The 72,089-nt window shown below is 43.4% G+C and overlaps 1 protein-coding gene and 1 long non-coding RNA gene across 2 annotated transcripts; both read right to left on the bottom strand.

The window, feature by feature from the left end:
- Positions 1-27,132: 27,132 nt before the first annotated feature.
- Positions 27,133-71,253, bottom strand: LOC308557399. Its single transcript, XR_013998829.1, has 3 exons — positions 70,788-71,253; positions 55,384-55,491; positions 27,133-29,963 (listed from the first exon to the last, which is right to left on the bottom strand). It is a non-coding gene; the product is annotated as an uncharacterized lncRNA (long non-coding RNA).
- Positions 56,240-58,312, bottom strand: SOX2 (SRY-box transcription factor 2; the record flags this gene model as incomplete). Its single annotated transcript, XM_081137847.1, has 1 exon — positions 56,240-58,312. One exon carries the CDS (start codon positions 58,310-58,312, stop codon positions 57,347-57,349), a length of 966 nt encoding a protein of 321 aa, XP_080993973.1. The 3' UTR covers positions 56,240-57,346.
- Positions 71,254-72,089: the final 836 nt, after the last annotated feature.

Here is a 72,089-nt window from a genome sequence, read left to right as displayed (position 1 = left end):
AGTTGTCTGAGGAGAGAGACTTTAGATCAGTGTTTCTCAATCATCAACAAGGTATAAGCCCCTTTCAAAAAAGGAACAAAATGAAACAACAAACTCTTAGGGACCCAGTGTTGACTTAGACTATATTTATTATAATATTTTAAAATATTAAATTAGTATTTATACATGCATTAACTCTTTATATACAAAGAACCTAAGCAACAAAAAAGTAAAAACAAATTTATTTATTTATTTGTTTATTTATTTTTAGAGAGAGGAAGGAGGAGAGAGAGACAGAAACATCAGTTTGCTGTTCCAACCATTTATGCATTCTTCGGTTAGCTCCTGTGTGTGCCTTGACCAAGGATCAAACCTGAAACCTTTGTACATGAGGACATTGCTCCAATCTACCAAGTTACCTGGCCGGGACTAAAAATAAATTTAAATAAAAACCAAATTTAAAAAATAGGTGAATTCAAATAAACACTGATTTAATAAGACATTTGGTGACATTTTGCTGAAACTGAATCCCCGTTCTTCAAGAGCACATGCTGTAGAAGGTTCTCATGGGTCCGTCCCTATGCCCAGGCCACTGGGTGCTAGTTGATGACTCAATTTCTCACTGCTCTTCTATGAATCTTCCTTCCACTGCTGGGTGTGGGACCCCTCAGCCTTAGCACGTCTCTTAGGCATCATCTACTCATGATCTTTTCTTGTTAGCTGGGTAATTAAAGTCACAAAATTTAGCACCAACTCAATCATAAACAGAAACTCAGGCTCAAAAATAGAGAAAAATCCTAAATTAAAATCATCATGGAAAACTAGAAAATCTCTGAATGGAGATTTCGTGGTTGATTAAGGCCTCCTGGGAAGCCTTAAGCCAAAGTCAAGGGTAAGACCTTCCCAGTCAGCAGACACCATCCTCCGTCTCCCCATCTCTGCCATCTCCTTTACAGGGTCCAGTCAAAACTGCTGGTTTCACTATGTTTTCCCCATACCCAGGGAGCATCTGTTAAGCTCTCATGAAGATTCCCTTCTTTTCTACACCCAGTGGTTCCTCATCTTATCGTACTGGTTGTGTCCTTGGTTTTCTGTTTTCTTTTATATTTACTTTCGTTTTCAAAATACACATTACAACATTTACCTCACACACAGGGCAAAAACCAAAGATGTTATGTGATTCATTGTAATGAAAAATATTTGCTGACTTTTTTGATGCTAAAAAACCCCCCAAAAAACTCTGTATTTTAATGGAATTTAATACATATGTTTCTAATATATTAAAAACAAACTCGGCAAACTGTCCTTTTGCGGAATGACTTGATATCCAAGGTTTTTGAGCCTTCCTCAGGACGAGGTGGTGCTGTCAAAAGAAAAATAGGTGAGTATATTCAAACTTCCCCAATCCAACCTCCACTCTTACCCCACAGCCCAGGCTGTTAGGCAGGATACTCTCAGACACGACAGGCTGTGTCCTCTGGCCACACACCTCCAGCCACATGTGGTCTGTGCCTAAGGCCAGGGGGTGAAATATTTGCAGTCACAGCTGTGCATAGGAGTTATAACAGTTTGAGCAACCATGGCCATTTTAGGTGCTCCAGGTTGCTGCAATGAATGGGAGGAAGGTGAAAAGAAGTTGCCTCTGATCCTCCCCAAAAGACCTAGGGCTATGTTTTCAGTGATTCAATAAACACTTACCAAGCATCTACTATGTGAGGTTCCATGTTTCTATTAGGCAGTGTGAGGGATAAAAAGATGAAGACATACCTTGCCTCAGAGAAACACACAATCTAGAGGAGGGGTTAGACTCATGAAAACAAATAACTGCAAAGCAGTGTGCGAAGTGCTAAGTTTAGTATATAATGGGCTAGGGGGGCACAGAGGAAGGGGCGACTCAGCTTACCTGGAGCAACTGAGTTGGTCTTTGGGCTGGGTTCGAGTTCCTCTGCTGGGTGGGGGAAGGAGTCTGGCAGAGAACACAGCACAGGGCGTAACAAAATTTGGCTCACGCAGGGAAGAGTAAGTAGGTCTGGGGTTACATAATGTATAGTAGGTAAAAATAACCAGAAAATACATCTGGGGTAGATGATTAAGTTTGGATTTTTCTTATTGGTTTCAATTTGGTCTGTGTGCGCATGCGTGTAGATAGATAGATAGATGATAGATAGATAGATAGATAGATAGATAGATAGATAGATAGATAGATAGATAGATAGATAGATGATAGATAGATGATAGATAGATAGATAGATAGATAAATAGATAGAACAATATTTATGTAAATAAAGCATTGTACTAGATTTGGGGGATATAGAGAGCTTGTTTTTTGTAGTGGTTCTTAAAAGAAAGATAAGCAAAGCAAACAATAACTTATAAAGTGCAATTCTACAATAGTATTCACCAACTATTGCTTACGGTTTTTCAATGAATAAAATCTAGAATAGCCAGAAGAGTGGATAGGCTGCTTGTCCTTCAAACAATTTTTCATAGATAAAATGTCTTTCAAGCAGGACTTTGATAAGAGTTGGTCAAAAAGTGGTTGATTTCATATTGTTTGCAAATTCTTAAGTCTAAAGTTGATTTGGGTGGCACTGAAGAGTTGTAATCAGTGAGCTAACATAATTAATATGTATGAATTTAGGGGGAGGGGGAGGAATGGGAGGAAGAGCAGGGAGGCCCATAAGGAGTTTATTACATTGTCTAAGATGAAAAAAACCACAACAAGACAATTGAATTAGGTAGTAATGGTAGACATACAGGAGTCTACAGATATTAAAGTGGTAAAATTGCTAGAGCTTTGTGACCAATCAGTGCCAGGGACTGAGAAGAAGAGGAATCTAAGACCCCTCAAAGCCTGAGCATCCGGGTGAGCTTTCGTTCTCTTTACGAGAATAGTAAAGAACAGATTGGAAGAGACAGGATATGCTGACGAGTTCTGGTGAAACTTGATTTTAGGACATGATGAAAGATTAGATGTAATTCATCTTTTTGATACAAGAAGAAGAATATTGAGACAGTGATTGAGCCACACATTGCTACAGTCACATTAAAAGGCAATTTATCAGTGTCTAATGAAATGTACACACCACACAACCCATAGATTCCATTTCCTCAGTACCAGTGTCAGAAAAACACGTGACTTGGAAGAATGTACAGGGTGTGCGCTGCGGCATTGTTTGTAATGTCAAAAATTCAAACTACCTAAATGTCCTTTGATAAGAAATGGTTAAATAAGTCATGAGAGTGTTTCCAAACTGGCTGAATAATAAAATCACCAGGGTTGTTGGCTGAAAATAATTTCTTCAACCCCCTTCCCTGTCCTATGGAAACAGACTGTCTTGGTCATGGCCCTGAATACTTCTAGGAGATTTTAATCATCAGGAAAGTTTCTGAAAGAGTTTTAAAAAAGTGTTTCCTATTGCAAGATGTCTGGGAAGCAACTCAGAATGAGTTCCGAGCCATACAGAGTGACAAATGTGGACTGTAGAATGAACACTCAGTAAGACTTCATCCTGTGACCACAGACCCCCACACAGGACAATGATTTCCTAGAAGTAAATATCAACTTGGAGGTGGTGATACTTGAATTATTTTATGATCAAAAAGCATTTGTATTAATTCTGTAATTAGAAGCAAATATTTATTTACTGCTGGTGTGGTTCAGATGACGAAGACAGCATGTGCAAAATATAATTTGTCCTAGGCCACATACACCCTGAAGCGTATCCTGGGTAAATTTTATCTAAGTAACACTTATTCATCAAAATTTGAAAGTGTTCTCTACACACAGCGAAGCGGGTGTGTTGCTTTGGAGGGGCTGGGCAGGGGGGTGGCAGGATGGGGGAGACAGGCCCAGAAATCTCCTGCTACTTGCATGACTACCACCTTCCAAGACCCGATTCAAATACTGTCTCTATGGTCCAGTTCCCACAACCCAATCTCATCTCTTTGTTTTCTGAATCCCCGCTCCGGTTCCTTCATCTGCGCACATGTGTCTGTGCTGGACTCATCCTGCTTCCCGCACCATCCCCCGCGACTCCAAAGCCCGCAGTGCGCTGCGTGCACAGCCCTCAATACTAAATGATTATTGGGTGAAACGCTTCCAGCTCTGCCTCCGAGGCCTGAGAATGGTCTTCTGCTCGCCACTGTAATTACCGCTCAGTGGAAGTCACTTAGTTTTCTCTACCCTCAATTCTCTCACCATCTCTCCCTCCTCTTCACTGCTGTCTAAAATTCTTGCAATAGGAAACACATGTTTTCATTATATAATTAAAGCTGAGGTTCAAAACTCAACACCCCTGGGGAAAGCCATAAAAAGTAAATGGCTGCATCCCCTCCTTCCCAGAGCACAGGATGGACAGGAGTGGAAAGAGAGAGAGTAGATGGTTCCTCCATTCCTGGGGGGAAGGGGGAGGGCAGGGGTGGAGAACAGAAACTCTGTTGGCTCCTTGTAAAGAAAAGCAGGCCTAAAAAAGGGAGCTTTTCTTCCTAAGTCTGCTGCAACTGTCACCCACAACCACTTCCACCTTTTGTCTACCCTCTGTAGCTATCCTAATAGGCACAATCTCAACACGAGACAGCTTATTTCAAGGCCATCCTCTTGAAGGGGGTCCACCCAGTGAGATGGGAAACAGCATTTTACCATGTCCCCCTTCAGTCATGTCATGAGTGGCTCACTTAGACACAAGCTGAGGACACCCTCCAAGAGCCAGGCCGTGTCTCCATGTGGCTTCAGACTAGCAGCCGCAAGGGAACGAGCAAACCATTGTTCTTTATATAAATTACATGCCCTGGAACGTCATGTGTTTTGGCATGAGTGCCATGGTCTCTCTGCCTTAGCCTTACGCATAAGCACATTGCTTTTATTACTTATTTAAGTTATGCATTGGTCAGGGGCCTGGCAGGGAATATTTAGTACCTCAAATTGGGTAATTTGGGGCGGGGTAATAAAAAGACTATTTGTAAACAATAAGAGATAGTTTCATACCGTGGTGCCAGTGTCAGTGGGAGGTCGTGGGAGAGGGAGTGATTAGTGATCCCAGGGGGAGAGAGTTGTGTGTGAAGACCACCTGACAGGTGCTGTGATCTTTTGTCAAGGAAATAAATACCCCATTCTCAGTTTTCTTCCTTTTCATTTCTTCCCTGTGTCCCATTGGCCAAACCCTTCTGGAAGCTGGGGGATGAGGGAGCTCATTGATGTGGCCCCTAGGTCGGTCGTGAGCCGAAGGAGGTGAGTGAAGGGTGACCCTGGAGGGACAAATGGAGCATGTTCAGCACAACTTCATTTTCTGTCTCTTGCTCAAGAAACCAAGACCAGTGGCTTTGGGTGTACAAAGCCACTTCCCGCGTGGAGCAGGACTGCCTTTCCACTCCATCTCCCACCACTCGGAACCAGATGACAGTGCTGCATGCAGACACAGGACAATGTCGCTTCCCGAGACTCATACCCTGCACCCTTATGTCTGCCTTGTGCTTCCCCCTCCACCTGGACCTCCCTCTCTCCCTTTCCTCTTGGAGAAATTGTACCCATCTAGCAAGGTGAGGCTCAAATGTTCCTCTTTGAAGCCTCCCCTAATCTCACCCTCTCACGCAGGCTTCATGGCTTCTGCCCTCATAATGCGGGAGCGCTGGGAGCACACGCTTTTATTTAGGACTTGATACATTTCCCTGCTGCTATGCTGCACGCTCCTCAAAGACAAGACTTCATCTCATCATTACCAATAACAACCATCATTTTCTGAGTATCTATTATGGGCCAGACCCAGGCCCTTTCATTCATTTTCCCAGTTCATTCTTTTGTCCACGAAACAGACACTTTGTTTTTATCCAATGTGCCAGTGCAAGTACTGATTTTCAGGGAGAGTTATCAGCTTGCACAGTGTCACTCAGCCAGTAAGTGGAGCAGTGGTCACTTAAGCTGCTAAACGGGGGATTCAAACCCATGTCCCTCTAACTCCCAACCTGAAAGTTACCACAGTGAGCACCGCCTCTCAGCTTCGCATCCCCAGAGCTGGCCTAGTTCTGGATAATGCATAATCAGTGCTCAAGACATGTTTTTGAATTAACAACTAGAAACATAATATGCTGACAGAAGTCTCTTGATCATGAATATGTTTCTCCTGGTATGGGTTGGTACATGGCCTTGTTTCTCTTTAGTCTTAACTCCAAGCTGACAGTTTATAGCAAAACTATACAATTTGCTGGTAAAACTACACTTTGTCTTGACTGTGTTTGTTAAGTGACTCTTAAGAACAGAATCATCAGCAAGCAGAAGCCCTCAGGAGACTAAGGCACTGGCCTTGCTCCTAGTGTACTGAGTTAAAAATTTTTCTCAAGGACTGGAAGGACAGCATATCAGGAGCTTCTAAGCAACAGGTCCTTGTATTTTTATATGTGAACTGTAGGAGTGGGGAACTGAGGGAGAATATTTTTTAAATCGTTCTTTTACCAATAGCCTCCATAGATTAGGTACGTATGTGTGGGTAACTCAGGGCTTGGTGTTTTACACACATCATTCCTCATTTTTTAGGAGTCCTGCAAGGTGGGTTTTACTCTCCCAATTTATAGAACAGGAAACAGAGGCTCCAAGAACCTAAGTTACTTGTCCAAAGCCTCCCAAACATGTACAATATCTGACTCAAAAATCTCTGCCTAAATTCACATGGCTTTACCCTGATTTCCTGAAAGAAAGAAATTAAACACCACCAGCTGTAACAGAACCAACAGTATCAGGAAGGAAATTTTCCTAGGACCATTGGAAATTCTATGGCTGATCAGAGTAATTCTAATTGTCAAATATAATTATAAAACACAATATCTTACAATCTTAAGATATGATTTTCTTCACATAATACCTCACTTGAGCTTTCCTTTTACATCTTTGCAAAATAAATTAGGTAAGAGAACTGTTATGATCCCATATATGGACGAGAAGATGGAAACTCAGGGAAACTAAGCCCCAAATAACAATGGGATTGGGACCCAGGTCTTTACTTTCTAATCTAGCAAACTTAAATGCAAAAGCATTTTTACTGTGAGTTATTTTACCCTAAGAGTCTGAAAGTCTACCATATATAGAACTTTTTTCTAAGGAGTTGCCTCATGCCCACTTTCTCTTCCTCACCCATCCCTCTCCACTATCACCTTTTTCTTTGCTCTTTGCATTCGTTGCACAAATATTGTAGCAAAAATAAAGGACATACTTAGAAGAAAGTCCATTTATAATACCAGTACCCCAACATATCAATTATTTTTAGGTTGCTATTACTGCTATGTAGTCTTTATCCAAATATTACAGAAAAAGCACACACACACACTTAAACTCCTCTAGGAAAGAATTCAAAACTTGGTGGTGATTAAAAGTTGGTCAAGCACGTGAGTCACAGAATCAAGCAGAGCCTTGGGTGCAGTTCCTTCGCTGCGACAGCACAGATCTTGACATCATAAACCAGGCAACTAGGAAGAAGAGATACAATGAGGGAAAGACTTTCTCAAAGCTAGTGATCATTCATCTAAAGATTTTAAAATTCTGAATGTGACAATTATTCCTCAACAGGAAGCAGTGCCTCGTTATTTGGTGTAGAACCTTCTTAGTCCTTTGAATGTTCTCTTAATCAGAGTGATATTAACCAAAATGTTAGCAGTGGTTTTCTCTGGATGGTGAGACTACAAGTAACGTGTATTTTCTTCTTGATTCTTTTTTGCATTGTCTGAGTTTTCTGCAATGAATATGTAATATGTTTGTAATAAGATTAAAATCAGTAATAATAGTGATGACGAATATGATGAGAAGTTGATCTAAAGAGAAGAGCCTATACAGATTAGAGTCACAGGAACACATCATGTAGTCCCTACCACTGGAGGGACAATCAGCTCCTCTCAGGTCAAAGACCCTAGAACCCAGGAAGTGCAATTTCCAGCCCAGTTCAGTTCTCTTTCTAATATAACATCTGCTAACAAGCTTCTGTTGCCTTAAAAAAAAATTTTTTTTTTTTAGCTTGGAAAGATTGTTCCTAAACCATTTGTCAACAGAGAAGATTTGATTCTGAGAACGTTATGGATTTTCTGTAGCAATGGTCCAATATAATTTAGTAGACAATAACACCCATAGAAACGTGTGGGAGCTTTGCTGTCAAGTCCTGTAGTGCTTTAATAAAGGAACATGTCATTTTTCTTCAGCTAAATTTCAGCTAGAAATAATATTAGATGAGTTCTCATTGCCATTCATTCTGTCGCCTTTTTGCAATTTGGGTACCTTAATGATTTCATGCAAAAATTCACTGTCTAAAGAGTCTTGGTGGCTTCTGTCTGATCCTGGTTTTTCCTTTTGATGCGGATTACTTATGTGCATCCATCATGGTAAAAAAACAGCAGAGTTTGGGCAAACACTGCTCTCTCAGACCCCCGCTCCCTTTCAGGCCTGGAGATCCTTCATCTAACCCAGTTCCATTCTTGTGCCTCTTCCCGCTGGCTTCCCCAGTGCCATTTTTATTAAAGCCCCAGCTCATCCCACATTCAGCCGCATGACTTCTTACAGGCTTCAGAATAAATCACCACATTGCTCCGATCTTGGCTTCTCTGCCCTCGGCTTTCAATTAAATTTAGAATTGACTTTAAAGGTACAACCTCAATGTACATGGTTGAAAATGACCTTGTTTCCCCTTTCCCACCACCTGCGACTTCCTGCGCGGGGCTCTTATACTCCAGCTCCGGGTTCAAAAAGTAGAAACAGGAATTTGCTACATGCTCCTGTGGCAAACTATAAGTCTCAAGCTGTTTAAAGTCTTTAAAGTCCCATCCAAAAGGTAAAGTACACTCTGCAGAGAGAAATCTGGGGGCCTGAATCTCTGGCTGCCTGCGTTCAGGAAGAGACACAGAAGGAGAGGAGGAAGGAGAGGAAGAAGAGAAGAAATTTAAAAAGAAATCCTTTGAGCTAAACACTTAATTTAATTTCTACAGTTTGCATTCAGGATGATTAGTCTATTTATAATAAGCACCGCTATTAAAGTAATTATATTAAATTAATAGAAATGATCTATGGCAAGATTACAAGGACACCAAAGGGCACCAAAGCGGACTTTGACATCAAAACTGACTTTCATCTTTTGTCTTGTCATTTGGCTTTCCACTCCTAGCGAGGGACAGAGAGCGCACAGTAAGTGGCAGGTTAGGGCTGTTTAGAACTGGGCATGCTCCTGTCAATGTCCCCCTCCTCCCTTTGCAAGGCTTTACCAGCCAGGACCACAGAACTGGAAAACACTTCTTCCTCTGCTCGAAACCATTAACATTTTAAGGCCCTTAGTTGTATCTGAAAGCAATAACGTCCCTCCCAATCCGGAAGAGAAGAAAGAAAGGATGATTTGATTGCCTGAGAGAAAGAATTAACCAGGATCCGGTGTGGGGAAAGTGTTCTGCAAGTGTAACAGGCCCATTTATTCTTTCCACCACCGACTCGTGGCTGAGTGTCTACCAAGCCTGGGGTTCCGAGGAGGCGGTACAGCGCTTAAGAGCTTGAGCCTTAGTTTTCTAGCCACTGAAATGGGAATAGAGGCTTTTATTTTAGGGTGTGTGAGAATTAAGTGAAAGAATAAGTGTAAATCACTTAAAACCAGTTCTTGGCTCATAATAAATATTGAAGGAATAGCTTTTATAAAAATATGAAAGAAATACTCCCGAATGCTGAGGGGGTTACAGCTTATGAATTATTATTCTAAAACTCCTAATTTTTGGTCCTTTGATGCTAAAATTTGGGAGGCTACACAAATTTAGCTATGCAAATCCCAGGTCAAAATACTTTTCTATTTATTGACTTGTAAGAACATATGGGTGTTTTGCCAAATAAGGGGGAAAGGGAAAAGGAATGAACACTTACTAACTAACTCACTCAGTGTGACATCTCAGTGACTTTTCATCTTTGTTCCCATTGAAATCTCATTCAATTCTAATTACTACTACTAATACCTACTACTACTACTACTACTACTACTAATCTCATTAAATTCTAACTACTACTACCCTATTCATAGTCACAGGTCCTAGATGGAGATACTGAGGCTCAAGGAAAACCAGTGACCTCCCCATGGTCACAGAGGTAGGAAGTGAAGAGGCTGGAACTGAACCAGGTAATGGGATTTCTGAGCCCATGCTCTCGTTCAGCATCACCAGCTGCCCCCTCCACCGTTAGGTTCCATGGGGAGAAACCTTGAATCCTTATCTGAAAACACAAGAGATATTTGGGATCTTCTTAAAAGAAGAGAACTTTTTTAAAAGGAAAATGTTGCAGTAGTTAATTTCTTGCTCACGCTTCTGAATAGTAGTATTAGAGTGAGATTCCTTCCTTTCCATTTAAACTCTTCTAGGTAGAACCTTCCCTCTTCACTTCTAAAAGATTACTGTTGACAGGGACATTTTAGATAACTTTGAATCTCCTTTCCTCTCTTTCAACAGCACTTTTGCTTTTCTGGGCAAGTAATCCATACAAAAGTTTAAAACTAAACTGTGAATCAAAAAGTTAAGAAGGTTATACCATACTGACTCTGTTTGGAAAGGTTACAGCCACCCCCTAGGTTAACTGATCTTTCCACACCAGTTCTACCTTCTACAGCCTTCCCGAAACTCCACCCTTCCTGCTCTCAGCTTGGCCTCCCTCCCTGGACTGCAGGAACAATGGTGATAGCCATTGGAAGTTCAGTCTAGGAGTCCAAGTGCATACTAAAGTCTTCTTTGCTGGGCTGTCCCAAATAGACAGCTCCTTAGGAGTTTAAGGGTGTTAAGGATTTGGGTTTTTCTATGCCATGCATACTTCCTCCCTACAGCATCGCTAGACCATAACGGGTCAAAACAGGTTATTAAAACTAAGCGACTCCACAGAAGGCCACATAACCAAACATGAATTGAAATTTTTCTTTCTTATACCTGCCCTCCATTCTTTCTTCCTTTCCTCCTCTGTCTCCTTTTTAGTTTTTTGAAATAATTATTCTTTTTCTAGATCCTAAAAAGAAGGCACTCCATGGTTCATTTCCCTTGGTAGTAGCCTAAACAGCTCCTTATCTTCTCTATATACAGTCTTTAAAGTTTAAGAATGAAAAAAACTGAAGGGTGAAAATACCTTATTTAGCTAACAGAGAAAAAAGTTCATAGTTATTTATCACTCTAATAGTTGTGTGTCTTTTAATATTCCAAACCTCAGAAATTGAACCCATCCTTCACATTGCATTTTGTTACTGGTCAAACACATTTATAAGAAAGTTCTAGGAATTTAATCATTTTTGTTATATGTATATCATTTTCCTGTTTTTTTAAATTTTTTATATGTTTTTATTGATTTCAGAGAGAGGTAGGGAGAGAGAGAAACATCTATGATGAGAGAGTCATTGATCGGCTGCCTCCTGCACACTCCCACTGGGAATCGAGCCCACAACCCGAGCATGTGCCCTGACCAGAAAAGAAACCTGGATCTCCTGGATCATAGATCAATACTCAAGCACTGAGCCATGCCAACTTAAAAAGCACTTATACATGTACCTGAGCTAGATCTACATTATAACACTCGTTTTGCATATCAGGAAACTCAGACAGAGGGGCACACCAAGATCACAGGGCCAATTAGTTGTAGCATTAGAATTAGAATCCTGGCTTTTATATTTATTGTGGGCATTTTGGTTTTGGTCTTTACTACATTATATACAAGGTTTATATCTAGTCTTTGATATTTCCTCATTAAAAAAAAGAAGTATTATTTTACAAATTGTGTCTTGGAGCTGCTGTCAGGAACTGACTTTTAGGTAGAATGTACTATTGGCCTACCCTGTTTAATATGACCTATGGTTCCAAGGCACTGAAAGGCATTTTGTAGTGAACGAGCCAGAATCACCTTTCAATAGAATACAGCCATAATATTTACCACATACTCTTCTAGGTACTGGGAAAACACTGAACAAGGCAGGTAATGTCCCTATTTTTATGGAGCTTACATTCTAGCAGAGATTGACAATAATTAAATAAATATGTAATATAATATTAGAAATTTGTAAGTGTTGACCAAAAAATCCAGTCAAGATAAGGGAGTAAGCCCCACCAGATGTGGCTCAGCGGTTGAGCATCGACCTAGGATCCAGGAGATCAAGATTCGGTTCCTGGTCAGAGCACATGCCCAGGTTGCAGGCTTGATTCCCAGTAGGGAATGTGCAGGAAGCAGCTGATCAATGACTCTCTCATCATTGATGTTTCTTTCTCTCTCTCCCTTTCCCTCTCCCTTCCTTTCTCTGAAATCAATAAAGATATATTTAAAAAATAAAATAAAAGATAAGGGGTTAGGAGATTGAAAAGTGACTAGTAGTTTGGGAGAGAATATTTTAATTAATTCAGATAAAGATCTCCTTCTTGAAGGAATGTCATTGAATGCAGTGAGGGATTGAGCCAAGTGACCATCTGAGGTTCAAATGTTTCAAGCAGAGGAAACAGGAAGTGCAAAGGCCCTGAGGTAGGAACAAGTTTGGTGAGTTGGAGGAACAGAAAGAAGAACCTCAAATCCCTTTCTGATCAGGCCACTCCCAACTCCATAACCTGACCTTCAAGACTTGACATGATCTGGCCTTTACCTATCTCTTCCACTCTTATCTGAGTCTTACAGTTGGGAAGGAGCTCTCATCTGCCAGAGGGGTATCCTTGAAGGAGGACGGAGAGGGAATCCTGGTACTTCCGCTTTTTTTAACCTTATTTTCCTAACTCTGTTACTCCAACAGCATTTTTTCGAGAGAAAGAAGTCAACATTTATTGAACATGTATAATCTACTGACAGGGAGCTTCACGAATGTCATTTATTTAAGCCTTATACAAGTCCTGTGAGATTGGCAATATTGTTACCATTTTGCAGGTGAGGAAACAGACTCAAAGAGGTTAAATAACAGCTGCACTCTGGAGGACCTCAGCATCTTCAGAGCTCTGCATGCCCCCAGCATCATCTCCTGTGGAGGATGCCTGTTCCCCTGCATAGCTATTTCTAATACTACCTTTCACTCTCAAAAGTGGTCTGGTTTGAGTAATGACACATACGGTCATGCTACCTATCAAACAACCCTTTTCCACAAGGCCTTCCTTTCAACCAGCCACATCGACCAGCACCTCTCCAAACAGGATAGGCTCTTTCGCACCTTCCTTTGAGCAATTTTCCCTTAACTTAGGATACCCTTCACCCTTCCTGGTTCCAACTCTCGTATCAACTACTCTAAAAAGGATTTCTCAGAATTTTTTTCCCCAGACTAATTTAGGTTAGACAAATACCCCAGGACTACTTTGGAACTGCCTGAGGAGCTTTCTGAAAATACAGATTTCTAGGCCTCACCATCTAAAGTTGGATTTAGCAGATCTAGGGTGTGGCCCAGGAAATCTGCTTGCCCCTCCTAACTGTTCCCACAACATCATCTACATACTTTTACAGGTATCTCTCTCTGTTATGACCAATTTACTTATCTGTTTCCTTCAGGTGACTATAAACTCCTTGAGGGCAGGACCCATGACCCTCACCTTTAGTGTGTCTCCAGTGGCTAGAATCAGCACTAAATAAGTGGCACATGAACAAATGAGTAATGGTGGCAAACATTTACAGAGTACTCACTATGTACTAGGCACTGTCTGTGTATTTTTTGTTCATTAACTCAATTTTTAAATATACACATATATTATCTCCGAGGGACATAATAGCCTAAATGATAAAAGATGTTGGGGACATTAAGGTACTAAAATTTAACTCTGAAAAGTGCAAAACATGACATACAAATTTATTTTTTTTAAATAAACATTTATCTTAGGACAGAATATGTCTTGCAAGTCTTCCATAGTCCTATGCACACTGAGTAGTGTCCATCATCTCCTGGATGTGCCCCAGTGGGAAACTTTGTAAGGTTGACTGGAAATACCTATGATTTCATTCCGGCTTCCAACCCTTCTTGACTGTTTCTTGCTTAGTCGTCACACTGTACCTTCCAGTGTTCTATTTTCTATCTCACACGGTTTTAACAAAACTGCTTCTGTACCACCTGGGGAAGAAAACAGGAGTGGGACCGCTCCAGTCTTTTAACCTGTACCTTTCAACTCCCAAATTAAGTGCTCTCCGTGGACAGCCTATAAAATTAAGGAGAGCTTAGGAAGGGCTGGTGACCCACAAAGAGCTTAATGCATTTTAAATGTCCAATTCTGGTAACAGTGTCAGATTATGGATTTCCAAACGGCAGCGCAGCCCTGATTCAGAACAGATGGCCAAGCCACAGGCGACAGAATCCGCAGAATGTTCCGCCAGCCCAAGAGGCTAACAGAATCCAAGAGAAGTATCAGACATCACCTAAATTGGTAAACAGCTCAAAACAATCTTAATTAACAGTTTGCTGGAGCACTTAATGACAGAGAGCATGTCTCCGTAGAAACTGGCATTCTTAGCAGCTCTCATATATTATTAACCACATAAGAAGATGGTCTAATGCCTGGGGGGGGGGGGGGGCAGTCAAAATAAAAAATTAGGAAATCTTGGTTTTGGTCCAAGCTCTTGGTTTTGGTGACCTTGGGCAATTATCTGAACTTTCTGAAACTATTTTCTAGTCTGTAAAATGACGGCTAAGTTACTTTTTTAGCTTTAAATGTGTACCCAAGACAATTGGGGGTGGGGTGCGGAGGAGAGGACCTTAACCCTAAATGAGCAAGATAAGAATCACGCAAACATTTTAGATTCTGATACAGTAAAATTCATCTTTCAATGCACAAGAGGCTCAGTAGGTGAAAGTTAACTACTCTTATTCATTTTGTTACCAGAGTTACTATGGCAGCGGATATTAGTTTCCTCGAAATGACAGTGCTTGCGGCACAGCACACAGTGCCGTGGGTAGCGAGCCTTCCTGAGATGGACAAGTCATGCAGCACTGTCGGGCAAGAAGCGCTGAACTATTTTTTATGTGGTCACCTTCGGTTGTCAGTGCTGCCAGTCTTCTGGAGAAGACTTTGAAAAGAATGGGTAATTTTTTCAGCATTGTTTTCCTGCGCAAGAGACCCCAGCAAGGAGACTCCACAGTGAGCCTCAGCGAGGTGCCTAAAACACACAGAAGGTTCAGCCTGAAATAACCCAGAACGAAGAAGGTCTAGAGGCCAACAGGACAGTTTACTATTTTTTGCACCTTCCTTATGTTTCTTTGACGTAATTTTTTTTAAAGGACTAAGTTCCATTTTTTCAAGAAAGTTTATGGTGTATCTGTATTTGTGGAGCGATGGAAGGAGAGGAGGGAGGTTGCAGAGAAGAGGCAGAGCTGCAGAAGGGGACAGCGTTAAGCTCCCGGGAAGGAAGCCCACTGCTTCTCAAGTTACCATTTGTAAACCCTTTACCCGCTTCTGTTTGGGCCATTGTCCCGGGGAAATCATCCATTGAAAATCAAGCTCTTCGGCTCATTATATATTCTTCATTTGAGGTGACCAGAACTATTTCCTGGAACCTGGTTTGGGTGCTAATTACCTGCTCAAACACCTTGTAAATACCTCCATGGATCTGTCATAGGAAAATTTCACTTTTTTATTTTTCTTAACTGGAGCACACTTCCAGCGAGTCCCCCTTGCAGCTTCCTGGTGGGGACAATGAAAGCCGCCGAGTGGCAGAGGCTTCTGCTGCTCCGGTTCCAGGGACGCGGCGCTCGGCCCGCAGCTCCCCGGGCAGAGCTCGCGGCTCCCACTCAGTTGTGGGAAGTTTACCGGAGGCAGCCACGTATTTCTATTCGGAGCCGTGAGCTGCTCTGCCTTCCACAGGCCTCCCTCCCTCCCGCCGCCGCCAGGCGAGAGCCCCTTCTTGCAAACACCTGAAGAAACTGTACAAAAGAGACTTGCAGCCAGTTTTTCCCCTTTAGATTTTGAAATAGCTGTTTCCATCAGCCTTCCCTCCTCTCTTAACCCTCGGACAAAAAAACCCTCAAACTCTTGGCATATGTCCCGCCATAGAGATAGGATGATTTTTCCATCAATTCTGAAGCTGAAAAAAAAAAAAAATTACTTTCCTGGGGAAAAGTGTTTATTCATTTATAGATCTCTAATTGATTCAATGCAAAATTGTGTTGCCTTTTCTTTCCTTCCCACATCTAAATAAATTTAGGTCCCAAAGCATGCGCGTAGGTGTCCTCTTTAAAAAAAAGTAATCAAATAAAGCCAGAAAAACATGGAACAAAACCACACCAATAAAACAGATTAAAGTCAATATTTAAAAATACACAGCACTTCAGCCTTTTTTTTTCTGGAAAAGAACTGGAAGGCTGGAGATTCATCGGATTTCATTCTGTCTGTTGCATCCTGACTAAGCAAGTTTGTGTTTTTTCCTTCAGAAAGCTGAAGGTGAGGACCGTCTCTATGTGGCACTGTGGTATAAGTGACCGCTGTTGTGGAGGAGAAAAGCCCATAAAGCTTAAAAATTTTGCAAAGAGAAAACAATCCTCCTGCAGACCACAGTAAATAAAATAACAGCAGTGGGGTGATTTGCAACCATGTAACGGGGCTTTTGTCTGGGTCTGTTTCTCTGTGCCTTGAGGGTTTCTGTGTTCTGTCTCTGCAGGACCTCAGTGTTTCGCCCCTCCATTACAAAGGCCCAGGGCTTGAGCCCCTCCTCCAGCTGTTCACCCCCAATCTTGCCCATGCTGAGGCTTACTTACAGCAGACTGAAGAGTTCCAGTGGGGTGCAGGGCACTGCAATTTAGGATTTCTGCAGTACAAGGTGAATTTTCAAGAGTGCATCAGAGAGGGGAGCCAGACTTAAAAATAGCCTTTACTCATCTTATTAACCATTTCACTGCTGACCTGGTTTTTAAGGCTGGGCCGGCAGGCTTTTTTCTCTAGCAAACACCAAAATCGCTACAGCTGCCTCTGACAGTTTGTATAAAGGCAACACTTCTCTAAGTCTGGGATAATGGCTGAAGAAATGTTAGGAATATTACAGAAAGAACTATAAAAAAATGTATTGTGTTCTTCTCTATGTGTTTGAGGATGGGAAAGAAGGGAAGGGATTAGAGAAGCAGAGGGAGAGGGAGTGAAAGAGAGAAGGAAGAGAAATCTGGTGACCAGAGGAGTGAAGAAGCCGCTGTTCTAGTTTGTATTGATCTGATTTAAGCATGGGGAGAACCGATGAGTCTGTGATTGCTTTAATGACCATGAAACCTGTGCATTCAAAGAAATAAATTAAACTATGTAATCACCTTTTAAGTAATATCAAAGAACCATAAAAGGACTAGGGGAGGAGCGTCACTGTGTAATAAGCATTTCCATCAGACAGGGCACCGCAGGCAAAGGTAAACCAGGGGCTGAAGCCTTTCCTGAGAGAGAGGAGCCCAAAATTCAATACTTTATGGTCCTCACCTAAAGCAAGGAAGGATATGGCATTGAAGCAATAGTTGCTTTTATTTTGATATTTTGGCAAGGAAATGCTGGTGTTGGAGGTTTGTGAGTAGTTTATAAAGCAAGTAAAACTTTGGAAGTGCAAAGCACAATATGCAGAGTGGGCAAATCAAGTCAGAGGTTGTGTGCCAAGTGAGGGTTATTGTGACAATATGCTTTACATTTGAATAATAATGAAAACACACTTGGTTCAATCAAAAGACAAACTTCTGATAATCTTCAATAATGTGACATTATTGTAATGTGACATTATAACAATGTGATGACTTGTCTCAGGGACGAGACTAAGCAATGAGACACCGACATGGCCTTTGAGGCTAGCAAGAGAAAGCATACACATACACACTCAAAGATGACTGGCGATATGACACTGTTTAATGAGTTGTAATCAGCTGATTACAAGCACTTGTGATTTTAATGACCTTTCCTATTTCACAAGCTAGTATAGCTAAGAGGAAGAGCCCCAACTCTGGAATCTGCAGACCTGGTTTCCCATCCTAGTTCTTGCACTTGTTATTTGTCTAACTCAAGAAAAATTGTTCATTGTTTCTGGGCCTCAGCTTTCTCATCTGCAAAATGAGGATAACATCATCTGTCTCCTCTGGTTACTGTGTATTTGGGCAGGTGCTCAATTGTCATAGTTATTATCATTAATCGTATTACTCTAAATAGATAACAGAAATTCTTAAGGAAATATTTGCGAACCCCCGAAAATAAAACTTAAAAAAAACTTAGGCCATTTAAACCATAAAGCTTCTGATCATGAGTTTGTCATTAATCAACCTTTGCCACCAGTAGAGTTGCCTGATAAAACAGGACACCCAGTTGAACAATAGATATTTTTTAGTATAAGTATATTCCATGCAATATTATACTAAAAAACTGTTGTTCAACCAAAATTCAACTTTAACTGCTCTTCCTGCTTTTTACTTTCTAAATGTGGCTAATTAACTACAACCAGTAAAGACCTGAGTATATTTAAGACCTACTGAGGGAACAGGAAAGGAAGCCTTACTTAAGAAAGTTTTTAAAAATTAATAAATGAAGGCCCTGGCCAAGTAGCTCAGTTGGTTAGAGCATTGTCCCAATGTGCCAAGGCTGTGGGTTTAATCCCCAGTCAGGGCACATACAAGAATCAATCAATGGCCTAGCCGGGCGTGGCTCAGCAGTTGAGCATCAACCTAGGATCCAGGCGATCAGGGTTCGATTCCCGGTCAGGCCACATGCCCGGGTTGCAGGCTCGATCCCCAGTTAGGGGTGTGCAGGAGGCAGCCGATCAATGACTCTCTCATCATTGATGTTTCTATCTCTCTCTCCCTCTTCCTTCCTCTCTCTGAAATCAATAAAGATATATTAAAAAAAAAAAAAAGAATCAACCAATGAATGCATAAATAAGTGGAACAACAAATCCATGTTTCTCTCTCCCCCATACTCTCGCTCTCTAAAAATCAATATATTAAACAAATTAATAAATGATAGTTACTAAAATATTTATATATCCAGAACATAACTTGTCACTATAAGGGAAAAACAACAGCCGTTTATCCATTGTATAGTTTAGCAAGTGGTTTTTGATTTTTAATAATCTCTCACCCAAATCATGTCAGTGAGCTGCTTCTGGGTTCCCTTGGCCAGTTCTGAAGGACTGCTACTAGGCCTGAAAGGAGTTTTGTCTTGCCTTTCCTCTTTCTCCAGTGAAGGGCTCCATGGAAACCTGGTTATGCAGATAGATCCGTGGAGCTGATAATATGCTGACAAATAAGACACCCAAACTGAGATGCTTTGTCAAAAAGAACTGTCCTTTCCAGTACAGAGGTAATTAGCAGGTAAGGGGAGATGTATGTCCAGGAGATGTTTAGCTTGGTGGACTATTTATGTTTAGGTCAAGTGAATGCTATTATGAACATGTCTATGACATTTTGCATTTGCTTAATTAACATCTGGTTAATTCCTTTGTTATTTTATGCCTTCTTAATAGAGTGACAGTACAAGGAACTATCACAGTTCAGTAAAATTCAGAAAGTTACATTGACAATAAAGTTAATACTAGAAGCGTGAGCTTTGAACTCTTAATTCCATTAGATACTTCCTACGTATGGAGAAAGTTAATAAGGATTTCTGATTTCACTTTGTCAACAAAAGACACCATACTAAGGTTTGCTTTCACACATATTTACTTGGCTTTGTGGTAACATGGTTGATAAGATACATGTTTACATATAAATTCTGAGATGAAAAAGAAAAAAGGATTTCAAAAATAACTTAAAATGAGAGTTTTATTTTAGTGTTTAAAAATGTGAAAAAGTTTTAATGTTGCAGTTTTTCCCTCTATTAAGTTTCCTCGTTCATCACTGACGCAGATGTGTTCTCAAGTGTTAAATGTTATGATATCCCAATATTTATATTAATACCATAAATCTTTTTAACCACTTCTAAGTACATCTGAAGGACTGGTTGGTTTTGAAAACTTTCTGTAGATGTCATGAACCTATCAAAGTCCTTATTTCGTCTTAACTTAGAGTTTAAATCAATGTAACCAAAAAAAAAAAAAATTTGTGAAAGCAAGCAAAAAGCCAAAAGAAAACCAAACACATTAGAACAACACATTTTCCTTTGAAGGGCAGAGAAAAATCATGGGTAATTCGGGCCAGTTGATTTCTAGAGAACTCCAGCTATCAGGGTGACTTTGTTGGGAACAGCCGCTCAACGGTCCTGGCCATTACATGTCAATCTGTCAAACCAACAAACAAAAACACCACAGGCTTTAGCACCAGTGGCATATGACAAATGCAGATGTGCCTCTCCAAAGCAGCCTCTGCTTTTTAAACACCTGCAAGAATTCCAAAACAACTGGCCTGCCTTCCACTCCGCCACGGCCACTCTCCTGACCCTGAGTTCGGGGGGCGAAGAAAAAATGCCTAGAATGTACAGTATTCCGTTTGCACTTGGAAGAGCAGTAGGGGCTGGTGAAGGACAAGCAGAGTTGGCATCACAATGTCATGCACCTGCTTTGGATGTAAAAAGAAAGAGTTTATTACAGAAACGGCAGCATTTTTCATCTACTAAGTAGTCATGAGCAGATTCAAGTGTGTTTTCCTTTTATTAGGCTAACCCATCCTGGATTAAAAGGGCCTATTGAGAGTTTTTCCTTTTTCCCCCGCAACAGGTATATTGTCTTCTTTTCACAATTAAATTGCTTTTCACATTTTGGTTTAGGCAGATAAATAATCTGCAGTACTGTTGCAAAGTAGTATTTCTTAGATACCTAAGAGCCAAAACGTGAGATTTAGTTTATACTTTTAATTTTAAAAAGACAAGCATTCCCCCCAAATACCTCTCTATTCGATGAACACTTTTATGTCTAGAAAATATACTACAAAAGAGACACCATTCATTCCTAGGGAACATTCTCACGGTGTGAATTTTAGCTGGTATCTTTTGAAGTGCCATCCTTATAAAACCAGTACTATGAAACAATGGCTAGCACAAATTATTTTAAGGTTAACAGTTGGCAGAGAAACATATCACTTTAACCCAGCAATTTTGTTTGCCAGTCATTTGATAGTATTTTTTTTATCTCTTCCTTAATAACAAGCTGTTATATAGATAGATAGATAGTTACCAAATAGAATCTCTTGGGTTAGTAGTCAAACTATAAATATAGATAGGCCACTACTATGTTATCAGAAAGAATGTCAGCAAGAGCAGGCTGCCCAGTAGCAAATTACAAAGTTGTGGCTCCCAAGAATGAGATGCCTTGTTTGCTCTCGCACACTGCAGCTGCCTCCCCTCCCACCCCACCCCCCTTTTGGTGGTTTATTACACACAAGCTACTAATGAATGGGAGCCGCTGTTTTACAGTACACCACACTTACAGGACTTATCTCTAGGCCTACCACAGATTTGACTGATCAACAGCAGGGCACCGCCATCATAATTCTTCCTAGAAACAGGAGTATAAAAAGGGGTTTGTTGGAGGTTGGCTGGGTCTGCGGAGAATCCTGCCCGCAGGGCTTGCCGATGCCATCACTAGCTGTTATGGTCTTTGGCCTAATAAGGTACAGAAACAAAGATTGTTCACTTATTCAAGGAGACTAAAGCACCAGAATGATGGAAAGTCGAGGCAGCGGGGCACACATCCAAGTGGGATTAAGGCCACAAGTGCAACTTTATAGGGCCGTCTGGGTGGCAGAACAAGAACCTGCAGCTGAAAATCCAGTTCAAACGTAATTTATTATATGTCACTCATAGTCAGAGGTGGCTATCATTAGGAGTTAAATTGTTGCATTATGTCCAACTGATTTTGATAAGTATTTTTGTAAGCTTCTTAGATGTTACCATGACTCAGAGACAGAGGCAGAAGGTAAACAACAGTCTGATAAATAAACTGACTTAGTGCTATCTAAGAAATATATCTGGAAAAGGCCATGGTGCTTCCTTTTTTTTCCATCCTCTGCTTTCAAGTTACACTATGTTCTGAATGTTTCTAAATTTTAGTATTTCTCTTATTGCAGCACAATTTTACAATTTGCGCCCTGGCTGGGTAGCTCAGCTAGTTGGAGCATCATCTCCATGCGCCAGGGTTATGAGTTTAATCCCTGGTTGGGCACATACAAGACTTAACCAGGGGGCACATGAGTGGGTGGAACAACAAATTATTGTTTCTCTCTCTACCCCCTTCCTCTCTCTCTAAAATCAACCAATAAATAAAAAAATTTTAAGTTTAAAATTTGCATCTACTATGCTTTTTCAAACATTCAGATAAACATCAACAAAATGAATATGCCCATTTCCCAACAAAACAAAAACATTAACTCTGTTTTATGTAAGAGGATTTCAACTTGGAGAAGTCATTTGCTCCAGTCCTAAGGTCATTGAGTGACCTAGTTGAAAACAAAATTATTTCTCAAAGTTGGCAGTATAGCAAGACTAGCAACAACAACAAATACATTATATTAAATTTTCCCCCCCTCTGTTCTTGAATCCCAAATAATGCTGAAATTAGAAACACGGGGTTACTGTAAAGCTCTTTCCACAATGAGCCCTGCACATGTTGAAGTCACTGTACAGTAGTCTCCTGTCTGAGAGAGAGAGCTATACTTGGCTGAAGTTTCACTATATATAAAAAGAATTATATGTTCTAAGATCACAACACTTAAAGTCAATTTAATTGGCTTTTATATATATTTATAGTTTATGGAAGTTATGATTTTCTTAATACTATTTAATAGAGGGTGGTAGGGTTAAAGAGGGGGTATAGGGGAGTATAAGTATCAGTCTTAATGGAGCCAGGTCAGAGTTAATCAAGAGTGTGCCATCTAGAGAGACCAAAAGTCAAATGTAGGAGTTTTTCACATAAAATAGCAAGTCATCCTCTCTATCTCCCCTCCTATCACCATGCTTTATGTATCCTGATTTCAAACCATTTAAGCATTTAAGATTGGTGTCATAATTTTAAAATTCTCCTTAATACCTAGGACAGCGCCAGGCTTACTATTGTCTTTCATCTTTTCATTATATTCCTTTGCATCTCTTGACTTATGTCCCCTTTGGAAGCACATAAACATGTAGCTGCCTGATGCTTATTTTAGAAAGCAGAGAAGTCTTATTGGGACATATGACATAATGTATTTGCAAAGCTGTTCTACATCAAATGGGAAAATCTGAGGTAAGACAGTGTGAAATTGTGTTAAACTAGGTCTCTGAACTGCTACTTACTTGCTAGATGACCTTGTACAACTCACTAAACTCCTGTGAGCTTCATTTTGATCATTTATAAATTGGAGATATATTATATGCCTGCCCCTTCTGCGACCCTTGTTTTATATTCAAGGATAAGATATTAGCAGTTGCTTTGAAGCAGAAACACCTGCAAACAACCAAAATGACTAACAGGAGAATTCTGCCCCAACTCCCCTGTGGGATATGATGCAGCAGTGACAGAGTGAAACAGATCTACCTGTGCTGTAAGTGCATTCTCCCGGCCTATTATGCAGTGAGAAAATACATACAGTAAAACCTCATTTGTGTTTTTTTAAAAAAAAGTATATATGCGCATTCATCAGAAGAAGAGTAGCTAACCCTTCTAAAATGCTCACCCTGTGCCAAGCACTGCTCTAAGCAGCTCACATGTACACTCGCTGAATCCTTATAATAACCCAATGAAAGAGGACTGTCGCCCCCACAGTTATCCATGTTACAGATGAGGAAACCTGAGATCATACATGTAGTAAGGAGTAGAGGTTGGGACTCAAACTTTATCTAGATTCAGAGTCTATGTTCTTAACTATCATCTATCTATCATCTATCTATCTATCATCTATCTATCTATCTATCTATCTATCTATCTATCTATCATCTATCTATCTATCTATCATCTATCTATCTATCTATCTATCTATCTATCTATCTATCTATCTATCTATCATCTATCTATCTTCCATCCATCTTCCTTTTTATCTGAGATCTGAAAGGACATGCTCACCTCTGGGGAAGTGATAAAGGGCACTTTCTCTTTTTACTCTACATACCACTTTCACTTCTGCTTCTATAAACTTCTGTATTGTCTGCAGCGCCACAGCCAAGTTTAGAACTTTGGTGCTGGGGATACCTGATATACAGTTGTAGGAGTTACAAAGGAAAAGCTTTATAAACAAGTTGTCCTTAAGTGGGTACTGAAAGCAATGTCAATAATTTACTTTGGGTGGAGCCTTAAATATGAATATTGTTCTTATCTTCTAGAGCAGAAGGCATGACATCTTTTCCTTTTCATTTTAACACCTTTCTCTTTCAATAGCAACTACAATATCTCCATGAGCACTTGAAAGTTTTATTTGCTGACTGAAAGGAACCTATAATTGAAAGACTTCTGTTAGGGCAGGGCTATAGTTTGAGGCTATGCAATAGAACAAAGTTAAATTGAAATTAAATATATGGTTCCAGACAACTTACCAGTGCATTACCCAGCGTGTTTAACCAGCCACAGATAAGAATGAGTGTTTCTTTTACCCTTGCAAACACTTTGCTTCCATCTACTTTGTTTGCTCGTATTTCATTCTAACTTGGTGTTCAATACATTTCAACCCTTTTCCCCTGCAAAATATTCCTTGGGCCTGATTTCTGAGCTTTAAATCTAGGATTTAGTTTCCATTTGCTTAAGTTTTCATCAGGAAGATTTACACTCATAATAAACACTCTATTGCTGGACTCTTGTGCTTTACATCACCAAAAACATTTGTATGAGTTTACTATTTTGATTATTATGGGATGACTCTGATGTTGCTAGAATTTACTTAGTGTGCCTTTATTCCCCGCTTATTTTCCTTTTAGTATCTTTCTATAAAAAATTCTGAGGTTATTTCCTGATTTCAAGGTATCTCTGTGAGCTTTTTAAATATATTTTAAATATATTTTTAGATTTTTATTCACTTGCATAAGCACAAATGTAGAGCTTCTGAATGGCAGAATTAAAAATATTATTTTCCTTCTCTTAAGCTGAAGAGCCATTCACTTAAAAGTACATTATTAAGATGCAGTCATTACTTGTAACTCTATGATGGAACTCTGAGAGAAAGTGGCTCATACAAAGTGACCCATGAGCTAACTTTGAAAAAGAATGACTGACTTTTCACAAGTCTTCATTTTAATATTTGAAATGTTATTTCATAAATATGAGAAATAGATATCCAGATGAAGATACTGAGAAATACAGAGATAGCCAGATCCAAGAATAATCTAGTATGAGAAACACTACATTTCTTACACTTATGTCTCTTCATTGAATTTTAACTATTGTTAAAAGCAATGTTTTTATTACTACCAAAATGTTTTCACAGCACTTATGTTGACAGAATTTCCTGAATGAATGAAGCTATAGAATGGCCTGTTAAAATAGACAATATTAGGCCTCATTTTGTGTTATTCTAGAAACTTCCTTTTAAATCCATTAAATAATTTTCTATGGCACACTGTACAATCTCACTTCTCTTCCTTTCGCCTCACCTGGAATATGGTCCCATAGCTGTCTATCACAGTCTATCTATTCTTCAAGTCCTATTTTCTCCAACAAGCTCCTCCAGGCTATTCCAGATTTTCACAGCTGTTTGTTCATAACTTTCCCAGAGCTTATTCTGAAGAGAAACTTCTATACATGATATCTCTTTCCTGAAGAGCTGGGCCCAAATCTTGAGCCTTTTTGTATTTTTTAATTCCAATCCCTACTTCCTCCTAAGACCTAGCACAAAATTCCAGGATGGCAGGGATTTAGTCTTTCCATCTTTGTATAACCTGGAGGAATGCCTCATACCTATTACTGAGGTAGTCAATTACACTCATTCGACAATTGTCAACAATAGTCAACACAAACAGTACAACTCTTGGTTTCTCTAGTGTATTAAGCGCTGTAATCATGAATTGTACCTATTAGCACTCAAACAGACTAGACAATATTGAGAGATAGAGAAAAATCTAGTATTGTAGAAACTAACACCCAAATAGTTTGACTAACCTTTTCACTATGCATTGTGACTTTCTAAGTGGACATGGATATATATTTTTCCTTTCAGAAGAATACAAAATATTTTTATGCCTGGTTTACTTGCTTAAAAACTTCATTAAGAAAAATTCTTGTACCATTTAAGATAAAATCTTATTTTGCCAAAATTATATTAATCTGTCCAGACTGATAATAGCTTCAGGAGAGAAAGAGAGAAACATCTTTAATATGACAATCTATTGGGCAGGGGTGACTTAAAAGAAAAGTGAAGAACTGTTGATCTTTGTTTATGCTTTCCAATGCTAGCATGATGCTCCTATGTACTTACATAGCAATTTGACAACATTTCTTTTCAGATTCCTGAAATAATTTCTTCTTCTCCCTCCTCTTCTTTCGCAACATGAGAAGTTTATATGAAAAATAACCAATAGCTCTGGTGACTCATAAAGACTATAAAGACAGCACAAGGGAAATTGCCAGAATCTGTTACATTAAAAGTTGATCCAAGCCCTGCCAATGTGGTTCAGTTGGTTGAGCATCACCTTATGCACCAAAAGGTTGCATATTATTCCCAGTCGGGCACATGCCCCGGTGGCAGGCTCCACCCTCAGTAGGGGGCGTGCAGGAGGCAGCAGACTGATGTTTCTCTTTCATCCGTGTTCCTCCCTCTCTCTCCCTCTCCAGCTTCCTCTCTCTCTAAAAAAATCAATAAAAACATATATATATTTTTTAAAAAAGTTGAACCAAGAAGGTATAGGAGGGATAAGCGGTGATAGAAAACATAAAATAAAGAAAAAAATTAAAGTTAAAAAAAAAGCTGAGCCCTCAGGATTGGATTTTGGTTGTTGAGAAATCTTGATATTATACTTGAGGGTTCCCTGACTTGTTAGAAGCTTAACTGAAGTGTGGGTTTTGTTGTGTAGATATCAGTTTAGCATAATATATTGCATTAGATAAGTCCCTTAACTCAAGATGCTCTACATTTTAAAACAAAACTACCTAAAACCTCAGGAAGGAAGGAGAGAAAGAGAAGGAAGGAAGAGAGAGAGGGAGGGAGGGAGGGAGGGAGGGAGGGAGGGAGGGAGGGAGGGAGGGAGGGAGGGAGGGAGGGAGGGAGATAAGAACCTTTGGCAGCTATTAAAAACACACATGAACAAAATGAATGAGGTTATTAACAAACAAAAAAGGAAACAAAATCTTCAAAGAGCATCTAAACAAACATAGCAATGTTAATATAAGCCCTTATTTTTGCACTTCTTAATTTATTATTAATTTATTTGAGAGAGAGACATCGATTTGTTGCTCCACTCACTTATGCATTCATTGGTTGATTCTTGTATCTGTCCAGACCAGAGATCGAATCCACAGACTTGGATGACTCTCTCACTACCAGAGCTACCTGGCCAGGGCTCTACATTTCTTAGTTTGCACATTAGTAGAGAAGACACCAGAAGTTTGAATTTTAGGGCTTGATTATTTACCTCCAAATCAAAATCAATAATCTCAGTCTAATGTCATGTTGTAATTGAAAAGCCTTAGCACAAAAAACATTATATGTCATTATTGATACAAGCTCACAAACACAGCATCCGACAGTTGATTTTTCTCTTCTGGACTCTTTCATTTTTCCTAATCCTAAAAAACTTGACCAAATTTGTCTGGCTGTCAGCATAATTCAGGAACAAAAGCCTTAATTTAAGTATATATAAAATGATTAATTTAATTGTATACAGTTTAAGAAATAAGCCTGGCCGGGCATGGCTCAGCGGTTGAGTGTCGACCTGGGATCCAGGCGATCAGGGTTCGATTCCTGGTCAGGGCACATGCCTGGGTTGCGGGCTCGATCAATGACTCTTGTCATTGATGTTTCTCTCTCTCTCTCCCTCTCCTTTCCTCTCTCTGAAATCAATAAAGATATATTTAAAAAAAAAAATTAAAAAACTTAGAATTTCCAATATTAACATCCACACTACCTACTTACATAATAGAAACAATATAATTTAAAAACCTAAGAAGAATCATGTGGTGCTATCCTTTTGCATTTCTTGACTTCTGTATTTTACATAGATTACATCAATATCAGGCTAGCTAACCCTTTCTAGAGTATTTTGCAAAATTTATTTTAACATGGAGAGTAAAAACCCAGGAGAAACAAAAGTAGTCTTATACAACTCTGTTTATCTAAACTTGATAAGATGTTGAAAGACACCAGTCTAAAAACTAGTAGGGCTGGGACTGGGGAGTAAGAAAGGAAGAGGTACAAACTTTCAGCTATAAGTTGAGTAAAGTCTGAGGATCTAACTTAAACATGGTGACTACAGTTGATAACACTGTATTAAATAATTGAAATTTGTTGAGAGTAGAACTTAAATGTTCTCACACACACACAAAGACAAATATGTGAGGTGATGGATGAGTTAATTAACGAGATGGGAGAAGTCCTTTCTCAGTGTAGACATGTATCAAATCATAATGATGTACACTTTAAAATACCTTACTATTTATTTACCAATTATACCTCAATATAGGTGGGGGGGAAAGTACTAGAAGGGAAATTTCACCTATAGCACTCTAACAATCAATTGCATGTTCTCAAATAATTACTTAACATGCAGAACCTGCTTCTAAAGGCTTATTGTTATATTTTATTTGGAAACATATAATCTGTAATTTTCATGTACACTTAAAAAAATTCCAGGTAATTATTTAATGTAGATAGGGCTGCCCATGTTTGACCTTTAGAAATTGAGATCTTCAACTATGAAAGACCATTGAAATATATATACATAAAGGAAAACAATAGTGGGCAGAATTCACTTTTAAGTAAATAGAATTTTTTTCAATTGTAACTTTTAATTTTTTATCTGTGAAATATAAAGACTTTTGCTCTTGAATATAAAAATCTTCATTTTCAGGGATGTAGAATACAAAAATAATTTAAAAGCCTATTGTGATAGGTTAATCACTTAAAATAGAAGCTTTATAAAATCTGAGTTGGTATTCCAGTTCTTCCACTTATCCGCCAGATCATAATATGTAAATAACTCAGCTACCTTGTTGGTAAAATATTTATTTCATAACATTTATTCTAAGGATTGAACAAAATCATGATCTAAGAAGTGCTTTGCAAGCTATAGGGTATTAAACAAATTTAGGATTTAAAAAAATAATAATTTTACCTAATTGAGGAATTATTATTTATGTAGCAGAAATCATAATGCTACCTTATACTTAAGAGTGAGTTTGATGTCTCAGCACAGGTAACACTTTGAAACCATATATTTAACCGGTAGGAACTAGAGTGTCATTCTGGTCACCTCTCTGACAGATTAACAGCGTGGAAGGAAATGATCTACAGTTCAAGCCAGGCTGTATTAGGTGGACAGTGTAATCACTAGGACAATTCTTAACACAAAGAAAGTGGAAACATGAGTCTGAAGAGGGGAAATATCAAAGGTGCTCTTTGTCAAATCCATCTATTTAAGATGAATCACTATTCTTTTAGTTAAGCTGTTGTCATCTCTAACTTTCCCTGAGTAGAAAATAATCTACACTTCCAACTAAGTTATTCATGGTCCAATTTGTCCTCAGAATACTATAATAGGCTTTGTGAAGATAAGTTTTATAATAGGGATTTAACATAGTGAGAAGCCAAGACACAGAGGCCTTCAAACACAAAGGGTATATATCCATATAGAAACCACTCGGTCCCCTCCCCCTCTGCGTCCACTCTCTCTTGTCCCCGCTCCCGAAAGGACACTCACCCTTACTTATAGTTTAATTTTCACAAAGGGTTCGGATAAAATGCCATCTCAACAACTTCAGAATACAATTGGTTTGGCCATTGCACTGTTGCATTGGAGCCATTGTCAACGGTGCTGGGAAAGGGGGGAAACTTTGAGTAAAGTACCCCTGGAAGAAGGAATGCCGTGAAGGGTTTTAAGAAAGCAAAACATTCAAATTCTTCCCTCTTGGCAGTTCAGTCTCGCTTGATGACCACATTTACATATGGAGTTCACAGGCTAGACTCTCAAAGAGAACTCTACTTCCCTGGAGAAAATAAAACATTCAGGGTGGCATCCTGAAAAAGAGAGAGAGAGAGAAAGAAGGAAAGAAAAAAGGGTCACTGATGATTTATCTACATTATTTTTATTTTCCAAGTTAATTCAGAAACACTATTAATTTTCTATTTTCTCCTCTTTAGCTCTGTACAAGATCTAACTTCCTATATTTATAATCTTTATTTCATTTGTATCCGAAGGATTACATTGGCTGTCTGTTTTACAAACTAGAAAGGTACTTGGGGTGCAGCACAAGTTTATTTTCATTCCAGACATTTTGGGTTTTTTTAAGCTTTGTTATTTTCCCATTTTAAACATTTCAACATACACACACACACATCTTAGTATTTAAAATACTAGAGAATCTATTAATGTATTTTACTAACTAGCTTCCTTTTTCTGTACTTGTCACATCCCTGCTGTACCTATGTTGTTGCAAGTCAGGCTATCTTATTTGCATATTTGTAACAAAGTTTATAAAAAGATAAAGATGTGTGTGCTGAGTATATTCAGCACTATTCTTTGATTAAAAAATCCTACAAGTCACATAAGAATTCTGTAACAAATATACATTTTAAACTTTTTTTTCACACAGATTTTCTTAAATTTTTTTTTAATGTGCTTTTAATGATTTCTAGCACTCACACCTCCTTACTTGCTTTCCAAACTGTTTATACTGTCCCCAATAACACGCAGTGGAAAGCTGTCATTCCTGGCTAAATCCTTACTCAGGGTGGATGCTATGCCTCTGTGAGACAGGGTCAGGGGGTCAAAATCGATTTTGGAGGCCACCTGGAGAGTCCAGGCCATGAACTGACTGGAAAAATTTATATCAGAGCCGGAACAGTCCACCTCCCAGGGTCAGAGCTGGCCTGACACTCCAACCGCAGGCTGGGGCATGCTAGACCGAGCTCAGAGAGAGGCCAGAGCTGTTGACCCTGCTAGCTGACCTCTTCAAACTTCAGGAGAATTTTTTTGGCAGTTGCCACGGTGACTGGGTACTCTAAAAGCTTATCCTTCTTACTGAAAGGAGAAAAAAATTAGGAAAAAAGTGTGTTAAAACCCACCTTGCAGAGATGCCTATCACAGTTAAAGTGAAAAAATTGTAAAAAATTTAAAAATTGAGGGAGCTCTAAATTGTCTATGTTTTTGATATTAATTTCCACTTCTAGCCTAAAGAAACTGGAATTGGTAAGATGCTTCAAACAGCAAAATTTCACATTTGCAACAGATACTGCTTTTTTTTTTTTTTACCAATAGCTGATGACAATTTGAATAATGTATTAAAGTACTTTTTAAACAATGCAATTTACTTGGAAATTCTAATATCTCTCTGCTTTTCTTTGAGAGTCATCAGCTTTGAAATAAGATCCATCATAAATGCTAATCTATTAGGAAAAATACTGTAACTAAGGATATTTTTTTTTTATCAGAAACACCCTCACAATCTTTTTCCCTAAGAGAAAAGTGTCCATTTTTGCTTGATTTGAAATAATAAAATTAGGGGAAAAGCAAGAGGCCATTATTATTACATATTTTACCTTTTACCAAATGAACTAAAATAATATATACATTAAAAACAACATGCTAAAAATATTCCATATTTAACAAAAGAATACTGGGAGGAAAAAAATACAGTGTGTACTTTATTCTGGTGCAATGCACATTAATGCCAAAATAGCCATCGAATATTCTTCCACGTTAATACCAAAAGCTATCTTGTCCAAAAGTTCCACAACGAAAGAAAGACTTCTAAGTTAAAATTTAATTCTCTATGGGGAAACCTATGCACACTAAAAACCTCTACTAGTTGCTTTTTGGTGACAGATTGTAATAGAAAATACTTTAAAATGGCTCTTATATGTGACTAGAAATTAGACAAGAATTGTAATAATTTATAAATATAGCATTCTTTAATCATAATAATACTTGCTTTTAAAAATATCTGTACTGTACAATGATTTTTTTTTGTAACATGAAATCATTGCCTTTTAGTGTTGCTATTGCTCTGACCCTCCTTTAATTCTCTCCTCTAAGTCTTGAAAGGACTTTCTCTAGAATTTGGGTGCTGTGTGTGTGTGTGTGTGTGTGTGTGTGTGAGAGAGAGAGAGAGAGAGAGAGAGAGAGAGAGAGAGAGAGAGAGAGAGAGCCCAGAAGTGCATGAGCACCTGCAAATGATCAAGCTTTGGTGAGGGGAGGGTGGATTTGCATTTTAAAAAGCAGAGGCTATATAACAAAACAATGTCTTTGGTCTAAATATCATTTCTCATCTTGACTCTAAGCCAAGAAAAAAAATGATGAATTACAGAAATGTGGTAACTGACACTCCAAAAATGAATACTGAGATTTCAGAGGAATGTTTTAACCTAATCTTCAACGTTCATTTTGCCGTGACCTATGTTCGCTGTTTTGTAATCACTACTAGATTAGTAGAACAAAATGGACATAAAACCAAGGATCTGTTAATTAATCTTAAACTATAATTCAGGATATAATTTCCTTTGTCTTGTGTTCAAAACAGCCAGTGAAAGGGAAGATCAAAGATAGAGGTTGAGATGATTTTGCCAGGTGATCCAACAGCACTTTGCTAAAACCCAGGTCTTCCAAATGGACAGAGTGGTCCTTGCCATTGCAAAGTGGGCAACCAGGTTGGTGAGTCACTACCACCAGTTCTCTATGATGAACTCAAACTGTCCTTCCCAGCCGGGAACTCTTGGCAAGCTTCCTTAAAGCCTCTGGTGGCTGGCAAAGCCGGAGGAACTCTCAAACAGGAAATGAGGTACTCCTCAGGTTTTGAAAAGGGATGATAGAAGTCTTAAAATGAGGCAAGCCAGGCCAGAATCTCCTAAACCACAAGCCTGATCTTGAGTGAAACATTATGTCTAAGTTGGATCTGAAAAGGAAAAGAAGTTAAAGTACAAGACAATGGTTCATTTGTACCCAAGAACACAAGGCCAAGTCTCTTAGCTTGGTTACTTCTAGTCATATTTAGGATTTCTCCCAGGGAAAGACCAAAAAACATTTGTCAGCCTTCTACGTAAACTTTCACTGAAAGAACTAGAAGATAGATACTTTATTCAGTTACTCATAGATCTGGATCTTCTTCTATGTTGAAAAGTCACAAGCATGTTAGAGAACTACAGGATTTAGGGACTGAGAGGGCCCCAGATTGTCTAGTCCTATCTCTTTACCTATGGGAAATCTGAAGCCCAGAAACATGAACTGCCTTACATTCACACTATTAATTACACGCCTCACCTGGAACCTACATCCTGCTTGGCATTTCTAGCCCAGTCTGTTCTCCTCTACAATATGAGGCCCTTCTCACTGGGGCAAAGAAATGAAAAGCCCACACCAGTAGACATATTCAAAACCTTGGAGACAGAGTTATTCTGGGACCAGGGTATAAAATGATTGTAAAACTCATTCAAGTTACACTTCCAGGAAACAACTTTAGATACCACACAGGCAGAAACTCCCCCAAATCAGGCAGTGAAAGAATAAAATGTGTTGTGGAAGCTTCAAAATTCTCAGGGATTTACATCTGATGGTAACAAGGACGTGTTGTTAATATGACTTCTCCAGCTAACTCTTTTTATTGACTTGTTATGGCTAATAAGCACTGATTGATTTTCTTTTAATCGGTACAGAGTCTCCACTCTGCCAGGTTTGTAATTAAATACCGAGAAGCAGGGCTTTGGGTGATAGTCCATCTAAGTTTCCAGCAGTGTGAGTCTGTTCAAATAACCATGAGCTTTAGAAGTTACGATGGCTGTCAGTCCAGAGGGGGCTTAATCTGGTCTTTCTTTAGCATTTCTCTAATTTATTTCAGTTTTAACTTATATCTATTAGGATCAGTGAATCCTGAAAATGAAGTAAAAAAAAAAAGCCTGTAGAAAAAAATGTGTAATTCATTGCTGATACCACAAACTGCCACTTGCTAACTGCATTCAGCTCTAACACTTACTTTCTATATCATGTATTTTCAAAGCAGTCCCCAAATTCCCCTTCTAACTTGTCATGACATTTGGGAGGAGATCACAATTTAATTCTGAGAATTTGGCTCAGGGCCCCAGCATAAAGGATAGGAATCTAAATGGAGGAGAAAAGTATTAGGTATGCTGAGGGGCCAATGGGCTTGTAGGGAAGGAGGCTGGTGTTTAGGAAGATGTGATTCAGAGGTGAAGGCAATTGTAGTCAGATGGTCCTTAACTCCCATCTAGAATTTCAAAGAAATGCTATATCCTTTCCATAGATTCCAGTGGGTGTTAGTTGAGGGAGGCATTTTTGGTACTAATCACACGTTAACTTTTTGGAGCAGGGAATGAAAACCTACTCTGAGGCTGGGTCTGAAGAATGCTTGCTTCGCAACTCTGGGCCAGAGCTCCTGATGGAACTCAGCAACCTGGCCCACGCCAAGGATGTGCGTGCATTGTTCTATTTCTCAAAACACTTCAGTGGTCTCCCCTTGACCCAGAGGTGTCTCTACCCAAAAGAGAAAGCTGTTAAGGGAAGCTAGCTTCTTGGCAGAAGAAAACTTTTTAAAAAATATATGTCTTTATTGACTTCAGAGAGAGGAAGGGAGAGGGAGAGAGAGATAGAAACATCAATGATGAGAGAGTCATTGATCGGCTGCCTTCTGCACACCACCAACTGGGGATCAAGCCCATAACCCGGGCATGTGCCCTGACCGGGAATCGAACCCCGATCGCCTGGATCCTAGGTCGATACTCAACGGCTGAGCCATGCCGGCCGGGCAGAAGGGAGCTTTTGGATACACAAATATTTTCCTTTTTGGAATCAAGGAGGAAAGGCCAGAGAGCTGAGGGGTAGGCGACAGTAAGTGGGGGGTGGGGAGGTTATAGAGTGAGAACCTTCTGTTTGGTTCTCAGCTCCACCCCAGGATCAGATGGGCGGTGCTCCAGGACCCTGAGGATGAGGGAAAAGCCGGCTGCCTCCCCGAGCTCCTTGGCCTGCTTGAAGACGTTCCCAGAGCTGCTCCCCCAGCCCCGGGGGACACAGCCTCCAATCTAGACACTCACTGGACCTGGACGGCTCCTAGAAGGACACGGCCAGGGGCAACTCGACCAGTGCCTGCCTGCTGCCAAGATGGGACCATTTGAAAAAAGCCTCACTCTTTTGGCACTTTTCATAGGCTCCTTAGGAAATTGTTAAAGACAGAAGGTCTGAAATTGAATTTTAATGATTGTCAGGAAAGAGGGGCGAGGCACAGCAGCTGCTCCAGACCAGCTGTCCCAGCTGCTCCCTCCCAAGGGCAGGCCAGGCTTTCGGCCACCGTACCGGCCAGTCCAACAAGGAGACGAGAAAAGGAGGAACAAAGAGTGAAGGTTTCAACTTTAGAGTGAAGGCCTTGGCCCTGCGCATTCGAGAACCATCAACACCCACAAATACAAAAGAAGAGGCAAAAACAGAAACAACCAGATAAAAAAAACCCAAAGCAAAACTTAAAACATCCGGGTCTGAGTCCCAGGTTGCTCAAATGAATCGTGGGCCCAAGAACACAAAAGCTTATGAGGGATAAAGGATTGGGGTGGGAGGGGAAATATGGAAGCCCTCTCTCCCCCTGGGGTCCCTCCCACTGGCAAAGCTCAGCCCCGTCTGGTCAATGAGGCTGTGAAGGCCTCGGGAGAAGGGGAGAGTTTGCAGAAGGAACCGTTTTCCCCACTGGGTCCCCATGGCTTGTGTGGAGGGACTGTAGCTGGGCTCATGTTTCTTTTCCTTCCTCTGCCTACCTGGGCCATGTCTAAATGAGCAGCTACAGGATAATGGCAGCTTCCTAAACTCAGGTGCCCCAGAGTAAAACTTCACAAAAAGTTATTGCCAGCAACAAATTCTGGCTGACAAATTGTGGAGAATTGAACCTTCAACCTGCTGGGTGACTGTCAAGCAATAAAGAAGCAGATGCGCGAAGGAGTGGGCAGGGCGCAGGCCAGAGCCCCCACCGGAGGTTTTTAGGTGGTGCCCCCCAAGCCACACCCTGCCCCCAACAAGGGAATGCATTCAGTGGGGGGACTGCAGGGCACCTACCAGCTGCTCCAGTTCCTGCACCCTTCTTCCAAGGAGCCTCTCTCTCCCCTGTTCTCCAGTTAACCCTTCTGGGTGCACCTGTCTATGGTCTCAAGCACCCCCGATTTATAGTTATGTTACCCAAGTTTTCTTTCGTTTGAAATCCTGGGCCCACAAAATCTTGGCATGTGTCAGATGTCTAGTTACCTCTGCATGTCTGCCTGTATCATGCAAGAAAAAAATACTGGAATTGATGCTCAAGACAAATAATAATGATTTTTTACCTGTGGACGCATTAGAAGAATGTATGCATATTAAATCATTTCAGGACTTGATATATCTGAAAATGATCTTTCCAAGTGTTTGCACGTTAGCACCTCTATAAACAGCCCCCACCCCACCCCCACATTCACAAGAGTGCTCTTTGATTTTTTTTAACATTTTGGGCTCACTCTGTGTTTTAAATTTAGAAGCAACTTTAAACACATACATTAATCTAAATATGGATTTTCTATGTAAGATGATTTTTTGCATGGTTTACAAATCCAGTGACCCAATCATAAGGCTTCAAATTAAATTATCAGTCACAGCCCTCCTAGGAGGTTGATTTAGCTACAAATGTTTGGGTTCAAAATTTAATTCACTCTTCCACTTTCTCCAACTTGAATTTTGATTTCTGCATTTAAATACAACACAGCACTTGAATTAAGGGTCTTCTTGTTAAACTGTAGGCTTTTCTCATTTCCCTGAACTCTATAAATGAACTGCACTGTCATATAATCGATAGAAAAAAACTCAGCTGTCAGGGATCCTAAGCAACCCTTTGCCATAGAAGTAACACGATCTGGCATTTCTCAGTTTGAAAATGTGCTGTTTGGATGACATGAGACCAGAACTACCCAGCCAGCTTAAATATCCACAGTCTCTATGAAACAAGGAGGACCAACCGGCTGAGATGTGCTGAGATATTGCAAATAGGTTAGAGACCGGGTGCTCACTCCCTTTTTCCTCCCATAAACTAGTAGTATAACAACAGGACTGAGAGCTGGAATTCAAAGCTATTTCGAAGCTCATCTAAGTTTGTTTGTTCTCATAAAGCTTATAGTTTATAACAGAATTTCAAATTAGGCGTTTTCCTCCCCAAACCAATAAGCAATTCAGATGTGGATTTTGGAGTTGAAACTAAAAGTCCAACAATTCCAAAAACAATCCTTTGAAGTCCATTTCCATCGGTGTGACCAGGATTTCTGCAGCATGTAAATCCTCTAGCTCAGAAGTAAGTGAATGGCATCTGATCATGTAACGTGAACCCACAAATCTCCAGCAAGCTGTTTCTCTGCCTCAGTGTCACTGTCTCCTGTTGCACTCTCAGCCTTCTCTCTACAGTCTGTCACATACTTACGCTGCCACATCATACCAGAGCATGAACATGTAATGCTTCCTTATCTTCTATCTATGATGCACTACTCTGTACTTTTAACTCAATGACATGCTTCACCAAGAGCACTTTTTTTTTTTTTTTAAAGGTGATACCTGACAGACTTATCGTGGACTCTGCCCTTCTTGGTAGATCAGATTATGGGATAAACATGCTAATTTATCTCAGAAGAACCTTACTAAAAAGTTTCATGACTTTGGCATGCAAAGAATCATTTACACACCAAAGGTGAGAGGTAAACTGATTCATGAATTTACTCTATTGATGTATTAACTATTACAGTTACCTCCGGCCTACCTGGATCCATCTATACAAAGAAAAGTTATAGAGGGAATCAGACAGTAGCAAGCTAGGTGAGACAAATTCAGCTTATGACTTTAAGGCGTGGAAGCATAAAACTCGTCTTTCCTAAAACTAAAGTGGTTGGAGCCTGCATTTCCCACATCTGCCATCGCTAAGATCTTTGGGATGAACTAAGAAACTCTAATTAGTTCATTTGTCATCAGAGAACCACTGCATCAAGCCAGGTGTTTTGTTCCTATTCAACTTTAGAAGAAAATGAGACAACGTGGGCTATTATGAAAAGCTCAGCATTCAGTGCCAACCTTTCAAATTGGCCTCATTTTCCATCTCAGAAGCCCCCAACTCATTCAGACTATGTCTTGGCAACCTTGCTCTCGCCCCAAACAAGACTGTGAACACAGTGGAGTTTACCCATTATCATAGTTCACAGGCTTCTCCATAGCTGCAAGTTGCCATTTGGAACCTGCGTCATGCAGAAGGGGTGAAAAACTCATCCAAGGACCAAGTCGCTTATTTACAAAGTAACTGTCCAGGGTATGTGGGGACAGGAGGAGCAGTGGAGGGGAAGGGGAAGGACCAGGCATACAATAACCAAGCTGTGAGTGACTCTGCTCTGATGTCCATCAAGGGCAGGTAACTGATGAAAAGAATTATCTTCTTGGATACTTCATCGGTGTGTGACTTGACCTAATATACAATCAAGGAAAATGACTAACTCTATCCCAGCCCTATACATTGAAGAGTCTTACGTTTTTTAGAAATATGGTGCATGAAACTATTTTGTCTTTGACTCCCAAGACATAAACTACATGAGGTAAATACCACAAATTTGAGGATTTGCCTGAATTCTTTTAAAAAATTTTATTTTCAGTTACAGCTTACATTCAGTATTATTTTGTATTAGTTTCAGATGGATTTGCCTGAATCCTTAATCACACAATGCAGAGATACAATACACTAGACACAAGGGATATATTGGACAACTCTACTGTACGGCTGTAAAATCAAAGTTGTTCATTTCTCTCTATATTTGCATACGCTTCCCCCGCACCCCTTCTCCCTCCGGGAAATATTTCTTTCCCTTACTCTCTGCAATCCAAACTTAAGAGTTCACGAACCATGAGCTAGAGAGAACTGCTTGTCTGCAGTGCTATTTATGGAACACTTCTCTCTTTTCTCTCCCTAAGCATCCACCTCAAGGGACTCAGCGATGCACGAGGCTGCTACTCGACTAGGTCTGAGAAAAGGTGGGGGTGCCAGACTACCTTTGCCACTGCACCGGTCTGGCCGCCAGCACCTGCTTTCTCACCCAGTTCCCCAGCTCGCTCTCAGCTTCATTTTACAAACATATCTTGGTCTCCATTTATCTGTTGAAATAGCCCAGGGTGTTTGCCAGGAGTATTGTGCCACCATTCTGGCGCATTTGTCTCTTCTGTCTAATGTCTGTCATTACACAAAGCATTCTAAAAAGCTAATTTCCAACCCTGGAAATATACTCTTACTGCAGAAGTCATTACATTAGCATAACAAGCACAAAGTTCCAAGGTGGTAATTTGGTTATAGATCTGAAATGCTTCCGCTTCCATTGGATCCATGTCGAGGTATGAGGTTGCCCCCGCTAGGGCTAGAATCTGGGTCCGAGGAGTCCCTGCTGGAGGGAAGTTCCTCGGAGGTAAACACTTTGTCCTTGGGACTCACAGCGAGGTAAGTTTCCAGGTTCACCTGCCCAACTTGGGGCATTTCTGAACGAACCAAGATGCCTCCATCTCTTTTTTTGCTCCTCTTTCTGTACCCTTCTTCCCTTGACCACCAAGAAAATATGTCTTAAATGATATTCTTCCACAGGTGTTTCATTGGGCGTGGGCAAATAGCAGGACTTCTGTCATAAGCAATACAAGCACTTTTGGGTGCTTTTGTTGGGGGTGGGATCTGGGAAATCCGACCTCGGTCTGCCCTGCCAGGGGTGGAGGCGCAGATTAGCGGCAACTCTGCAGAGGCCGGGTGGTGGCGGTAAGGTCAGTAAGGTTGAGACGTATTCAGATGTTAATTTACACCTGAAAAGATTAAATGCAGTCACCCACCAGGGTGGGGAGGGAGTGACTGGAGTTTCTCCGGAATACTGGCCCCGAGTGCTTCCTTGGGAAAGATGAAAGTTGACATGGACGGAGAGTAGTCTGAAAGTTATGAGAGCAGGAGTAAAAAAGGGGACAGGGACAGCCTTGATGAGGTCATGGAAATCTATTTAGCCGCCAGTTGTAAATCTATTTCAGCTTTTCCTTTTCAGTGCAGTTTTAAGGCACAAGGGAAAGGTAGTAATTTCCTCTTTACTAACTTTTTGGAGATTGTGTACTAAATCCAAAAACATTGATGGGGCAGTAAGGATGAAGAATTAGCCTCATTTTTCTGCCACTGGGACCCAGTTCCTTGTTTTGCACAGCCTTTCTGTTTAACGACCGCTACGTACCTTGCTTAGTGGAATCGCAAAGTATCTCCTGAATAACTAAAAAAGAAAAACCTTCTACATTCCAACACTGCCTTTAACCTCAAACGTAGTAAAGGGTTCATTCAGACCCCAGGACCACACTGAGGCATTAATTAGGCTGATGAAATCCATCGAAATGTATGAATTCAGCATAATCAAGTTTCTACCGCAGACTATCGTTAAGGAATACGTGAGCAGCTGGGAGAATAGAAAGTACTGTTAGAGTTAACTCATGCATGTAATTGAGTATATTTAACATAACCATTTTAATGATCAGTGATTAAAAGTGCATCTTACTTAAATGGTATATCCTCTGCAGTTTGCTCATATCAACTCGATAATATTCTCAAAAGGAAAAAGTAGAGATACGAATTTCTAAACAAGACCTTTTTAGAATTTGGGAGGAAAAGCAGGAAAGTGAACTGGAAAGAAAAAAAAAAGTGCCTCGTGCATGCAAACAGCTACACTGGTGTGATATAAATTAAGCACAATTTTTAAGGTGCCTTCTATTCCCAGCTCAGAGCATTGGGAATACTGTATGTAACAGGTGATTATTTTCATCCTTCAAAAAGAATGTATTTTATTAAAAGTGGGGGGGGGGTTTTCTTCTATCTGACAAGATTATTTTTTAAGAGAGAAATGAGATCTGTTCAAATCCTGATGATTTTAAGAGCTTCTCTTAGGGACCTGGGAAGTTCACCTTTCCAATTCTTCTTCCAACCTGTTAGGCTGACTTATCTTATTGGAAGTCACCTCTGTGAAGATGGCCCTGGGAAGGAGAGAGAGCGTTGCAAGGAGAAAGAGGCACCTGGATAGGGCAGTCTAGGGCCACAAACTGTAGCAGCCCTTAAAGAGATAGCTGTTCACATGAGCTAGGGGCCTGGACCAAAAGCCCACGCTTAGTCTCTGCTCTGCTCGACTCACTCAGACCTGGCCAGATAAATGAAGTCATTGTGGGGCCATTCACAAGCCAGTCCAACTCTTTTTGTTGTAGTTTCTCAGCTGTTGCACTCAAAACACACAAATCACTGATTACTCAGGAAACAATAGAGAAGTGGATCTAGATCTACAGCCAGCAGTGTGTAACCCCACATCCACACATCTGTACAGCGAGGGTATAAGAGAAGGGATGCAGTTGGCCCAGCTCCCAAAAGGGCCTCACGGGGCTCTTTTTCTCTCCCTTCACCCTTGCCCCCACTCCTACAGAGAGACCAATCTATCCGCCCGGCACAAAATAGGGTTTGAAAAGTGGCACATCCCGAAGGCCTGGGAGTTGCGCCTCAACTTTTACAAAGGTAAGAGGTAGAAAGGAAGGCACACGCGCATAAAAGTCTGTTGGGGCTTACTATCTGCCTGCTGCAAACAAAACAAAAATATTTTAAGGAGACATTCAGTTGAAGCCTTCCTTTCTCCCAGAATCATGTCTGCCTTGGCTTAGAGGGACAGCTCTTGGGAAATCAGTTCTGTCAAGGAGCTCTCCCGCACCCAATGTATAGTCTATAAATATAGCAGAAGATTCATGTCAGGGGTAGTCAGTGCAAGAGAATCTGGAGTCTTGAAAGCATCTTTTTCTTCTGGCTATGGTGGCACTTAAATGATAATGCGGGCAATGGAGCTAGGAGATTTATATCTTTTGGAAAGTAGGGTGAGCCAGATGGTAATAGCGTCATTAACACACAAACTTGGGATGTGCAAGTGAAGCTTGAAATTGGGAAAGAGATGGGGAGAACAAAGGGGGCTGCTGTTGAAAGGCTACCCCTCTTCTGCCGGCCAAAGCTAAGAGCCTCTTGGTACTGGGGTCTGCTCCTGCCCAGAGCAGGATAATAAACGACAGCTTCCCCCCCCTCCCCTGTTGTGACTTAGAAAGCACTGAGAAAACTTTTGCAATAGGCAAATGTGGCACTTATTTATGTGTAACCCTTTGTAGTCTGAAGTGGCAGGAATGGGCCTTTAATTCAACTGCACTCCCTCCCTCCACCCCCTACCCTAGTGTGATAAGCTCTTGCAATTGTTGACATTTATTTTATGAAATCAAAGTGCCGCTTGTTGCACGTTTCAGACAAAAGTTCATTTTCCTCCCCTTATGTAAACACTCTAAGTAAATATTAAAGGTTGAACAGCACCACCTTTTTCATTTTGGTGACGGGGGTTGGTGCGAAGGTGTTGACGGGGTTAAACTCCAGAGTTTTACTTTAGAAAGCCTTAATGTTTAAGTTAAACTCCCACTTGACCGGACAGATATAATTCAGAGAGTACAGGGGAGGCATTGAAACAAGATGGACAATGGCACTGATCATCATAAGGCAATGCTCATAACAAACACCCCCATAAACACCTCTAAACAGGCAGGGCGGTTTGGAACTAAAGAAAACGAAATTAATAACTTGGCGCTCCTTTTCATTAATGCACTGTGTGTATATACGGCTCTGGGAAGACAGCAAAGGTAACGGTCATTAGGTATTGAATGGCTTGAATGATGCCCGTTGGCGACAAAAAGTTGACAATGTCTAAACTGAAATCTAACGTTTTTTCTTTTTTTGGGGGGGGGGGGTAGAATACTGGAGCTCTTTAAAAGCCCGGAGGACTTACCCTCAGGGCATTATTCGGAGAAAAACTGAGACTGGCCGTTCGTCACAGGCAATTGTAAAGGGTTTCAAAGGGCCGATCAAACGATCGCCAGAGTCATCTACATTCAAGCCCGGATGGCGGTGTTACGGCGCACACCTGCGGGGTGTTTGCTGTCCGCGCCCCTCGCCGCGCTACAAATCACCATTAAAGCGAGCTGCTTAAGCTTCTTCCCAGCTTCTAGACAAGAGTGACTTGGGACAGTTCACTTTGATATACCTACGGCTCGCAATTGACAAGCAAGCTGCTTTGCAGCTCCAACCTCAGCCCACACCCGCGCGCGGCGAGGCGGGGAGGGAGGGTGGCGGGGCGGGGGCCGGGGCGCCGAGCAATTGTAAAAGTCTGTTTCTCCCATTTCCCCGAACAGGAGCGCCGCAAAAAATATACAGCAGCTGAAACCCGCTTCCAGTTCTCCACTGAGGACTCTTCCAAAACTTCACTCTGTGCCACAACTTTTCACCGCCTCCGACCGCAGACAGCCCCACAGCCCGTTCCTCGCCCTGCACACACCCTGGGGCCCGCACTCTCCCTCGGCGCAGGGTTGCCTTTTCCTCCAACAGGACCGGGATCTAGTTAGAAACTTTCACTTTTGATTCATTTGTTTGGGGTTATATACCCCGCCCCCTTCCTAGGACGACCCTGCCCTCGCTGTCCTCACCTGAAGAGAGAGAGAGCGAGAAAAAAAAAAAAAAATCTGGAGTTGGGTAAAAAGAAACAAACGTGTAGGTAGGACAACCGAAGGCAGGGAAGGGGGAGGAACGGCGGTTTCTGCCCGCGGCCGGCCTGGGTGTCCGCCATCCCTCAGCCATCCGTGCGCAGCCCATTTGGGGGCGGGGGAGAAATAACCCACTGCTGGCGATGCCAAGATCAACACTGGGCGCGAATGTATCAATAGACCAATTTTCTGCTCCCACCGCGAGCTTTTTCATTTCAGTCCGGGGTGGAGGCGTCTGCGCCGCGCAGGACGCGCCAGCGCCGCGGCGCCGGGAAGGAGAGGGCGCGATGTGCGGGAGGCGCACATATGGAAATGACTCATTAGGAAGGGGTGTGGTTACCGCGCGGCCCCCTCCTCCAGCCCGGCCTTTCTCGCTGCCACCGTCGCAGCTAGCTAAATATGAGATTACAAACAAACAAATAGAGCCGAGGCTGACTACGCAGCCCCAGATCAAACTCGCTCCAGATAACTCGCTTCCCTCGGCGCTGCGGCCAGACCCGCGGCGCGGGCCCGGGGGCCGGCCTTGGCTCCAGCGCCCCCTCCGCGCCAGCCCCGCTTCCGCGGCTCTGAAATCTAGGGCTTGCGGCGGCGTTTCGAAGGCACAGCACGTGGCCCTGGTGCTCTGGACGGTATACGTTTTAAAACATCAGACAAATCCTTCCCCCAAGATGGTAACCCTCTGAGGGCTTCCGAGGATCTCAAAGGTCCTGTCCTAGAGGCTGCCTGCAGGGGAGGCTGGTGGTGTTCTCTTTGGGAGAAAAAAACACACACAAAAAGAAACGTACTAGAAAGTACTGTCCCAGAGTGCCTGGCCAGGAGGCTTTTCCTGTGGCGTGGCACCCCGAATGCGGGAGTGGGGGTGTGTGTGGCGGGGCATGGGGACGGGGCAGGGGGGGAGCTTCTCAACGCCTGGCGGGAGCCCGGGTCGATTTGAGCGTTAAAGACTCGAGATGAGATATTATCAACCAGAGACCAGGTGCCCAAGAGTGGGGGCAAGGGGGTTGGAAAATCTAGAATGCATAATTCTGTGTTGAAATAAAATGTTTGGGGTGGGGGTGGGCGGGGTGTAAGAAAGAAACAAAACGCAAAACCTCTCACATCGCCCTCTCCTGCCGCTCTGGCCCCGGGTCCTCCCGGCCTGACTGTGTGAAGGGCTGGGGGATGGAAAATCCTACTTTTACGGTTTTTCTTCATGCGCAGCCCGCCTCCCCAGCCGCACTCCCTGACCCGCGCTCCCCCAGCTGCGGGCCCCTTGGAGGAAAGCTGCCCAGTCCCCTGCTCTCCCGCTGCCTGCAGGCCACCGAGCCTCAAAGCGCGCATTGTCCCGCGGGGGCGGCGAGGCCAGCCGGCCCTTCGAGAAGAATAACACTGCGCCCAGCTCCTGTTAGGGAAAGTTTCCCAGTGCACTCCTTGTGGTAAAATACACTTTTAACCGGGCTGGGGGTGGGGTGGGGCTGCGGGGGAGTTTTGAAAACCCACTGCCTTCACTCAGTCTCTCAACTCTTTCCCTGGTCACTTTCCAGGTTCTCAGAAAGGGAGAGAGTGGACCGGAAAGAAATTGGAAGGTGGTCGAAAATGTGAACATGACTCTAGAACCGTCGATGTGATGCTTTGAAAATGCGGGTGGGAAGAGAGAGGGGGGAATGTCTCCACCCCAGCGGAAGGCAGCTGCACCGTCGGGGCGCGGGAGGGGGGTGGGTGAAGGGGTGAGGGGTGTGAGGGGAGAGCGGCCCCGAGGGCGCGTGTGCGGGCGAAGCATTTCGCACCTCCTGTTTGTCTTAGAGGCGAGGGGTGGGGGGCAGAGAATTGTTCTGTCTCCCGACAGGCAGTAGAAGTTGAGTGAAATGGAGAGGCGGGCACACGCAAAAACAAAACCCGCTGTAGATTCGGAGTCTCTCCCCTTGACCCGAATTCCAAATGGTGGGGATTCATTTGCCAAGAACTCCGAAATCTTAGGACGCCAGAGACAGCGGTCCTCCAGCGACAGCCAAAGCCGCAATAGAGAACCGTTAGGATGGAGGCTTTGGGGACAGATGTAATTCAATCAGCGGGGACCCATTCACTCCGAGCGTTGCCGTCTGCATCTGAGGGGTCTCTAGGTTTCGTCTGCTCTTCCAGGCATTTGCAAAATAATGGCTCATGTCCCTTGCAAAACCGCCTGAAACAAGCATATGCCAAAGCACTGCGTTGGTGACTCCGTTTTAAAAATCGAATCAAAACAAAATACGACTTTTAAAAAGCCCCAGGCCGATGCTCTCAATGTCCAATAACCAAAGTGACCGAAGGGGCGCATTAGTGGATGTGGCTCTGGGAGTTGCGCTAATTTGGTGTGCGGACTCGGTGCCTTCATGCTAAACCGGCAATATAAAGAGCTGGAGAGCAAGCCCTATAAACGCTCTAATTGCTGCTGGAAGATTTAGGTGGTTGCTAGGATCTGAGGACCACCACCACCACCACCACACACACAAAAAAACCTCCAATGGAGTGTTGGGGCTGCGCGTGTGAGGGTGGGGTCGGTTTCTCCGGCGCAGCGTGCCCACATCTGCTGGGACTTCCATATCTAAGCTGTTCATTTCTAAGCTGTTCATTTACGGGAGCCAACTTATGAAATCTCCACAATTAGATCTTCATTGTTCTTCCTCCGCAACACTGTCTAGAAAGAAAAGGTCTTCTCGGTCGGGGCCAATCCAACGAAGCGTTTGACGTTATTAAATAATAAAGCGATTGTGATTTACATTGTTGTTCAGAAAAAAAGGCCAATTATCCACTGTTATGTTGCCATAAAGATCATATTAACTCAAATTAGTAATCAAACAATATGCGAGCGTTTAAAAAAGTACAGCCGAACTGGGTGACAGCTACCACGACGTCTTCACTTTCACCAGCGAACCCGCCCGCGCCGGCAGCCGGAGGAGCAGGGGAGGCGGGCGCGGCGGACCCGAAAGGCCGAAGAGAGCGACGTGCTGATTAACGGTCTCCAGCGTTAATTACTCTCAATTAATCGCCAACAACGCAAACCTTCCCTGGTTCCCTGGAAGTGCCCTGGTTTGGGATGCTCTGCGAATTCTGCCTTCCTGGGAGGAGTAAGAAATCCGGGGCAGGCCAACTCGCTGCAAGCGTACCTGTGATCCCGCCACAGGGTAGGGCAGTGGGTGTGAGCGCGCAGGTTGCGCGCGGGGCGCGCGCGCGGGGGAGGGTCACCGCCCTTCCGGGATCCCCGCGTGCACCCGGAGGCCCGCGACTGGGGCGGGAAAGGCCCGCGGCATCCTCACACCCCCGATGCATCCTTCCGTCTACTCAAATCACTCTCTCTCGCCCTCAGTTATTAGGTTTATAACTCTTTGCCCACTTAAATTTGTGCAGCCAACCAAGGAAATCTAAATAGGTTGGAGTCGCCCCTTGGGTGCAGAATGGAGGCTCTAATAAGAAAGATTAATTGTGGGTGTGTACCTGCCGGAAGACACGGCAGCTATCAAGGAGCAGCGGGTCGAGGGGAAGGAGACGCCACTCGTCCTGGGCCCAGACTTTAGTAGGCGCCGTGGGCATACTTAAGGCTGGCCACCCGGCAATTCACGGAGGTGGTAAGCTCCATCTCTTCCTGGGGTTTTTTTGTTTTTTGTTTTTTGAGGTTTTAAAGAATGTGGCCCTTATACGGCCTGCACGCCAAATCTGCCTGCCCTGCGCCCCGCCCCGCCAGACCCCTGGCTCCAGGTCTCCACACCGGGGTGGGTGCAGGAGGGGTGCGGAGGCGCTGCCGGGGAGGTCTCCCTGTTCCCACCCCCAGCCCCCACACGCTGGCCAATATTTAGGCGAATGATAAAAAAAGATTTCACTCCGAGGGCTAGAAAGTTGATAGTTTTGTTACTACGATGGAAAAAAGTATACATTTTTTTGAAAAATTAGCAAACGGAGCAATTTTCCTTGGCACGATGCTCCAGCAAGTATCGGCACAGAGGGAATGGGCCAGTGGCAGCAGGGCCTTGGGGATCTCGCCCGCAGCGGAGGCAGCGCTGGGGAACCGTCTTCGCCCTCCCGGCCCTTTCCCCGCTCCTCCCCATTTCTACCAAATGTTCAGATTCCAGACTAAGCAGTGGCGAAGGGGGTGGGGGCGGAGAGGAGTAGGAAACGGGGTGGGGGGGGGAGGGAAGGAATTGACTGGAATAGTTTCTCTGGTAGCGTTCCTTCCTTTGAATAATTCCATTTAAAACGGAGGCACCAAGGCCGGAGTTTAAACAAATGTAAAATGAAATCTTCGCAAGGTCCAGCCCTTGCAAGGGCGGGGCAGCCAAAGTGTGGTCGCATCTTCATGGAGTTTTAAAACAGTTACAGCCTTTCCTGACCCTCTTCTCTATCTCCTACCCCTCTCCCTAGTAAAACCAAATCAAAAGGGGACAGACTCCACTTCACAAGATTAATGTCTGTTCATTTACAGGATTAACCCTCTCACGCAACATAATAAAATACTAGAGGTCCTTTTAAGTTTAAATAAATTCACGAATTTGTTCCCTCCTTTCCTGCTCGGCCTCTCTCGGGACATGAGAAAATACTACCTTGGAACCTAATAAGTCTTGGAAGAACTTTCAACTGAGTTTTCAGATCACCTGGGGTCTGTTGTGGGCATTGGTACTGGGAGAAAGTGGAGAGACCAGATAAACTTTAAATACGTTTAGCTATACATTTTGATTTGGAACTCACGATAAAAAATCTAGTTGTTTCTGCCAGGGCTCAACAGATTTCAATGTTGGTCATAGGAGCCACAAAATGTTCATTAAAGGAAACTAACCAAGGCTACTGTATGGCCACTTTGTGAACTCAGAACTATGGATGGGGGGGGGGTATGAAAGTGTGAGTTGATGTCACGCTGGCTGTCAGTGTGTGGTCTATTGTGGAGAATGGTGCTTTTTGACTGAACAGAGGGAGCCCCCCTCCCCCCTTCCCCAGCTCTACTGCACCTGCACTGGATGAGGGAGTCCCTGCCATTCAGCCCATCGCAGATTGTTCAAACAGAAGACATCTCTGACAGCACTCAATTCATTACATTTCTTCCTGCTTTTCAAACCAACACACACACACACACAAAATGAGTATTGCCAGCCAGTGACAGCCAAAAAAAAAAAAAAAAATCTTAAAATACTTTATATGCAGCTAATTTGGAAGCTCACATGACTAACCATGAAATATTTTGTATCCTTAACTCATAAGGGTTCTTGAAAAAAGATTACCTGATTTTTCCTATTGAAAACATACCTCCATAGTTTACTCAGGGATAGTAAGTTTGTAGAGAGACACTGCAGCATGGCTCAGGGAGAAGTTTCAATGTGAATGATAGCAGAAACATGCAAAAGAGAAAAGCCCCTGATTTATCTTATCAGAAGGGCCGGCTTGAAAAGCATTCGTAATTTATGCTGGTGAAACAGCTTGCTAATAGAGGTGGGGTACCCCAGAGCCAGGGGCCAGCAGTGGGCAAAGCAAGAGAGGGCGGTAAGGGAGGCATGGAGTCTGAAGTGTGAGCTAAACATGTAAATAAATTTCCTAACAATGAAGTCTTCCTCCATATGTTCAGGTTTATTTTGCCATCTTAGATTCCAAGATGTTTTTGCACCATTTCACAAAGCTGATGAGAGTGTTTAGAAAGCTGATGAGAGTGTTACTGTAGTTTAACAGAAGTTGGGGTAAACAAACTCTCACAAGGGAAACTTGGTTTTAAGGTATTTTCCTTGGAGGTGGGAGGAGGGGGGAAACAAAGAAAGGGAAGAAGGCTTTGAGCAGGAGAACGCAGGTTTGCCACTTAGAATTTCAGACTTATTAAACTGTCAAGTTATGAAACAACCCAGCTTTGAGCTGTTATGTGTGATAGTCAAATCAACCTGGGTTTGAGTTGATACTAATCTGACTGCACATGAAATATTGGCTAATTCTCAGCAAATCACTAGTCTGTTAGATCCTGGACCAATGTCAGAATATAAGGCCTAGTTCTCAGGACCCCTCCCACTGGAAGGATATTCAATGAGTTAAGTTGATTTGTAAAGAAAACTTGGGGAATGCACCTGCTAGAAATGCTGAGGTGCTTTCAATCAACAAATAATCCTATCCATTTTACGGAGTCCATGGACCAAATGTCTTTCCTCTTATCTAAAGTTTAAATCATGGTTCCAAGGAGTTCTCTCAGCAATACTTTCTCAATTTAAAAAAAAAAAAAAAAAAGGTTATCAAAAGCTATACAAATTATTATGAGTTGAGGGGAAAGAGAAAAATGGAAATGGCATAGAGCCAGAAGCAACTGTCCTAACCATGACTCCATATCAGAAACAGAAAACTCTTGGAAGTCCAATTCTTAATCGACCGCTGAAACTTATGCAGGGCCAAACACAACCAAGCTCCGGTGTACTTTGTAACAGCTTTTGGTGTAATTTGTTCAGCGTCTCAAAACAAACAAAAACAACTCTTTCAGACCTGACAACAAACTCTAGCTGGCAAATCGAGTAACTTTAAATATATACGTGGAAGAAGGGCCCGCCTCTGAGCTCAGGCGCCATGGTGATGGGTGTTGTGTGTGCATGTACCTGCCCTAAAGACTTGTGTTTGGTTATGCTGAGGGGTCAGAGCCTCCGCAGCTTGCTAAACTGGGGCTGGATAGTGGGGATGGAGACTGGATCCACCGGCCTCGCCCTGCAAGTGTTCGGATTGCCCTTTCTGGTACACTCAAACGAATTACTTTATCCCCAGGCCCTGCAGACCCTGACGTCACGGGGTGGGGGCGGGGGCGCCGTCCAGCGTCTGGCCTGGCCGCCAGCGATAAGAACCCTCGGGAAGAATTCGCCGCTCCTTTTAATGCAGTAATTATTTTCCTGCCTTCGGCGGGTGGGAGCTGCCTCTGCCTGGAATGCAGGTGTCCCTCCCTTCAGGGAGATGCCCAGGGACGGCAAGTTTGCAGGACAACTTCCTAGGCAAACCCTACGCCAGGAAGAGCACTGTTAAAGGGAGACGAGGGGTCTGATTAAGGGGAATTTCACTACCTAAGACCAGAAAGTAGAGGAAGGGCTCGAATTTCTGTATTGATCTCTGGCGTCTCAAATGAGAATCTCTTGCCTTTCCTATCACCCGACTACACCACACAGTAAGAAAAGTAATAGCTGCCAATGAATCCTATTTTTTGTCACTGGCTTTGCACTCATCTTGCAAGGTAAATCTCTATCATCCCTGTTTTACGAACCAGTGAAGGGTCTGAATCCTCCCATCCCTATCTGCTCCGATCCTCGAGGGGGCCGACTATCCCAGGGGGCCCGGGCGCTCCTGTGCCTTCCCACAGCCAGGCCCACCCGCAGCCTCAGCTCGGGAAGGACTCCGGGCTAGATGGCTAACGCTGAGCCTCGGCACCGAACAGGGACAAACGACCCCTTAAAAGTAAAGGCCCGGGGTGAGAGGCCAGGGGAAGGCAGGACTTAAGTTTGGGAAGTTTGGGTCCTAGAACCTCCTTCAGGGTCACGAGGTCAACCTAGAGGAGGCTGGGGCTGGGGCTCTGGAGGGGTGAGGGCGCGCAGCACCTCGGGTGCCTTTCCACACTCGCCCGACGCGGGACCCGCCAGAGCTGAGAGGGGAAATCCGGGCGTCCCGGCAGGGTCCGCGCAGAGAGAACTTGAGCCCCACGCAAAATCTTCCCAGGGAGCCGCACGGGGGCCTCGGTGACGTCAGGCCCCTGGCCGGGCGCTCACCCGCCTCAGGTCCCTCTGCGGGCGCTTTCGCTCCGGGCGCGGGGCGCGGGGCGCAGGGCGCGGCGCGCTCCCCGGGCGGGCGGGTGGCCCGCGTGCTCCCTGCACTGCGCTGCGCCCAGCGCCCAGCCCTGAACCCCACGGAGGCAAAAGATAGTTCAGAGAACCGGAATCTTTACTAACAGTGCACACTTCAATCTGCACATGCAGGCAGACGAGAGCCACGAAACGAGTGACTCCTTGGAGCTTTTAAATCACCTGACACTTCTTTGCAAAGTACAGCAAGCATTTTAAGTCCCAAAGCCCCAAAGCAGGAAACATCTTTGCGTCCTGAAAAGAAAGGACGTTCTGTTTGCTTTTGAAGAGAAACGGAGTACACTGTTCAAGGAATCAAAAAACATCACACCAAAAACATAAAATAAAATCCATCTAGACCTGCATGCAGGAAGAGCTCTCTGCCGTGGGAAATCTTGGCCCGTCTTAATAAGCCACCCTTCCAAAGAGAAGTCCCAGTCAAAACAAGAAAGTCACGTCCATTATTTCCTAAAGGCCACAGAAAGCAAAACGAAAACTGAAAACAAGAATTGTTAAACTGGACAGCACCGTGAGAAGGAAGAGAGGCTACAAGTCTCCCTGGGTGATATCAGAGGTCATGTTTCCAGGAAAGTTTTTAATAGAAAAGATCTATGAAAGATGCCAAACCAATTCTCTTGTTTGGGCAATTTCTCAATCTTTGGAAAGTTCCTTTCACAACTGCTTACTCTAGAACTCTGAGGCTGTGTCCCTTTAAACTTTATCCACATTTTCCACAGTAAAGGTCAAGAGCTTCTCCCCCTTCTCCTGTCTTCGAGGGATCCATCTCATACACGAGGTCCCAAAGGAAACCCACCCAGCCATCTTCCAACTTCAGTCAAAAAAAAAAAAAAAAAAGGAAAGAAAGAAAGAAAAAAAAGTAAATCAACCCCCATCCCCAACCTCACTCATGGCCATCCTGAAAAGCAGCCTTTGCTTTGAAAGCAGCATAAAAAACAGTGAGATGCAAATTATTTTAAGGCAATAATGGGGGTGGGGGAGTACTGCGGAATGTTGACTCAAGTCTTTGCTAAAGCTCATGGCAAAAGAAATTGTTTCCACAAAGCCAAATATGAGGACCTGCTTTGAAAATTTTTCCAAGAGCAAGAAATAAGGGGGGGGGGGGGAGTATAAAAAGTGTTTTTAATGACAACAAACAAATAAATAAATAAGCGGTACCAACTAACAGGTGACAAACCACGTCAAACTTCAATCTCAGAGCAGTTAGCTATAAACTGTTAGCAGTTGAAAAGTAAACCTTGTGCACACAAAGGCACTGTTTAATTTCCTTCTTGTAATGGTTCTAAATGAAGACCCCATCACTATGCAGTTAAGCAGTATTTCTTGTCCCCCTGAGGCGCTGATCAGTTCTTTTTAATGTGAGAAAACTGGCAGCTCAAAACCCGTCAATGGAGCTCCCACAACAAAAGTACTGAAAAGCTGAATGAATTAGGTTTGTAACTACTGCATCCAGCCCCCCACCCCTTGCAGCTTATCTCTTATTCATTCACCTTATATTATTGTTAAGGAATCTTACTCTCAGAATCATTCCACTGCCATTTAACCTAAGGCCATGGAGGAACTTTATGAAATGTAGAAATGGAAGAGTAATGCCCCCCCCACACACACACACACTACACCTGGAAGTGTTCAGACCAATAGGTGGGAAGGAGGGGAGGAGGGGCTATCTTGTACCCCAATTTACTCTGAGACTACTAGAACTCAGAGTACTCACCTTCCATTTTAAAACCCAGATTTTATTGGCAAACAGTAATGTGTGCCCTTTCTAAATTCACACCCTGCCTGAATATCTGAAATCCTGTGACATCTCCACTTAGAAAAGGCAAAGGTTATAAATAAATCTCCTCCCCTCTCTTCCCAAAGTATAAGGCCCTAAAAGACTTTGCCAGACATGTAGAGATTAAGATAACTTCTGTCCTTGTTTTTTTTCTTTTTCTTTTAAACCAGAAACAGAAAATGAAATAGCAAAAGAGACTATACCCCTATCCCCCAGCCCAAGAAAAGGTTTTATGAAAAAGTCAGCTATAGAATGATACCAGGGCTCTGTGTATTTCAATCCAAGGCATTGCTGATGGAGAAGATTCTCCTGAGATTTCCTACTGTAAGAATGTGTTGGTTCTAGAAATAAGTACAGCTATTACAACCAAATCTACTAGCAGACTAAATAATTAATTGAAGCGTTGCTCTTTGACCCTTGAAAAGTCCAGTAGGGACACGTTTATAGTAATAATACCTCCGAATGAGCCCTTGTCAAATATTCATTTAGTGGTTAATGTGAGCCATTTTCCCCTGGGACCGTCTGTAATACCAGCTTCCCAGCATTGGCAAGAAACCTTGCTAATCTACTATAGCTCAGCAAAATATTTTAACGCTCTTTATTTAAAGTATGTAGGGGGTTGGGGGGAGAGAAAAAATTGCAGAGGGAACAAACTATAATCTCATCCTTCTGCACACTTCTCTTCAGTTTATAGGTTAATAAAACATTAAATTTATCCCCTTAGATTGGAAATTAAATGGTTTTAGTGAGCAGAATAATATCCCAAGGAAGGAACTGAGCACTCAACAACTAACTTCAGCACCAGGAAATGACCACCTCTGGGCAAGTCAAAGGGCTTATCCTCTTCTTGGAAATCATGTTATAATTAAAATAGTATATGTCCAATATTAATCTAGCTATGAAACGACACACCTTGGGGAACCATTCAACCCAATCAAATGAATGATGAAATGTATCATTTTTCTTAAATGCAGTTTATCAAAATAATTTATATTTACAAATATATTTTGGCTTTTATTTGGTTAGGAGATTGGAGGGATGGGGGAGGGGGAGAATGGGAGTCCTCTTGTTTTATGCAGACAGTGACAATCACTAAAAACTAGTTTAACTTCTCCAACTATTGCTCTCTTCCTTCTTACAAAATATTTGAACCTGAGAGTTTCTGCCAAAAAGTTATTGCTCTTTTTAGCCTGATTCTGTGGGTTGTTTTTCTTTCTTTCTTTCTTTTTTCCTAAGGGAGGTTAGTGCAGCACAATTACTATAAACCCCAACACATTATTTCTAATATATCTATATTTTTCAAAAATATACACTCCGTATAGTTGATTGGCTCAAATTCCGGGAATATCCTCCCCACCCCCAGCAAGATCATTTGGACCTTTATTCAAAGTTTCTTTTATTCGTATGTGTGAGCAAGAACTGTCGAAAGTGCTCATTACCACGTGAATAATCCGTATGTGCATTACAATGGCTGGCCAGGCCGGGGGAAATTCTTTTAGAGTCTCTGCATTAATTAGGGGGGGAAATGCCTGGCTTAGAATTGGAATTGGGAACTGGCATCATCACTTTCCTTCCCCCAGTACAGTATCACCCTAAAAATGAGGCTAAGAAAGGAATAAATAAAAACCAACATACGCTGAAAAATAAAAACACAGAAAGTACGAGGATCTCCCCAGCTGAACCCAGAACTAACATTAGCAACGCCACGAGCGAAAAATACTTTCTTAGAAAACGAGAAGATGCAGGCCAACTGGACGAGCTAACTTAGTGGCTGCAGCCGGTGCTTTGCTTAAGGTGGGGAGGCGCTGGCTGCCGGATTTCAACTTCTCCAAAGTTGTAGCGAGTTGACACAAAAAGCCCTTGACGCTGTGGGAAGCAAACCCATGCTCTCAGCGAGGCCTGACTGCCTCTCGGCTCCCGGCCCCCTTGGGTGCGGGAAGATGAGCGCGGTAAGTGGCGGAGACGGAAGGACAGTCCCCGGGTCGCGCTAACAGTGGGATTCTCCGGCTGCGACCGAGCGCGAGTCGGGCGGGATGGGGCCACATCGCTAAAGCAAAGACCACGGCGACTCCCCAGCTTCTCCGCTCCCACTGCGGACAACTACAGTCTTTCTTTACCTTTCCTGGGGCAAAAGAAAACGACAAACCCAATCTCGTTTCCCCTCCCCCTCGCCTCCCCCTCCCTCTCTCCTACGGTAGTAAAACACGGTTAGCAGATCAAAAGCATAATCATCTCCAAATGTGATTAGACCGGACAAAGTAAAATATCTACCTCAGAGTCGATTGTTTTCTTCTTTAATAGGGCTGTTGCCTGGCTTCTCTTTTGCTTGTTATCAGCTGCAGAGATTATCCGATTTGGGGCTACAGGCTTGGACCCGCGCTGCCAATTTAAGAAATGGAATTCGTGGAGGGAGAGAGAGGAAAAAAAATAAAAATAAATAATAGTAATCATAGCCGTGATAAGTCGGGGAGTTTTGCAAGACGCTCGTCGCTTTCTCTCGCCCCCTAAACGGGAAAATGTAGAGGAGAAAGTTTATGAAGTCAAGGAACAAAGAAAGCAAACCACTTGTTTCCTCTCAGACAATAGCAGGGCTGGAGCAGTCCAAACACCCACCCAGCAGATAGATGAGCGCTTTGCATGTCTAGTTTGCAATTATTCCGATACAAGAAGCATCATTTTCCCCTGTAACCACGTCTCCAAAGGGCCGTTGTGTGCTGCGGAGAAAACGAAAACAAAACCAGCCAACCTGGTTTGGATTTGGCTCAATACCCCACCTGCTAAGCTACATGAGAATCTTCAGAATTGACTCCTATACGGCAACAAGTGGCATAAATCAGTTTAACCGTAAGTCCCCATCCTGCTCATTCATTCACGCTGCTTAGAAAAGGTGGGTTGACAATATATGCCTCTAGTTTCTATTTTAGAAATGACATGAGCATTTTAATTTTTCCAGGACTTAATTAACCATCCAGCCATATGTCTGTGGCTGCTAACACGAGCACGTGCTCCTGGACTAGCCTACCAAGGTTTCAGATATTTTGCTTTCTTGGCTGAGCACAGCATATTTCCCGGAGTTTTATATAATCGGTGTTAACCAAATAAATGAAAGACTCGATAATTTCAGTGTCCATATTTCAAAAATTTATTTATCTCAAACTGTGCATAATGGAGTAAAAACTTAACTTGAAAATGTACCTGTTATAAGGATGGTATTAGTTCAAATATATACATGGATTCTCGGCAGACTGATTCAAATAATACAGAGCCGAATCTTGAAAATACAACTACGGAAAATAAAGGGGGAGGGAACCTTAAAATATCACAATAAATTTACAGAAATATTACAAACCATAAGAAAATATTTCAAACACAGTAATTTCATGGGTTTTTGTTTGTTTTTTTTATCTGAACAAAATGCAAAGTTGGGAAACAAAAGCTATTATAAATTACCAATGATGTCAACCTGCATGGCCATTTTTGTTTTTAAACAGTAAGTTAAAAAAAATTTAGTACAATCTAAAACTTTTGCCCCTTTAAAGACCACGGAGATAGTTTTACCAGTACATATCCTAGTTTTTTTCCTTTTGTACAATTTTTAAACAATTAAAATGTCCAAATCTGAATAATTTTCTTCTTTCCACGCCTGCAACTGTCCTAAAACTCCAGCTGCAGAATCGAAATTCATCAAGAAGCCTTTCCTTGAAAAATATTGGCAAATTCTCAGCTTATAAACAATGGACATTTTGATTGCCATGTTTATCTCGATAAATACTGTACAAAAGTTGCTTGCAAATATTAAAACAAATTTTTCGTCGCTTGGAGACTAGCTCTAAATATTATTGGTAAAGACTTTTGCAAACTTTCTGCAAAGCTCCTACCGTATCACTAGAACTTTTTAAAAGTTTTGCGTAGTTTTCTTTCCTCCAGATCTATACAAGGTCCATCCCCTCTCGCCCTCCCCACCCCACCCCCGCGGTTTTCTCTGTACAAAAATAGTCCCCCAAAAAGAAGTCCAGGATCTCTCATAAAAGTTTTCTGGTCGGCATCGCGGCTTTTTTTGTGAGTGTAGGTAGGCTTGGTGTTCAATCTTCTGCAGACAGATGTCCTTTGCTGTGGGTGATGAGTTTTGTGTTTGTTTTGAGCGTACCGGGTTTTTCTCCACGCCGTTTCTTACTCTCCTCTCATTTCCCTCGTCTCTTTGAAAAATCCCCCCCTCCAGTTCACCGTCCGGCCCTCACATGTGCGAGAGGGGCAGTGTGCCGTTAATGGCCGTGCCCGGCACCGGGCCGCTCTGGTAGTGCTGGGACATGTGCAGTCTGCTGGGGGCGGCGGGCTCCGGCACCTCGGCGCCGGGGAGGTACATGCTGATCATGTCCCGGAGGTCCCCAGCCTGGCAGGGCGCCCTGGAGTGGGAGGAAGAGGTAACCACAGGAGGGCTGGAGCTGGCCTCGGACTTGACCACGGAGCCCATGGAGCCCAGCGCCATGCCAGGCGTGCCCTGCTGCGAGTAGGACATGCTGTAGGTGGGCGAGCCGTTCATGTAGGTCTGCGAGCTGGTCATGGAGTTGTACTGCAGGGCGCTCACGTCGTAGCGGTGCATCGGCTGCATCTGCGCGGCGCCGTGCGCGTTCAGGCCCGGGTGCTGCGGGTAGCCCAGCTGGTCCTGCATCATGCTGTAGCTGCCGTTGCTCCAGCCGTTCATGTGCGCGTAGCTGTCCATGCGCTGGTTCACGCCCGCGCCCAGGCCGGCGCCCACCCCGACCCCGCTCGCCATGCTGTTGCCGCCCGGCGCCAGCAGCCCGCCGGGCAGCGTGTACTTATCCTTCTTCATGAGCGTCTTGGTTTTCCGCCGGGGCCGGTATTTATAATCCGGGTGCTCCTTCATGTGCAGCGCTCGCAGCCGCTTGGCCTCGTCAATGAACGGCCTCTTCTCCGTCTCCGACAAAAGTTTCCACTCCGCGCCCAGGCGCTTGCTGATCTCCGAGTTGTGCATCTTGGGGTTCTCCTGGGCCATCTTGCGCCGCTGGCCGCGGGACCACACCATGAAGGCGTTCATGGGCCGCTTGACGCGGTCCGGGCTGTTCTTCTGGTTGCCGCCCGCCGCCGCCGCCGCCGTGGAGTTGCCGCCGCCGCCGCCGCCGCCCCCCGAAGTTTGCTGCGGGCCCGGCGGCTTCAGCTCCGTCTCCATCATGTTGTACATGCGGGCTCTGTGCGCGGGCCCGGCCCGCCGGCGGCCGCCGACCCTCGGCCCGGCCGGGACTTTGGGGGGCCCGCGGGCGGGGGGAGAGGAGGAGGGGAGGCGGGCGGGGGTGTCAGGAGCGCAGGGCTCCGCGAGGAAAGTCAGACGAAGAATAATTTGGGGAAAGAAAAGAGGGAGAGAGAGAGAGAGGGAGAGAGAGAGAGAGAGGCAAACTGGAACCAGGATCAAAAAAAGCGCTTCCCTCCTCTTCTGGCCGATCCCGCCGCCGCCGATGATTGTTATTATTATTTTTTGGAAAGGCTTAAGCCTGGGGCTCAAACTTCTCTCCCTTTCTTTCTCTCTCCTCTTCTTTCTCTCAGTCCTAGTCTTAAAGAGGCAGCAAACTACTTTCCCCCTTTTGCAAACACTCTTCTCTGCCTTGACAACTCCTGATACTTTTTTGAACAAGTTAATAGACAACCATCCATGTGACGGGGGCTGTCAGGGAATAAATGGGTTTCCAGCGACCAATCAGCGCGCGGCGGCTCCTCCACTCGAGCTCAGCCTCGCCGCCGGGTTTTGCATGAAAGGGGGCGGGGCCTGCCGCGCCGCGGGCCGCGCGGGGGAGGCGGGGGGAGGGGGGAGGAGGGGCGGGGGAGGAGGGAGGGGGAGGCGCTCCCACAGCCAGCCCGCCAGCCACTGAGAAACCTTTGTATCCCCTCTCGCAGCAACAGGTCACACCACACGCCTTTTCGAAGGAAGTGGGTAAACAGCACTAAGACTGCGATTTTTTTTCCTTTAAACTTAATTCTGATTTACGTAGTGGTGCGGGCTGCTGAAATGAGGAAGGGGCGCGAGAAGCCGCTAAGGTGTGGGGGTGGGGCAGGGCAGAGTGGGTGGTTCGGGGCGACCGTCCTACTAGGATTTCAGGAAACAGCGGGCAGTTGGTGTGGCATTGTTCTCCCGCTCCTCCGCGCACTTCCCCCCAACTCCAGCCTCTCAGCGCGTCTCCCTCACCTCGCTCTTCCCTTCGCCCCTCTTTTCCCACAGGTGCCCACTCTCGCTCACCCCCTGCTCACGCTGTCCCGGCAGGAAGTTAGGTGGCGGGGAAAGCTCCGTCCTCCAGACCCTCCTAGCTTCCCCGCCGTTGGCTCTGCTCTAGAAGTCAGCCCTGCTCGGACTGCGAGGCCGAGCCCCGAGCGCAGGCGAGGCAGGCCCGGGGAGGCGGCCGCAGCCGCGCTCTCCCTGCCCGCTCGGCCCAGGGGTGGGGACCGCGGCCCGGCTGCCTAACCCCGGCCCATCACCCCCCAGTCTCCATTCAGTCCGCGCCCAGAGGACGCCCGGCCTCTCTCCCCGTCCTCCTGCCGAGCCTACCCCAAAGAAGGATTTTAGCCGTGCGGGTTTCAAAGGGAGGCTGGGGGATGAAAGCGCTCCGCCGACGGGCGCGCTCAGGCTGCGCGGAGCGTTAGCTCAACTTCCTGGCGCGGCGGCGCTGCACCGAGGCGGCCTCTGGGCCGCGCTACCAACTCCCTCCCACGCGGAGTTCCCAGAGCTCGAGCAGAACCAGCCCGGCATTCCCCGCAGTGACTTCCTTGCCGCGTCCGCCCGGGGCTGGGGGCTGCGCTCGGGGGGCGGGGGGCTCCAGGTCTGGGAGGCTGGGTGGTGCTCGCCAGGCACAGGTGCAGGCAGCGGGCAGGCCTGCGGCCAAGGCTGGAAAACCGGGGAGCCCAGCAAGGCCAGGGCTGCAGTAGGATGGGATGGGGGCGGGGGTAGGGGCTCAGAAATCCTGCCCGCCCAGGACCCAAGAGGGTAATTTTAGCCGCTCTCCCATTGTCCCGACGTAAAGATTTCAATAGGTAGGCGCTCAATGCGGAGAGCAATGGCAGCACGTCCGTTACAAATAGGTAGTTTTGTTTCTCTTGTTGTCGCTACACGGAGTCAAACAAAGCCCCGTCTAAGTTTCCTTCCACTCTCTTGTTGGGATCTTTGTAGCTAAAATGCACTTGACTACAAAGGGGGGGGGGGGAGAAAAAAAATCCCTGATGCCATTTCTTTTTGATAAAGGGCTTAAACCATCAGGGTTACTTATTTTCTTCTGTAACACTCTCTCCGCCTCCTCCTCCCCTGATCCATCCTTACTCACCCTAAGAAATTGTACCGAATGGTATCTATCGGCCACATCCCATTTATTATCTTTACAAAACTTTGCAGTATTTTGTTCCTTACTAACCTTCCCATAACCATCATCACCCCCAGTCCAACTTCTTCAATCTCTGCCCTCCCAAGCTTTTCTGTTCTTGTCAAACTCAAGATAAGTATGCTCACTGGAAACCCAGAAAAGTTGAGAAAAAGAATCCTGCAGCAGACTTGTCTTAATAAATTATTTCCAATCGACCCCTACCCCGCCCCCCCCCCTTTGGTCTCCTTTCCTCTTAAGTTATGGATTGTTTTCGTTTAGTTCTTGGGCACCCAAGAAGGAAGAGACTGGCATTCTCGAAACGCATAAATATGTCACTTTTCAAAATAAAGCAATGTCTTCTGTTTATTCGAGGTGCAATATTAAGCTAATCTCGGACACGAAGGCTAGGAAAGAAAAAAGGTTGCGTGGACCTGGAGAAGAGAAGACGGCCACTAGCTTTTCAGTGCGTCTCGGTTTCAGGGATGTGGCTGGTGCGCCCCCTACTGGTGGATTCGCTTTTCCAAGACTATGGCTTTTACCTTTAATAGAAGGTGTTTGGAAATAAAGAAAAATACATGAGGGGGATGGGAGGAAGATCAAATTACACATACTCTAGACAAAAGGGAAGTTAACATACCGTATACACTATGGAACCACGTCACAAGAGTCATATTTAATTTGCTTAACTTAGAAATGGACACATATAACCTCGAGATAAGTGGGAGGTTAAACCATGAGAAAAAGAGGTCTAAATTATGAGATTCAACATATGAATGAATTAGGATTGTCCAGACGCCACGAAGGGCAGACCAAGCATTCACTTTATGACTGTGTATGCATTGGTCTGTGCTTAGTAGCATTATTCCAAAAACTAGGGGGTGGGGGGAAAGCTTTTGGATAAGTAAGTTTGAAGATAAAACCAAGGGGTTGGTGTGGGTAATGGTGGTGTATATGTATTAAAATAAATATTAATAACGGATGGTTGTAGAAGCGAATGTTTTGAATTCTCTCTCCTCTCTTTCTCTCTCTCTCTCTCGCTCTCTCTCTCTCTCGCTCTCTCTCTCACTGTAGTAAGTAGTAAGAAGCACAAATTTTTCCTTGGGATGATATATAAAAGCTTTTATACATTCTCAGATGCATGTGTTTGTGCCTGAACTCTATAATAATTCATTTAAGAGGTTAAAGGGGCTGGCTAGGTCTTTTGTTAATTGTTTTTATCATATAAATAAGCTATGGAAATACATTACAATTGTGTTATCATTGGTTGCATTTATTTACAGCTTTATTTTAATTAAGCCTGCTGTACTTATCAAGGCAATAAACTAACTGGCTGGTGTTTATGCATAATAATGTGCTACGAAAGTAAGATTAAAGAAGATGGTGATAGCAGAAACAATTTTCTCATTAGATTTTTTTTTTTTTTTTAGAACATATGAATTTAAAAAATCAGATCACTGGCCACTCTATTTCAACCCAGCACTATCACTGGCCTCTAAATATAATAACAACTATAACAATCACAATAGGTGACAGAAGCAGTACTGCTTTAGGTTTATAACACAGCTACAGTACTAACAACAACACACAATTGACTACTAGGGAATCAAAATAAAACTTGGAAGAGGGTGCTTCATTCTCCGAAAAGTTTAAAACGTTCCCATTGGCACAATTGATGAAAACTGAAAGTGCTTAATCTAAAGAGAGTGTAACCTTTCCCTCCCATGGGCAACAAAAAGCACACTTTCAGAGCAAGATTAGGAATTAAGACTAAAAATGCCTAATTTCTGAGATATTTGGATTTGATTTTGTTCTACGATAGGCCCCAGCCAAAAATCCTTAACTGATTAACTGTAGCTCAATTTTATTTAAAAATCTTTTGCACTGATATTTTTCTCCTAAACTCCCCCTCATCCTTCCTCAAGTATTATATCTGAAGCCAACTAACAATTTTGTGGATAGGGGACTGTAGACTTATTTTTTCTCCTTAGTGGCAAATAGAGGTTTAACTTGCAGTAATTAGGTGAGAACTAGCCAAGCATCTTACTATTATGATGCTTGTTAAAAAAAAACGCTTCTTTTCTGCATCTGCATTTGAGTGTGTTCTCCTCTCTTAATCTTCTTATGGAAATGAAGGCAAACGGCAGGGAACCTGCAGAGTCTTGGAGAATGTCCTTGTTAACTGGAATTTCTCAGCATTGCTAATTAGCAGAGTTTGACGACGACCACCAGTATTGGGGGGGAAAGCTCTGTTTAACCACTCACAAACCATTCTGAGGAAGAGCAGACTAATTTTATTTTGTAATTAAAATCTGAAAAGGGCCCTATTTGACAGTTAGGGCTATGAGAGTTTTATCTCCCCGTGAAATAATTACTGCCTTGATAACTCAATTTTCTGAAAAATGTCAACTGTGGGCTCCAAAAGTTTTAATTTCATTACGTAAGGGAAAAAGGAGAGAAAAATAGAAGAAAATGTACAGAAAAGCTTTCTAATTCTGGAACTGGCTAAATGTATTAGGAGCCAGATTTGGCCAAAAGAAGGGTGTTTTTTTTCTCTCTCTCCCTTTTTTGTCATGTTTCCTCCGGATCCTAACCTTCCAACTACCTCCGCTGAGAGTGACCACAGCAGTGATCATGCTGCTGTGAAAGAGAACATACCAGTGTGGTAAGTCAGAGGCAAATAAAACTAAAAAGAGAAGTATGGCAACCCAAGAAAATGTCCTGATTTTAAAAGCCAAAAATAAAGGAAAATTCCAATGTTTAGGACAATGCCGGTACAATCTGGTAAGATGAGATCTCATTGATATTTATCCCCGAACACAAGAAAACTGAGAATTACAGAGTAAGGAGACTGGTGTAAGCCAATTTGAAAAATGCTTCCTTTTCCCCACTAAATTGCAAAACACTTCAATCACTCCAAATTGGAGCATGCCACAAGACTTCCAAAATGATCAACACTTGATTCTCCAAGGTTTATGAAGCACAGATAAATGGAGGGAAAGAAAGGTATTAGAGGATTTCTTTTCCTTAAGAAAGCAACACATATTTTCAAAAAAATAATAAGACATAAGCTGGAAACAGGATAGCGAAAGTAAGAGCAAAAATTAGAATAGAATTATACTGTAAGCAAACTACATTTGCTTTAGGTAACTGTAAAGGATCCCTCACGGGAAATCCCAGAGGGGACACTTCAATTTTTATAAAGCAATTTTCAAAATGATAGAAACTCTTTCATCTACATTTCCTTCATTTTCTTCCTATTGCCAAACTTGTCAGATTTTGAAAGTGAGAGGGATTATTGATGGGAACTAGAATAAATGTTTCTCGATGATACAAAGACAAGCATATACCTCTGGCCCTCTGTATTGACTAAGGCATAGATATGCTTACGGAGGCATGGTAGATTGGCAATTTAAAATTGCTTAATCATATTTTCTTCTTCTTGTCTGTCCCTTCAGTACCCTGCCTTTAATTTCTAGAAGTGGTATTACACATAACAAATGAACAAGGAGATAACAAATGCTATTTCACTCCAGACCCAATTTCACCAAATAATTTCACTCAAGAGCTATAAGGACCCTTGAAACCTAAGGAATGCAGAGCTGCTCTGCATTCAGCTCCTTTTTATATTCATTCTCTTTCATCTAATTCCCACTGATGAAATAAGTACATTTTTAGAAGAATTCAGTAGTTAGAAAACTAAATATATTTTCCTCTTCAAATTATAGCAACAAAAGTAATATATAATCACTTATATATGTCTTCAGGGCTATATAGAATAACCATGATATTGCTTATAACATTGCCTATATATGTACATCCGTCATATATTCCAGCTTCACAATTTCACTTCATTTCTGAATTAACAAGTAATTTTAACATAAAATTCTGTCTGTGCTCTGCAGCTGTTGTCCAGGGGGAAAAAATACAGCGTGGCCATTAAATGATCTAATTCTTTAAAATAGAAATTCCCTTTTTTTAAAAAAAAAAAAAAACCATGAAAATTTAAAGAGCTGTCACCAGTGGTTTTCAGTTGCATTGGGGGGGGGGGGGGAAGAACCTGTGATTTTTATTTTAAAAATTAGGAGAAAGGAATGAAAAACAAAAACCTGGCGAACCTCACCATGAGCTAACTGCAATGGGCCCAACAACCCATGGGCAGTTTCACACCTCTAAATCATTGCTTGGGAGTCTAAATACACATCTCCCTGACTGACCACACTATCTTGTGCAATTAATCACACCAAAGGAAAGGGGCTTCCTTAGAACCTCAATTTTCCAGTGACTAGGATTGTTATCCTCATTTTAGGGAAAAGATGATTGTTTCAGATTCTCCAACTGTGATAGTTCATTTAGTCATGACCACAACTTTTGTGGGAAAAACAAACCTAAGTGACGCATGAATGACACCCCAATGCCTGCCAGGCTACACTCACTGCACCGAAATCCGCCAAGCAGGGAGACCGTGTTTTCTTGTCCTGGCCCTTTTCAACCTGTAGCAAGGGACTTTAGTCTTCTTTCTTCAGAAGTATAATTGGACATGATATAAACTTACAAGCTACTTCAGAGGGCAGAGGTGTTTGGTACCCCAAAAAAGCAAGCTGGTGAAATACATTAGATCTGTTTAAGGGACAGATATGCTATCAAAGGAAAAGGGAGAAAGTCTTTCACCTGTCTGCATGAAAAGAAGCGGAAAGCAAACCACTGGGGGAAGAATCACCCTGTAATCACCATCAGCCCTAAACAAAACTATTACCCACTTTCTTTTTTCAAAGATTTGCAGCTGTGGCTCACCCTGGAAAGTGCTCTAAATCAAAGTGTACACCCATCTTGGGCGGGCTGGCATCCTCAAGGCCTCCCATTGACATCTGGAGCCCTCTCCCAAAAGCTCTTCTGGCCTCAAAAGAAATGTCTGAGCAGTCTGCCTTCCCAGGGGCCCACTTCTGCTCAACCCCCCCTAGCACCCCCTTCCAGCTCTGGCTCAAATGCAGTTGGGCTTCCAAACCCATCCCAATGGAATTCTCAGATCGCTAGCCTGATAATCTTTAAAGGCTCTTTGGGAGCTGGGGCTCTGACTTTTATCTCCCCTCCAACCCTTCTTCCCTTTCTGTAGGCTCTCCCCACTCCTCTTCCCTCCTGTCCCACCCTCCCTCCTTAATTTGAAGATCATTGACACGATAGGCTGTAATGAGTCCTTCAGAAACTGTTATGATCTACAGTGACAATCTCTGCACCTAATTCACAGATTATTGACAAGCACCATGGGCTCAATGGTGTCAAGTTGTACTTGTGGTTTCAACACCCTTCAGCAAACCACACAGCAGCTGGGCCCTGGATTAGGACCCACAGTCTGGCAGCGTTTATCTGCCCGCTGAGTGGTGGAGAGGTGAGTATCTGTCTGTATCTCAGCAACTTCAGGCCTGGCTGGCCTTTCTCCCTGGCGGCTGCCGCTGTCTCAGGGTTGGATCAAGAAACTAAGGTATCTTCAAAGTTTAAAAACAAAGTAAAAAAAAAAGCAAACTTAATAAAATGAAGGCTTATCCTTGACTCTCGGTCTTAACGATCAGTCACCCCCAAAGAGCTCACAAACTCCAAGCCACATCTACAGGCTTTTCACAGGGAGGCCTGGGTTCACCAGGAAAGATGGGCTGGAGAGGAGAGGGGGCTGAGGGCCTGGCACCGACTCACTGGGCCCCAGTTAGGCTGGCCTGGCCCATCCTCCTGGGTCTCCCTCAGAATCGGGCAAGATGGACTACTTACAAAACAGGGCGCCCAGCCAGCGGGCATGGGCTCAGGCCTGGACGCGGGGACAGGAGGCCGAGAAGGCCCGCCCCGCCCCTAAAGAACTCGTCCTGCGGCGGAAAAGCGCAGCCGGTGGCCAGCGCGGCTCTGCCCGCTGCGAGCCGGCCGCCCACGCCCCGGCCCCAGCCCGCACCCCAGCCCGCGCCCCGGCCCCAGCGCGCGCCCCGGCCCCAGCGCGCGCCCCAGCCCGCGCCCCAGCCCGCGCCCCGGCCCCAGCGCGCGCCCCAGCCCGCGCCCCAGCCCCAGCCCGCGCCCCAGCCCCAGCGCGCACCCCGGCCCCAGGGCGCACCCGGGCCCGGGAAGCGCTGCCTGCTGTGGCGGGCGGCGGGCCGCGGGGCTCCGGCAGCGGCCGAGGCCGCCTGAAGCCACAGAAATGACTGCGCTGGGAGAGCGGGGTGGCATTCCCAGGCCTAGGCCACCCACTTGTTTGGTTCTGGGTCCTACACTAGGAGTGGCGCTTTCTCCTGGGGACCCGGGAAGTTGGGGGCTCACGGCCCGCCTGTCCGCGGCCAGGTGCGGCTCCCCAACCCCCCCACCCCGGCTTCTCCCGACGGGTTGGGACCCCCGAGGGGGCGGAAAGGGGTCAAAATCTCCGGGCCTCTGCTATTGCAAATTCGACATCACTTCCCATCTGCAGGCACGTATCCCACTTCGTGGGTCGCCTCCAGGGGTCCCGCTGGTTTTGGCCCCCCACGCCGCCGGCTGCCCGGGGACGCGGCTGTCCGCGCCCCGCCGGTCCCCTTACGGGGCTGGCGCTGGATCCGCAGCGGGCCCCGGCGTGGCGTCCCCGACACGGTCCTAGTCCCTCGGGAAAGCAGCGGGTAGGAGGGTCTGGCGCAGGGAATCCCGCTTGCTCGTTTCCACAGCATTCCAGGTAAAAACGGATCCAAAACCTTGATTCTTTCCCTGCCACAGTATCCGAACTAATTTGTTGAGAAACAGAAGCCGCGACCCGACTCTGGAATCGGATGGGGAAGGCACCTCTCATTGCGCCAAATTGTTTTCAGCGATTCCCCTAAAAGCACAGCCTCAGACCTGCTGATCTGGGGAGGCAGGAGGAATAAAGCTAAGGTCAACATAAGCAACTTGTGTAGCCACAGTACAAATACCTTAAAAAGCAATTCTGCTCGAACATTTAGCTGGTTTCCTTCAACTGGCAAACTCGGAAAATAAATAAAACAAAGCAAGCCCTAAACTTCTTAAGGTTTTTATCTAAAAATTAAAAATGTAAGTACCTCCCCTCATCTGTTCATTTAGCATACGAATTGTTTCAACTTAATTTTAAACACCTAAATAAACCCATATTTTCCCATTGTTTTAAATTCAAAGGATGTCTCATTTTTATAGTTTATCTTTCTGAAAGAATGCAGGATGTACTTTTGTCTTCACTTGCTGACCAAAGAAAAAGTGAAAGCTCTTTCTTATGTAGACAAGTAGTTTTTGGAAGTGTAAAAACAGTCTTCTTTCCCCTAGGATAATTTGGATTCCTGGTCAATGAAAATGATGAATTTCAAAAGAAAGTACTCTTTATCATTGGTACACTTTCCCTGAAACCCTGAGGGCTGAGATACAGAGGAAAGGAGTCAGGCACCTGTGTCTTAAATAATACCTGGAATTTAGCCGCTAGTGGGGGAAAGGAAAAGTTTGATCAAGATTGGTTTGGGGGATGGGAAACATTCAAAGAATAGACTGGCCTTTTAATTACATTCTGTAAATAAACAAATAAAAAGGAGCAAGTATTTCTTTTTCTCAAACACTCAGTTCCAGTACTTGAAGGACCTCTGATGGCATTTAAGATGCAGCTGACAGCGTCAAAACAGCAAGCAGCAGCATCTTCCGTCTTATTTTTGAATGTGGACAGAACGGGAGAAGTAACTTTTGCTTGGTTCTCCACTGCTACAGAAGAAAACTCTCTTTGTTTTTTAAATCATGCTCCTCTACCTGTTTTACTATCACAGAATCTTTTAATAAGAGTCCCAAACCCAAATGGGAGTAGGGGGTGGCTGGGATGTGAGGAGGAGAAATATAGGTTAGTCTTTATACTTTTTACTGAATTAAAATTGTATTACCTCCTTTTAATTTTTATTGGATTAAAATTATATCATCTTTAAAGGATATAAAAACTTGTTTCTTCGCCCCATCTCCTTTTTGGAGGGTAATAAAGAGTTGTATCTAACCCCTGAGCAAGGTTGTAGCGATTTTCGGGACTGCCGCTGCGCAGCTCCTACTGTGTCCAACAGGGGGCGCTGGGCACGAACCTGCGCGGCGGCTCAGTGCCGCTTCACATCTGAGCCGGGTTCCAGCCCCGGAAGGCGAAAGCCGCTCGCGGGGTCGAGTACAGAGCTTTAGTCTTCGTGGATAAAAAGAGATTAAAGACTAAATTCTTTTTTTGTGTGTGTGTGTGTGGGGGGGAGGTGGTTATCAATTTTAACCAACTACGAAAATGTAGAGCTTTTTATGCTTTGATGTTCTCATAAAGAAACTCCTATCGGTTGAGGAATTACACGGTTTCTGAGCCAACTCTGCAGCTACAGTGTGGGGGAAATTATTTAATTAAAAATATATTTTTCCATCTGTTCACATGATCTTTTTAGAAGTCTTAAAAGCTGACACTGATCCCTCTGGCCTGTTAACCCTGCTCCAAGTTTCAAATACTTTAGCTATTCCGAAGGCCCTTCTATTAATTTGAAGGGGGAAAAAAGAGACCCAAATATTTAAATCTCCCCCTAAACAGTTACTCCTCTGCATCCTTTTTTCCCCTTTCTTTCTTTAAACAGGAGCTTTTATGTGATTGACACATTTCACACAGCCGATTCTGCAAAGCCAGGTATAAATGACATGAAGGGGCTCTTTAAAAATATCTGATGTTGGACTACATAACACCCATGTATAAGATGAAATCTAAATAAAATTGTAATCCACCCACCCCCACCCCAACTTAAAAAAAACACACCCAAAAACCTTCACCTGTATTTAAATAGCGTGTCTTTAATTACAGCAGTTGGGGATGCATGAGGCTGAAATGAAATTAGCAGTCATTACCAGTCCTTTAACTCTGTGGTGCTTTTGATCAGCACTAAATTAGCTTTCCAGTCCTAACAAAGACTCTACAGCAAGCAGTGGGCTGTAAATAAGACAGCGCGACCTGCCCTCAACACCTTTTCTCTTGTCAATCATAGCTCTATCATTCAGCCCAAGATTAACCTTTATCTACCAAATTAAAAAAAAAAAAAAAGAACGAAAGAAAGAAGAAAAAGAAAAAAGAAAAAGGAGGCGGGAAGGAAAGCCCCCTGACCACCACATGTCGCAATAACAGACGTTCCTAAGAGCCCCCTTTAAATTGTATTATAATGAGTCGGTGTCAGAATCTACAATTTCCAAATCATCCCTCCCCACTCTACCCCTCATCCTACTCTCCTATACCTCTTGAGTATATTAGAAGAGACAGAATGATGTTCAGATAGCAAAGGAATCCCTTTCTCTGAGTTACTAATTGGGCAAGGGCCACCCTCCATAAATCAATTTACCATTAGCCTCTCCTTCTCTATTAGTCTAACAAAATTTGGGGGGAGGAGGGGATGTTTGAGGAGAAAACATTGATAATTTTAAGGCATATACATAAGTTTCTGGGATGAAAACAATCAATTTACTTCACTAATAGACTCTAGTTTCTAAGTCTGAGGAGGAAAAACCACCAACAGCAACAACAAAAACCCAGCTGCTTTTCGCAGCACTGAAGAAAGTAAAACATTGGTTCAAATTGCCATTAGAGGGCGCCAGAGAACAAGCCCCTATCGACCCTCACACAACTTCCCGTAAAGCCCCCCCAGCTTCCAGTTTCGCCATGCTCTGTAATTCCTTCTCTCAGGTAATATTTCCTGCTTATCCTGCCCTCTTGCATCTCTAGATGTCAGTGACAATCTCATAAAAAACGAGGTGTCGCCATGTCCTTTTCCTTCTCGTCTTTCACTGCCCCCAACCATCACCAAAATAGGAAGACGCCAGGTGAAATAGTAGCAACCCCTTAATGACATCTACCTTTTGGCTCAAATCACTCCTTCCATTCTATGCAATCTTGGCCTGGAGAAGGTTCTTTGTAGGGAGGAAATGCTACAATTTAACATTCTTAAAATGGAAGCCTGAATTTTCCATTTGTGCATTTCTGCCTGGGGCTCACAGATTTCTTCATATTCATAGAAAAAGAAACAAACACACCCTTTCAAGGCAACTGCTGATGTTCAGCACTAAAACTGTTCAGAAGAGAATAAAATAATGTCACTTCATTTCTGCATTTCTTAACGAAATCAAAATCAGCATTTAATTCCAAAAGTTAACGCTTTCAGACTAAAATCTGCCTGTGTTAAATGACTGCCACTCAGGGTATATTTCCAGATCTCTTAAAGGTCAAAAGAAAAAAAACAACACAGAATGAGAGGGGAATAAAGTGAGTTGGGGGTGGGGTGGGCGGAGAGGAGTGAGCTAGCAGTGAATGTCAAAGTTGGGTTGCAAACTACTTACATGTCCATGGCAGATCAGGGTGTTGTCTTGTAGCAGTTTGATTGGCAGGTAAAAAAGCGAAAGAACGTGAGGGCTCCCTGAGCCTCTTGTCAGCCCAAGCTACATCACTTCTCACCGGACAGAACAGTTGAAGGAGCTTGCCATTCCCTTCTCGCCCTCCATCCAAGGCACCGTGAATCCATTTCGGCTTTTCTTCCCCCCAGTCTCTCCATCAGCCTCCTGCCTTCACCCGCTTCGCCTTGCGCCAGCCTCCAAGACCTAGCCTAGCTTTGCCACTGCAATCCCCTGCAACAAGAAAAATCGTTTATGGCTTAAAACCCCAAATGGCTGATTTTTTAAAAGAGAGAGGGAGAGGGAGAGAGAGGAGTGAGAGGGTGAGGGGGAGAGAGAGGGGGAGCGAGAAGAATGCACCCAGAGAACAACAAAAAAGTCAGTTATCCTAACACTGCTCTATCCCCCCCACCGTACAGAAGAAGAATAAAAAAAAAAAGCTTTATGTTTTTTCAGTGGGCATTCAAAGATAATTTGATGCCATTGTTTCTGCTACAGATGGTTCTTTTAAATACAATAACACGGCTCTTTGTGCAGGCTACCCACAATAAAAATCGAAAGCGTTCCCCTGAATAACCATTTTGTTCTCTCTTGTATGGGGCCAACAAAAGATGCCGTGAGGTAATGGGTTCTGTTTATTGAAGCCATAGAATAGGGGTTTGATAAAGATTTTTTAAAAGCAGAAGACCTTGCAAGGTCGGGCTGATCTCTTCATATCTTTTTATTAAAATATTTGTCCAATAGATTATTCCTTGGTGCAGCTGCAGGTTTTCTCCTCAATTCTTAATCAGCCCAAACATCTGTCTCTTTGAGGAGGCTTTAAAAAAAAATCTACAATTGTATCGATATTGCAGTAACCTTAACAAATCCTGAATTTTTAGGCTCAGTGCAGGCAAAGGCAATGAAGTTTCAATTCTATTTGGTCCTGATGGGGTGAGGCGGACGGTTGGGGGAGAGGAGACACAACAACCCCAGAGAGAGCAACTAAAGAAACCGAGCGAGGCTTTCTTCTCCCCTCCCTTGTTGACCATGCACAACTGCATGAGCCAGACACACGGGTCGCTGAGGACTTGAAGTGTGCCTTCTGATCTCTGCAAGCTCCCACCCGTGCCTGCATGTTAGACAGGGGCTAGGTATGTGTCCTTACCATCCTTGCCTTCTCCTCTGGGTAGGTCTCAAATCCCAGGAAACCTAGGATGGGGGCCCTGGGGGAGGAGTGGAACAAGCTAAAGGTTAGTCCCTATCACCCAA

The sequence above is a fragment of the Miniopterus schreibersii genome (assembly GCF_964146895.1).
Source record: "Miniopterus schreibersii genome assembly, chromosome: 5".
Lineage (NCBI taxonomy): Eukaryota > Metazoa > Chordata > Mammalia > Chiroptera > Miniopteridae > Miniopterus > Miniopterus schreibersii.
Note: the sequence above shows the minus strand (reverse complement) of the source record. Positions and strands in the feature narration are given on the sequence as shown.